Consider the following 68,074-nt stretch of genomic DNA (forward strand, 5'->3'; position numbering starts at 1 on the left):
GACGGGACAAGGATATAACCCATGATAGCGGCCACAGACGGGACAAGGATATAACGCAAGAAGGCAGCGACAGACGGGACAAGGATATAACGCAAGAAGGCGGCTACAGACGGGACAAGGATATAACGCAGGATGGCAGCCACAGACGGGACAAGGATATAACGCAAGAAGGCAGCCACAGACGGGACAAGGATATAACGCAAGAAGGCAGCCACAGACGGGACTTTACCAGTCTTTACACTCCTCGCAAAAGTCTGTACTTTAAAGTAAAAGTGGTAATGAAGTAGTACCTAAGTTTTGCCATTAGATGTCACTAGTATGTATATTTTGTACCTAAGTATTGCACTGCTTTAAATAATGATAAGGGTTATTGTTTCTAGGACCTGTGCACCAATGGGAGCTCTTTCTCTTTTCTGCCTATCTCTATCCTTCTCTTTCTCTTACACTCTCTTCTCACCCACTCACAGCACACGTTACAGATGCTGTAGGAGGAAGTCACATGGGGAGAGGAAGTGTAGCCTCACCTTAGTGAGTCTTACTCTGGCTTTGGTAGAGGAAGGACTCAAGTCAGAACAGTCCCTGCAGTCTTTGGATTGGTCTCTGTAGAGGACGGATACACATAGGACACCTTAGCACTCTCTTCTTGAAAGCAGCACTTCTGTACACTATACAGTGCTGAACGCACAAATTAGAGAGGACAAGTCAGGGATCATCCCAGCCCACGCCAAAAACCAGTTTTAAAGTGCAGGACAGTATCCTGATGAAAGAGGAACTGATCCAGATAGAGCAAAGTTGCTAGAAGCCTACGTACTCTATCTCGGTGCACGGGTGTCATCAGAAAACTCTGACCACTCTGCTGAACCCAGGTAACAAGGTCTGGGGCTTGTGTCACCCTCTAGGACAGGTCGCCCGACACTGGTGGGCAATAGGTGGTGCAAAGACCAAAGAGTCAAAACACAAGCACAAATATTCTCTCTACTCTCAAGTATTCTGGTTATTCTCCTTCTCAAGTTGCGGCAGAGCACAGTACTTCATTGGGTTGGGACTCTCTAGACATCCTCCTCTCTACTTCTCTGAACCTCTTGACTCTCAGCTTGCAACTCAGTCAGCACGACTGTAACTCTTAAGCTCTCTGCACAGGTTGTGTCACTAAAGATTAAAGTATATTATCAAGTCAAGATCCTGCTGTATATCCCTGTATTAAAGGGGCACTCCGGGATAGCAGTACTTCTAGTCTGTGGCCAAGGAGGGGGTGGATATAGAAGGCACCAGTCACTTACCTCCCCGGTTCTAGCGCTGGGTCCCAGATCGCTCCGCCCCGTTCTCCCGTCCCGCTTCCTGGTCTGAGCTGCGGCTTGAGACTTGACGTCTGGAGGCAGCTCAGCCATCCAGCGCCCGAGGACAGGACTCTGCTAGGACTGCTGGACGGCTGAGCTGCCTTGAGACGTCACGTCTCAAGTTGCAGCTCAGACCAGGAAGCGGCTGCGGGACGGGAGAACGGGGTGGAGCAATCTGGGACACGCCGCTGGAACCGGGTAAGTGACCAGAGCCTTCTATATCCACCCCCTTCTTAGCCACAGACTAAAAGTACTGCTAGCCTGGAGTACCCCTTTAGAGTCACTAAAGAGTCACTGTCGTATTTTTTATTTTTTTTGCAGAAATCAATAGTCCAGGCGATTTTAAGAAACTTTGTAATTGGGTTTATTAGCCAAATCTGCCATTATCTGCATGTAAAAAGCCTTTTCCCAGGCCCCCCCCTCCTTCCTCTTTTCATCCACTCTGAAAAATCTGAAAATTGTGACTTGTTGCAGGAGACGTCCCCTGTCTGCTCTATGGAGAGGGGAGGGGGGAGGAGGAAGGAGGGAGTTAGCCGGCAGCAGAAAGCAGATAACAGAGGATTACAGGCACGGAGCTGGGTGACAGCTGTAATCCGAGCTCAGACAGGTCACTGGTGACTGTCACAGGAGATATCCCGTGAGGGATTTGTAGATTAACTCTTTGTTGTCCTGTTTTGGTCTTTTCTTTAGCTCTCTCCATAGGAGAACAATGAAGACAGGGGGGGGAGCTTCAAACTGCTTTTTCATGATAAAAATGCATTTTTCGGATAATAAACCCAATTACAAAGTTTCTTAAAATCGCCTGGACTATTGATTTCTGCCAAAAATAAATAAATAAAATTAACGACAGTGACACTTTAAGCCTTCCTGCAGTAAAGACGAGTTTTTTTATTTTAACTGGACTTAGTGGTTATGCGCTAAGCACCTACTAGTGTTGCACGATGCACCGAAATATCGATACTACTATCGATATTTCGGGCAGAAAAACGGTTCGGTACCAGGATTTCCTGGTATCGATACTTTATGTTAAGCTGCATAATAGCGCAGCTTAATATAAAGTACAGCGCAGAGACCACGGCCGGCAGCTAGCTGAGCGCCGGCCGTGTTCTCTGTGTGCCGCCCCCTGGTGTCCCCTCCTCCGCCCGCTCTCCGCTCCCGGTGGCGCTAACTTCGAATAACCGGCACATAGCGATCGCTAGTGCCAGCTATTTTACAGGGTAGATGCCGCTGTCACAACTGACAGCGGCATTTAACCCCCCCCCCCCCCCAGAGCCACTCCATATATCCATGTATATGGAGCGGCCCCCACTGCTAATGACTGCAGCCCGCGATATTACGGGTGGCAGTTATTTAACTATTCCCCCGCCGCGGCTGCGTCCTTCCAGTCCTGCCCCCCATTGTCAGCCCCAGCAGCCACCTCTGCACCGCCAGTACAGCCCTTCATCCACCCCTCCCCTCCGTCCCCTGGGACCCGCCGCTGCACTTTGCGGTCCCTCACACCGGCCAGTCCCCTCCCAGCATACCTGCTTGTGCACAAGAAGGTATGCTAGGAGTTGTAGTGCACGGAGGTATGCTGGGGGGAGGCTGCTGCTGCACAACTACAACTCTCACCACACCTTCTAGTGCACTACAACTCTCAGCATACCTCTTTGCACAAAGAGGTATGCTGGGGGTTCTAGTGCACAAGAAGATGTTTGGAGTTGCAGTTGTGCAGCAGCAGCCTTCCGACACAACTCCCAGCATATCTCCTTGTCCACTACAACTCCCAGCATACCTTCTTGTGCACTACAACTCCCAGCATATCTTCTTGTGCACAAGGAGGTATGCTGGGGTTGTAGTGCACAAGAAGGTATGCTGGGAGTTATAACAAACAAGGAAATATGTTGGGAGTTGTAGTTGTGCAGCAGCAGCCTCCATCACAACAACTCCCAGCATACCTCTTTGTGCATTACAACCCCCAGCATACCTCTTTGTGCACAAGAAGATATGCTGGGAGTTGTAGTGCACAAGAAGGTATGCTGGGAGTTATAGTGCACAAGAAGGTATGCTGGGAGTTGCAGTTGTGCAGCAGCAGCCTCCTGACACCACAACAACCCCCAGGATACCTCTGTGCACTACAACTCCCAGCATACCTTCTTGTGCACAAAGATGTATGCTGGGAGTTGTTGTGTTGGGAGGCTGCTGCTGCACCACTGTACCTCCCAGCATACCTTCTTGTGTACTACAACCCCACCATATCTCTTTGTGGACAAGGAGGTATGCTGGGAGTTGTAGTGCACAAGAAGGTATGCTGGGCGGTACAAGGGAATTAAAAAGTGTAAAAAAAAACCTAGGGAACCTAGGGAAATCCTACTGTGCTGATCCAGGGGAAGGCGAAAAACCCCTATGAGGCAGATGACAATTAAAAAAATTTCAGAATAAAAGTTCTAATAATCTCCGCCTTTCCCTTTTATTCATGTCAAAAAATAAACATTTGGCATCATTGCATGCGGAATTGTCCGATCCATTAAAAGTAACAAAAAAAGTGATCAAAAAGTCACATAAATAAAAATGTGGTGCATGGGGGCATCATACCCACAGTCTGGGTGAGGGGGGGGGGATGTCATTATATTTGTATTTTAAGTGCTTTTTTTCTAAAGTATCGAAATGGTATTGAGTATCGGAAAAAAAAGATGGTATCGGTATCGAACTCAAAATTCTGGTATCGTGACATCCCTAGCACCTACACAGCCATTCCCTGGGTCATCTCCCCTTTCTGTGGGTGGGTCATAACACCACAACGGACCACCATGATAAGCGCCCAGGGGACCCCCTCACAGCCCGGCAGGTCACCGACCACAGGAAAAAGGGTATAGCCAGCCATCTAAAATAAATGCAGGTGTGCCCCCATACCTGTGTGCCCAACCGGCACTGGTGTCACGGCAACCTAACATCTGGCTGAGCTCTTCCCCGACCAGCCACCACAGAGGTGGCGTCCCGCCTCACCATCTGGCAAATGACTGGTCGCATTTCCCATCAGGGCAACACCACACAAGGATGTAACGCCAGACAGCAGGGGTCCCGGTGAGAACGCCAGACGGCAGGGGTCCCGGTGAGAACGCCGGACGGCAGGGGTCCCGGTGAGAACGCCGGACGGCAGGGGTCCCGGTGAGAACGCCGGACGGCAGGGGTCCCGGTGAGAACGCCGGACGGCAGGGGTCCCGGTGAGAACGCCGGACGGCAGGGGTCCCGGTGAGAACGCCAGACGGCAGGGGTCCCGGTGAGAACGCCGGACGGCAGGGGTCCCGGTGAGAACGCCGGACGGCAGGGGTCCCGGTGAGAACGCCGGACGGCAGGGGTCCCGGTGAGAACGCCAGACGGCAGGGGTCCCGGTGAGAACGTCGGACGGCAGGGGTCCCGGTGAGAACGCCGGACGGCAGGGGTCCCGGTGAGAACGCCAGACGGCAGGGGTCCCGGTGAGAACGCCGGACGGCAGGGGTCCCGGTGAGAACGCCGGACGGCAGGGGTCCCGGTGAGAACGCCGGACGGCAGGGGTCCCGGTGAGAACGCGAGATGGCGGCTACTCACACAGCTCACACTTGAGCCCATGCCTGTTCCCGATCTTGTTGATCCTGACCAGCGGGGTGTGACCAATCTTCTGCAGGATGCTGGGGAGGATGGCCGGACTGGAGTTGCTGGGAGAGAAGGGGACGTCAGTGGGAGCATGGGTTACAGAGAGCAGACGTGGCCCCCGAGGGGGGGATACTTACAGGGGCAGGTGGTGGTGCGGAGACTCTGCTGGAGACTTTCCCAGTTGCCAAGTGCACTTGCTGGGGAGGTCCGGCCGGATCCACTTCCGCTCTGCACCAAGCTCAGCATTGGCACTGCCATTAGTCACATGATTGTCAGCGAGGTGAGGACAGGAGACGGACTCCGACACCGGGGGAACAGACGGCATGGTGATCTGAGGGTGACGACACCGAGATCAGCACTACACGTACCAGCAACACCTGAGCACACATAAGGGACCACACACCCCTCCCCACAGGGACCACACACCCCTTACCATAGGGACTGCACAGGGGCCACACACCCCTCACCATAGGGACTGCACAGGGACCGCACACCCCTCCCCACAGGGACTGCACAGGGGCCACACACCCCTCACCACAGGGACTGCACAGGGACCGCACACCCCTCCCCACAGGGACTGCACAGGGGCCACACACCCCTCACCATAGGGACTGCACAGGGACCGCACACCCCTCCCCACAGGGACCACAATTAACTGTGAACACCGGGGCTGGGGAAGAGGATGTGAGAAGACTCTTGAATCACACAGAACCAACCAGATACAAAGGAGGTGACCAACCTGTGGGCCAATGGTGGCCGTACCTATCTATGTGGCTGCCCCACCCCCCATCAGCATGGCTCCCCTATAGAGGTAGACTGGCATGGGATCTCCTCACATGTCAGGGAGTGGACGGGCCCTTTAAATAGAGGCAATCCTCCTCCTCTCCAGCGAGCCGGTCATTTAGGAGCAGCGAGGGGAAAAAGATGAAACCATAGAGCTCAGCATAAGCAGAGCGGCCATCAGGTGCTGCCTGAATGACCTGCTGGAGGACTGTGCCTTGTTATCACCCCGGGGCGAGAAAGGCTGCACACTCACCCTACCAAGACTTCTGCCTCCATCTTAAGGCCCTATTCCACGGAACGATTATCGTTCATAAACTCGCTCCAACGACCGCTCGTTAACAATCACTAAACAATTATTTTTAGCAAACAATAACACATAATGTGAACGATATATGTAGTGTAACGATTATTTTGCGCTCGTTCCATGGTCGTTTAAAACGTTCGCTGGGGTGATCATGACCATACGACACACCTACTATTTTAACCTTTTTACGAACGACTAAAAGATTTCTAATTTTACGAACCGATTAGCAAATTATCTTTCAAAGACCAACGATTTTTTTTTGACATGCTGAAAAACAATTTTGAACGACAGTATAACGATTTCGCCTTTGTCGTTCGCTCGTTTACACCAATTCCACAAAGCAATTATCGTTAACGAGCGGTCGTTGCAGCGAGTTTATGAGCAATAATCGTTCCGTGGAATACGGCCTTTACACAACCTGAGCAGGTGAGAAGGGACGTTGTTTTATCTTCTTACATCTGAGCCTGGAGTCATACACCACCGCTGTACACAACCTCTGTACACTGTACACCACCTCTGTACACAACCGCTGCTGTACACAACCTCTGTACACAACCACTGTACACAACCTCTGTACACAGCCTCTGTACACCACCGCTATACACCACCTCTGTACACCACCTCTGTACACCACCTCTGTACACCACCTCTGTACACCACCTCTGTACACCACCTCTGTACACCACCTCTGTACACTGTACACAACCTCTGTACACCACCTCTGTACACCACCTCTGTACACCACCTCTGTACACCACCTCTGTACACCACCGCTGTACACCACCTCTGTACACCACCTCTGTACACCACCTCTGTACACCACCTCTGTACACCACCTCTGTACACCACCTCTGTACACCACCTCTGTACACCACCGCTGTACACCACCGCTGTACACAACCTCTGTACACCACCTCTGTACACCACCTCTGTACACCACCGCTGTACACCACCGCTGTACACAACCTCTGTACACTGTACACCACCTCTGTACACCACCTCTGTACACCACCGCTGTACACCACCGCTGTACACAACCTCTGTACACCACCTCTGTACACCACCTCTGTACACCACCTCTGTACACCACCGCTGTACACAACCTCTGTACACAACCTCTGTACACTGTACACCACCGCTGTACACCACCGCTGTACACAACCTCTGTACACAACCTCTGTACACAACCTCTGTACACAACCTCTGTACACAACCTCTGTACACAACCTCTGTACACAACCTCTGTACACAACCTCTGTACACAACCTCTGTACACTGTACACAACCTCTGTACACAGCCTCTGTACACCACCTCTGTACACCACCTCTGTACACAACCTCTGTACACCACCTCTGGACACCACCTCTGGACACTGTACACAACCTCTGTACACCACCTCTGTACACCACCGCTATACACCACCGCTGTACACTGTACACCACCTCTGTACACTGTACACAACCTCTGTACACAACCTCTGTACACAACCTCTGTACACTGTACACCACCTCTGTACACCACCTCTGTACACCACCTCTGTACACCACCACTGTACACCACCTCTGTACACCACCTCTGTACACTGTACACCACCTCTGTACACCACCTCTGTACACAACCTCTGTACACTGTACACCACCTCTGTACACCACCTCTGTACACCACCTCTGTACACAACCACTGTACACCACCACTGTACACCACCACTGTACACCACCTCTGTACACTGTACACCACCTCTGTACACCACCTCTGTACACCACCTCTGTACACTGTACACCACCTCTGTACACCACCTCTGTACACCACCTCTGTACACTGTACACCACCTCTGTACACCACCTCTGTACACTGTACACCACCTCTGTACACCACCTCTGTACACCACCTCTGTACACCACCTCTGTACACCACCTCTGTACACCACCTCTGTACACCACCTAATGTGCTGTTTATGTTCTCTCCCACTCCAGCACTGGTGACAGGTGCAGCAGAGAGCAAACACCACACCTGAGGCAGGTAGATGGCGAGAAAGCATGACTCATCACACCTGAGAGCACGCCACATGCTGCACACAATCCCTCACCTCTAGGGGCCCGACACCGGGGGGAGCCCTCACCTCTAGGGGCCCGACACCGGGGGGAGCCCTCACCTCTAGGGGCCCGACACCGGGGGGGAGCCCTCACCTCTAGGGGCCCGACACCGGGGGGGAGCCCTCACCTCTAGGGGCCCGACACCGGGGGGGAGCCCTCACCTCTAGGGGCCCTCACCTCTAGGGGCCCGACACCGGGGGGAGCCCTCACCTCTAGGGGCCTGACACCGGGGGGAGCCCTCACCTCTAGGGGCCCGACACCGGGGGGAGCCCTCACCTCTAGGGGCCCTCACCTCTAGGGGCCCTCACCTCTAGGGGCCGGACACCGGGGGGGACCCCTCACCTCTAGGGGCCCGACACCGGGGGGTGCCCTCACCTCTAGGGGCCCGACACCGGGGGGGAGCCCTCACCTCTAGGGGCCCTCACCTCTAGGGGCCGGACACCGGGGGGGACCCCTCACCTCTAGGGGCCCGACACCGGGGGGAGCCCTCACCTCTAGGGGCCCTCACCTCTAGGGGCCGGACACCGGGGGGGACCCCTCACCTCTAGGGGCCGGACACCGGGGGGGACCCCTCACCTCTAGGGGCCCGACACCGGGGGGGACCCCTCACCTCTAGGGGCCCGACACCGGGGGGGACCCCTCACCTCTAGGGGGCCCGACACCGGGGGGGACCCCTCACCTCTAGGGGCCCGACACCGGGGGGGACCCCTCACCTCTAGGGGCCCGACACCGGGGGGGACCCCTCACCTCTAGGGGCCCGACACCGGGGGGGGACCCCTCACCTCTAGGGGCCCGACACCGGGGGGGACCCCTCACCTCTAGGGGCCCGACACCGGGGGGGACCCCTCACCTCTAGGGGCCCGACACCGGGGGGGACCCCTCACCTCTAGGGCCCGACACCGGGGGGGACCCCTCACCTCTAGGGGCCCGACACCCGGGGGGGACCCCTCACCTCTAGGGGCCCGACACCGGGGGGGACCCCTCACCTCTAGGGGCCCGACACCGGGGGGGACCCCTCACCTCTAGGGGCCCGACACCGGGGGGGACCCCTCACCTCTAGGGGCCCGACACCGGGGGGGACCCCTCACCTCTAGGGGCCCGACACCGGGGGGGACCCCTCACCTCTAGGGGCCCGACACCGGGGGGGACCCCTCACCTCTAGGGGCCCTCACCTCTAGGGGCCCTCACCTCTAGGGGCCCTCACCTCTAGGGGCCCTCACCTCTAGGGGCCCTCACCTCTAGGGGCCCGACACCGGGGGGGGGGACCCGACACCGGGGGGAGCCCTCACCTCTAGGGGCCCGACACCGGGGGGGAGCCCTCACCTCTAGGGGCCCGACACCGGGGGGGAGCCCTCACCTCTAGGGGCCCGACACCGGGGGGAGCCCTCACCTCTAGGGGCCCGACACCGGGGGGAGCCCTCGCCTCTAGGGGCCCGACACCGGGGGGAGCCCTCCCCTCTAGGGGCCCGACACCGGGGGGAGCCCTCACCTCTAGGGGCCCGACACCGGGGGGAGCCCTCACCTCTAGGGGCCCGACACCGGGGGGGGGAGCCCTCACCTCTAGGGGCCCTCACCTCTAGGGGCCGGACACCGGGGGGAGCCCTCACCTCTAGGGGCCGGACACCGGGGGGAGCCCTCACCTCTAGGGGCCCGACACCGGGGGGAGCCCTCACCTCTAGGGGCCCGACACCGGGGGGAGCCCTCGCCTCTAGGGGCCCCCCTCTGCAGCAGCTGCTCGGGACACACAGACCCCCGGAGTCTTACCTACTGGCGGCCGCTCTCGGTGACACCTGATCGGGTCTGCAGCTGCTGCTCAGAGCGGAGCTGTCAGAACACTCAGGTTCGCTTTCCTTCACTCTCATTGGTCAAACGGAAGGCGGTGGTCAATAGGGTGAGCAGTGATTGGTTGGAGCTAAGGAGGAAGGGCTGTCTCCTAGAAACCGGTCCTGTCCAATCCGATAATCACAAACCGCCGATGGGGGACAAGGAAAGGACACGTGACCATGTAGGGGGAGGATGCCCACCTGAAGCATGGCGGGTGATGCAATAGCAAGTGCGCATCAGTATACTGCAGGGTGTGACGTCTGTCAGGTGATAGCGCTGTATAATACTCAAAACATGGCGTCTGTGAGGTAATAATACTGATAACATGGCGTCTGTGAGGTAATAATACTGGTAACATGGGGTATGTGAGGTAATAATACTGGTAACATGGCATCTGTGAGGTAATAATACTGTATAATACTCAAAACATGGCGTCTGTGAGGTAATAATACTGATAACATGGCGTCTGTGAGGTAATAATACTGTATAATACTCAAAACATGGCGTCTGAGGTAATAATACTGGTAACATGGGGTATGTGAGGTAATAATACTGGTAACATGGCATCTGTGAGGTAATAATACTGTATAATACTCAAAACATGGCGTCTGTGAGGTAATAATACTGGTAACATGGCGTCTGTGAGGCAATAATACTGGTAACATTGCATCTGTGAGGTAATACTGTATAATACTCAAAACATGGCGTCTGTGAGGTAATACTGTAACATGGCATCTGTGAGGTAATAATACTGTATAATACTCAAAACATGGCGTCTGTGAGGTAATACTGTATAATACTCAAAACATGGCGTCTATAAGGTAATAATACTGGTAACATGGCATCTGTGAGGTAATAATACTGTATAATACTGGTAACATGGCGTCTGTGAGGTAATAATACTGTATAATACTGGTAACATGGCGTCTGTGAGGTAATAATACTGGTAACATGGCGTCTGTGAGGTAATAAGTCTAAATTTAGATGTTGACCCGTCTCTATGGAGAAAAGTCAAATACCCAGGATGGACGTTTTTTTAATATATCTAGAGCTGTAACCTGCAGTATTACCAACTCGTCACTTATAAATCACGGACACAGATAAGACAATGTATCATGATTATAAGCATGAATAAATGGCCCAAGTTTTATTATGGTCATCACATTTTATAGACAGAATATGGGGCGGTACTACACATGCGTAGTGTATTCATAAGAAATGTAAACATTTACTACAGGCGGGGTTCCAAGTCACAAGACACATACATGTCACACTCTGATAGGCCAGTCCATATATGGTCAGTAGCTTCCTGTACTGCGCAGTCAGGCTGGCACATCTTATTCTCCATAAATTGTTTATAGATTTCTGTCTCTCTTCTCCTTGTGTATTGTGACTATAAATGATAACTTTCCAGGAGCTCTTCTCAGTGACGTGCTTCCAGCATTCCTCTTCTTCATCCAGAACATCTCTCTGTCACCCTCTGATCATCTCCAGTCTCTTCAGAGGGCAGTATATATAGGTGTAGTCATATAGGTATGGTAAAATCCCAATACCTGGCCTTATCAGAGGTAATACTGTATAAGGGTGCCTTCACACCTACCGCATCCATAGCGGATCTCACTTCTGCGGATTCGAAGTGAGAACCGCTGCGGATGCGGTACCATTCACCCCTATGATAGCACATATTCGCAGCGGGATTAACATCCTGCTGTGAATGTGATTTAACCCCCTCACGGTCAGCAGCCCCGCTCCCGCATCCCCCATCTCCAGCCGCATCCAGCAGCCCGCATCCCCAGCCGCATCCTGCAGCCCGCCGCCGAGAGCATAAAGTACCTGCTCGGCGGCGGGCTGCTCGATGCGGCCGGAGATGGGGGATGGGCTAATGCGGCGGCGGGGCTATCATAGGGGTGAATGGTACCGCATCCGCAGCGGTTCTCGCTTCGAATCCGCAGAAGTGAGATCCGCTGTGGATCCGGTAGGTGTGAAGGCACCCTTATGCTCAAAACATAACGTCTGTGAGGTAATAATACTGATAACATGGCGCCTGTGAGGTAATAATACTGTATAATACTCAAAACATGGCGTCTGTGAGGTAATAATACTGAAAACATGGCGCCTGTGAGGTAATAATACTGTATAATACTCAAAACATGGCGTCTGTGAGGCAATAATACTGGTAACATTGCATCTGTGAGGTAATAATACTGTATAATACTCAAAACATGGCGTCTGTGAGGCAATAATACTGGTAACATTGCATCTGTGAGGTAATATTACTGTATAATACTCAAAACATGGCGTCTGTGAGGTAATACTGTAACATGGCACCTGTGAGCTAATAATACTGTATAATACTCAAAACATGGCGTCTGTGAGGTAATAATACTGATAACATGGCGTCTGTGAGGTAATAATACTGTATAATACTCATAACATGGTGTCTGAGATAATACTGTATAAGGCTATGCTCACACAACGTAAGTGTCATATTAATCACGGCCGTTGTTGCCGATTTGCAACAATGGCTGTTAATAGAACACTTACTTGTGCTCCCCTCTATGGAATCACGGACGGAGTGTATACACATAGTATACACCCTGGCCGAAATCTCTAGCGGCCCCGCAAAAAACTGACTTGTCGGCTATTCGTTGAATACCTCCGGCTGCATGCTCCATTGCCTGCAGCCGAAATTCGGATGTGGGCGTGCACGGGTTCGGCCGGGATGATCATCAGCCACACCGGCCAGATCACAGAACGGCCGGTGTTATACTAAATGTGAAATGTGATATCTGTAGTATGTGACACTGTAGCCCCCAGCTCCTCCTCTCCATGCTCCGCTCTATCTGTATGTGACACTGTAGCCCCCCAGCTCCTCCTCTCCATGCTCCGCTCTATCTGTAGTATGTGACACTGTAGCCCCCCAGCTCCCCCTCTCCATGCTCCTCTCTATCTGTAGTATGTGACACTGTAGCCCCCCATCTCCTCCTCTCCATGCTCCGCTCTATCTGTATGTGACACTGTACCCCCCAGCTCCTCCTCTCCATGCTCCGCTCTATCTGTATATGACACTGTACCCCCCAGCTCCTCCTCTCCATGCTCCGCTCTATCTGTAGTATGTGACACTGTAGCCCCCAGCTCCTCCTCTCCATGCTCCTCTCTATCTGTAGTATGTGACACTGTAGCCCCCCATCTCCTCCTCTCCATGCTCCGCTCTATCTGTATGTGACACTGTACCCCCCAGCTCCTCCTCTCCATGCTCCGCTCTATCTGTAGTATGTGACACTGTAGCCCCCCAGCTCCTCCTCTCCATGCTCCGCTCTATCTGTAGTATGTGACACTGTAGCCCCCCAGCTCCCCCTCTCCATGCTCCGCTCTGTCTGTAGTATGTGACACTGTAGCCCCCAGCTCCTCCTCTCCGTGCTCCTCTCTATCTGTATGTGACACTGTAGCCCCCCAGCTCCCCCTCTCCATGCTCCGCTCTATCTGTATGTGACACTGTAGCCCCCCAGCTCCTCCTCTCCATGCTCCGCTCTATCTGTAGTATGTGACACTGTAGCCCCCCAGCTCCTCCTCTCCATGCTCCGCTCTATCTGTATGTGACACTGTAGCCCCCCAGCTCCTCCTCTCCATGCTCCGCTCTATCTGTAGTATGTGACACTGTAGCCCCCCAGCTCCTCCTCTCCATGCTCCGCTCTATCTGTAGTATGTGACACTGTAGCCCCCCAGCTCCTCCTCTCCATGCTCCGCTCTATCTGTAGTATGTGAAACTGTAGCCCCCAGCTCCTCCTCTCCATGCTCCGCTCTATCTGTAGTATGTGACACTGTAGCCCCCAGCTCCTCCTCTCCATGCTCCGCTCTATCTGTAGTATGTGACACTGTAGTCCCCCAGCTCCTCCTCTCCATGCTCCGCTCTATCTGTATGTAACACTGTAGCCCCCTAGCTCCTCCTCTCCATGCTCCGCTCTATCTGTATGTGACACTGTAGCCCCCCAGCTCCTCCTCTCCGTGCTCCGCTCTATCTGTATGTGACACTGTAGCCCCCCAACTCCTCCTCTCCGTGCTCCGCTCTATCTGTATGTGACACTGTAGCCCCCCAGCTCCCCCTCTCCATGCTCCGCTCTATCTGTATGTGACACTGTAGCCCCCCAGCTCCTCCTCTCCATGCTCCGCTCTATCTGTATGTGACACTGTAGCCCCCCAGCTCCTCCTCTCCATGCTCCGCTCTATCTGTATGTGACACTGTAGCCCCCCAGCGCCTCCTTTCCATGCTCCGCTCTATCTGTAGTATGTGACACTGTAGCCCCCCCAGCTCCTCCTCTCCATGCTCCGCTCTATCTGTAGTATGTGACACTGTAGCCCCCCAGCTCCTCCTCTCCCTGCTCCGCTCTATCTGTAGTATGTGACACTGTAGCCCCCCAGCTCCTCCTCTCCATGCTCCGCTCTATCTGTAGTATGTGACACTGTAGCCCCCCCAGCTCCTCCTCTCCATGCACCTCGTTACACTGGACACACATCCTCTGCTCCTCCATCTGTTCTCCGGGATCTCATTACACTGGACACACATCCTCTGCTCTCCGGTGACCTCATTACACCGAACACACATCCTCTGCTCTCCGGTGACCTCATTACACCGAACACACATCCTCTGCTCTCCGGTGACCTCATTACACTGGACACACATCCTCTGCTCTCCGGTGACCTCATTACACTGGACACACATCCTCTGCTCCTCCATCTGTTCTCCGGTGACCTTACTGCGCTGGACACACATCCTCTGCTCCTCCATCTGTTCTCTGGTGATCTCATTACATTGGACACACATCCTCTGCTCCTCCGTCTGTTCTCCGGTGACCTCATTACACCGAACACACATCCTCTGCTCCTCCATCTGTTCTCCGGGATCTCATTACATTGGACACACATCCTCTGCTCTCCGGTGACCTCATTACACTGGACACATATCCTCTGCTCTCCGGTGACCTCATTACACTGGACACACATCCTCTGCTCTCCGGTGACCTCATTACACTGGACACACATCCTCTGCTCCTCCATCTGTTCTCTGGTGATCTCATTACATTGGACACACATCCTCTGCTCTCCGGTGACCTCATTACACTGGACACACATCCTCTGCTCTCCGGTGACCTCATTACACTGGACACACATCCTCTGCTCTCCGGTGACCTCATTACACTGGACACACATCCTCTGCTCCTCCATCTGTTCTCCGGTGACCTCATTACACTGGACACACATCCTCTGCTCTCCGGTGACCTCATTACACCGAACACACATCCTCTGCTCTCCGGTGACTTTATTACACTGGACACACATCCTCTGCTCCTCCATCTGCTCTCCAGTGACCTCATTACACTGGACACACATCCTCTGCTCCTCCATCTGCTCTCCGGTGACCTCATTACACTGGACACACATCCTCTGCTCCTCCATCTGTTCTCTGGTGATCTCATTACACTGGACACACATCCTCTGCTCCTCCATCTGTTCTCCAGTGACCTCATTACACTGGACACACATCCTCTGCTCCTCCATCTGTTCTCCAGTGACCTCATTACACTGGACACACATCCTCTGCTTCTCCATCTGCTCTCCGGTGACCTCATTACACTGGACACACATCCTCTGCTACTCCATCTGTTCTCCAGTGACCTCATTACACTGGACACACATCCTCTGCTCCTCCATCTGCTCTCCGGTGACCTCATTACACTGGACACACATCCTCTGCTTCTCCATCTGTTCTCTGGTGATCTCATTACACTGGACACACATCCTCTGCTCTCCGGTGACCTAATTACACTGGACACACATCCTCTGCTCCTCCATCTGTTCTCCGGTGATCTCATTACACTGGACACACATCCTCTGCTCCTCCATCTGTTCTCCGGTGACCTCATTACACTGGACACACATCCTCTGCTCCTCCATCTGTTCTCCAGTTACCTCATTACACTGGACACACATCCTCTGCTCTCCGGTGACCTCATTACACTGGACACACATCCTCTGCTCTCCGGTGACCTCATTACACTGGACACACATCCTCTGCTCTCCGGTGACCTCATTACACTGGACACACATCCTCTTCTCCTCCATCTGTTCTCCGGGATCTCATTACACTGGACACACATCCTCTGCTCTCCAGTGACCTCATTACACCGGACACACATCCTCTGCTCCTCCATCTGTTCTCTGGTGACCTCATTACACTGGACACACATCCTCTGCTCCTCCATCTGTTCTCTGGTGATCTCATTACACTGGACACACATCCTCTGCTCCTCCATCTGTTCTCCGGTGACCTCATTACACTGGACACACATCCTCTGCTCCTCCGTCTGCTCTCTGGTGACCTCATTACACTGGACACACATCCTCTGCTCCTCCATCTGTTCTCTGGTGACCTCATTACACTGGACACACATCCTCTGCTCTCCAGTGACCTCATTACACTGGACACACATCCTCTGCTCTCCAGTGACCTCATTACACTGGACACACATCCTCTGCTCCTCCATCTGTTCTCCGGTGACCTCATTACACTGGACACACATCCTCTGCTTCTCCATCTGCTCTCCGGTGACCTCATTACACTGGACACACATCCTCTGCTCTCCGGTGACCTCATTACACCGAACACACATCCTCTGCTCTCCGGTGACTTTATTACACTGGACACACATCCTCTGCTCCTCCATCTGCTCTCCAGTGACCTCATTACACTGGACACACATCCTCTGCTCCTCCATCTGCTCTCCGGTGACCTCATTACACTGGACACACATCCTCTGCTCCTCCGTCTGTTCTCTGGTGATCTCATTACACTGGACACACATCCTCTTCTCCTCCATCTGTTCTCCGGTGATCTCATTACACTGGACACACATCCTCTGCTCCTCCATCTGTTCTCTGGTGATCTCATTACACTGGACACACATCCTCTGCTCCTCCATCTGCTCTCCAGTGACCTCATTACACCAGACACACATCCTCTGCTCCTCCATCTGTTCTCCAGTTACCTCATTACACTGGACACACATCCTCTGCTCTCCGGTGACCTCATTACACTGGACACACATCCTCTGCTCTCCAGTGACCTCATTACACTGGACACACATCCTCTTCTCCTCCATCTGTTCTCCGGGATCTCATTACACTGGACACACATCCTCTGCTCTCCAGTGACCTCATTACACCGGACACACATCCTCTGCTCCTCCATCTGTTTTCTGGTGACCTCATTACACTGGACACACATCCTCTGCTCCTCCATCTGTTCTCTGGTGATCTCATTACATTGGACACACATCCTCTGCTCTCCGGTGACCTCATTACATTGGACACACATCCTCTGCTCTCCGGTGACCTCATTACACTGGACACACATCCTCTGCTCCTCCATCTGTTCTCTGGTGACCTCATTACACTGGACACACATCCTCTGCTCCTCCATCTGTTCTCCGGTGACCTCATTACACTGGACACACATCCTCTGCTCCTCCGTCTGCTCTCTGGTGACCTCATTTCACTGGACACACATCCTCTGCTCCTCCATCTGTTCTCTGGTGACCTCATTACACTGGACACACATCCTCTGCTCTCCAGTGACCTCATTACACTGGACACACATCCTCTGCTCCTCCATCTGTTTTCCGGTGACCTCATTACACTGGACACACATCCTCTGCTCCTCCATCTGTTCTCTGGTGATCTCATTACACTGGACACACATCCTCTGCTCTCCAGTGACCTTATTACACCGGACACACATCCTCTGCTCCTCCATCTGTTCTCCGGTGACCTCATTACACTGGACACGCATCCTCTGCTCCTCCATCTGTTCTCCGGTGACCTCATTACACTGGACACACATCCTCTGCTCCTCCATCTGTTCTCCGGTGACCTCATTACACTGGACACACATCCTCTGCTCCTCCATCTGTTTTCTGGTGACCTCATTACACTGGACACACATCCTCTGCTCTCCGGTGACCTCATTACACTGGACACACATCCTCTGCTCCTCCATCTGTTCTCCGGTGACCTCATTACACTGGACACACATCCTCTGCTCCTCCATCTGTTCTCCGGTGGCCTCATTACACTGGACACACATCCTCTGCTCCTCCATCTGTTTCTGGTGACCTCATTACACTGGACACACATCCTCTGCTCTCCGGTGACCTCATTACACTGGACACACATCCTCTGCTCCTCCATCTGTTCTCCGGGATCTCATTACACTGGAGACACATCCTCTGCTCTCCGGTGACCTCATTACACCGAACACACATCCTCTGCTCTCCGGTGACCTCATTACACTGGACACACATCCTCTGCTCTCTGGTGACCTCATTACACTGGACACACATCCTCTGCTCTCCGGTGACCTCATTACACTGGACACACATCCTCTGCTCCTCCATCTGTTCTCCGGTGACCTCATTACACTGGACACACATCCTCTGCTCCTCCATCTGTTCTCCGGTGACCTCATTACACTGGACACACATCCTCTGCTCCTCCATCTGTTCTCCGGTGACCTCATTACACTGGACACACATCCTCTGCTCCTCCATCTGTTTTCTGGTGATCTCATTACACTGGACACACATCCTCTGCTCCTCCATCTGTTTCTGGTGATCTCATTACACTGGACACACATCCTCTGCTCCTCCATCTGTTCTCCGGGATCTCATTACACTGGACACACATCCTCTTTTCCTCCATCTGTTCTCCGGGATCTCATTACACTGGACACACATCCTCTGCTCTCCAGTGACCTCATTACACCGGACACACATCCTCTGCTCCTCCATCTGCTCTCCAGTGATCTCATTACACTGGACACACATCCTCTGCTCCTCCATCTGTTTTCTGGTGACCTCATTACACTGGACACACATCCTCTGCTCTTCCATCTGTTCTCTAGTGATCTCATTACACTGGACACACATCCTCTGCTCTCCAGTGACCTCATTACACCAGACACACATCCTCTGCTCCTCCATCTGTTTTCCGGTGACCTCATTACACTGGACACATATCCTGTGCTCCTCCGTCTGTTCTCCGGTGTCCTCATTACACTGGACACACATCCTCTGTTCTCCGGTGACCTCATTACACTGGACACACATCCTCTGCTCTCCAGTGACCTCATTACACTGGACACACATCCTCTGCTTCTCCATCTGTTCTCCGGTGACCTCATTACACTGGACACACATCCTCTGCTCTCCGGTGACCTCATTACACTGGACACACATCCTCTGCTCCTCCATCTGTTCTCCGGTGACCTCATTACACTGGACACACATCCTCTGCTCCTCCATCTGTTCTCCGGTGACCTCATTACACTGGACACACATCCTCTGCTCCTCCATCTGTTTTCTGGTGATCTCATTACACTGGACACACATCCTCTGCTTCTCCGTCTGTTCTCCGGTGACCTCATTACACTGGACACACATCCTCTGCTCTCCAGTGACCTCATTACACTGGACACACATCCTCTGCTTCTCCGTCTGTTCTCCGGTGACCTCATTACACTGGACACACATCCTCTGCTTCTCCATCTGTTCTCCGGTTAGCTCATTACACTGGACACTCATAGTGCAGTAGAAGGATTTACATTGGCAGCAAGAAACTTCCCCTATCCATTGACTTCCTCGGCTGCCTCCATGAGCAGAGCCTATGCAGGTATACAGAACCCTGCAGGGGATAGGTCATCAGTACAAGGGTCTGTGCTCCTACTAAGGGGCTAAACACCACCAGGTGAAAGGCTGTGCTATCTGTCCGGAAAACTCAGGAGCCTACGTCTTGTAGGAGAGGTGACTCTGCACAGCAATATCTTCTCTCTTGCTCTAACTCTTCTCGCTGCTGTCCAATACTCTACTGGCCTCTCCTCAGAGTCGTCTCCTTTAGTGTTGATCGAACATTGGAAAATTTTAGGTTCTAAAGAACTCGAATCTTCTGCATTTGATTCCCAATGCCTTCCTGGTCTGCGGGGAAGGAGGAGATAGCCCGGGTACCGGCTGGAATTCCGGGATTCAGCCTATTACCTAGGTTGAGTCCTGAAATTACAGGCGGTATCTTGTCTGTCTCCTCCTTTCGCACGGAGCAGGAAGGTATCGGGAATCAAATGCAGAAGGTTCGAGTTCTATAGAACCTAAGATTTTCCAATGTTCGATAAACTCTCCTCTTCCCCTGTTGTGGCCGCACTGCAGCGGTCACAAGAGGCCGCTTTTTTCCTGGTGCCGACACTCCAGTGACATCACTCGAGCGCTGCGGCCACAAGAGTAACTGACAGGGAGAAAGCCAATAGCTCCCTCTCTGTCAGTGCTGCTGCATGGTAACTATAAGTGCTCATTACGAGCGCTCATAATTACTGTGCAGAGGGGAGCAGCGCAGCCCAGTATGCAGGTAGAAAACTGAAAAATATGAAAATTATTAGATACTGCAAAAATGTGTGTACACTTAAAGCGCTACAGTTCGTGCTTAAATGATGGAAAAGAGGTTTCCTGAGAGACACTGTCCTATAAAAATGTATATAATATATCTTATGTAAAGTACGTGAATAAATAGTGACAATAGTTCGTTCAAGCAGTTTAAGTATCTTTAGTGATATATAGCTATACTGCTGAATACCTGGTAGTTTTGGGATGTGGTATAGTATCCTCGATTCTTCTGTATCTTTTCAGTAGTTGTAGGTGTTGAGGTGTCGGGAGCGGGCCCCGGCCGGTGGCTCCACTACTATCAACTCTCGGCATGCGGTGAGTAGTCCAATGGTTTTCCACGGAGTAGCAGTGATGTCACTGTAGTAGTTGCCGTAGTTCATGCAGGTCACACATCTGACATGTTTCAGCGATCAGCGGTCGCCCTCCGCTGAGATAAGGAAACCTGCATCAAGGCCAAAATTATGTGGACTACTTCACCCTCCCTCCTCTTTACCTCTCCAGTGATATTAGGGAGAGTAGTACTCTAGATACAGGTTTTGTTTCCTTCGTTGTCTTTCAATACATTTAATGTGTTTTATGTTGTTCAAAGAATTAAAATGTTAAATTTCAATGTAGTGCATCATTCAGTTGCTGTTATTGTTGGTTAGATATGCTGATTAGGTGATTTACATAATATGCAAATTTGTTAATTCAAAAATGAAAATAATTCTAAATCTGCGTTGAGGCCATGGGGTATAAGGGGGTTCATTCTGAATATCCATTCGGTTTCTACTTTAGACATTTGTTCTATATAGTTCCCCCCCCCCCTTCCAGTGGGGTAGGACTGTGCCTATCCCAGTGAATTGAGCGTTCTTGAAGCTGCCTCCATGTTTATCTGTGAAATGTTTCGATAGAGGACGACCTCTATATTTCCTATTAATGTTATAAATATGTGATATTATTCGTTTATTCAGTTGTCTTTTTGTCCTTGCTATGTAGATCTTGTTGCATGGGCACATGATGTATTAGATGACTCCCCTGGATTTGCATGTAATGTGGCTCTGAATACGCGTCTTCGTTTCCCCTTCAAAGATAGTGCATGAGATCAATGAAGGGGAAACGAAGATCTACATAGGAAGGACAAAAAGACAACTGAATAAACGAATAATATCACATATTTATAACATTAATAGGAAATATAGAGGTCGTCCTCTATCAAAACATTTCACAGATAAACATGGAGGCAGCTTCAAGAACGCTCAATTTGCTGGGATAGGCACAGTCCTATACCACTGGGGGGGGGGGGGGGGGAACTATATAGAACAAATGTCTAAAGTAGAAACCGAATGGATATTCAGAATGAACCCCCTTATACCCCATGGCCTCAACGCAGATTTAGAATTATTTTCATTTTTGAATTAACAAATTTGCATATTATGTAAATCACCTAGATAGCATATCTAACCAACAATAACAGCAACTGAATGATGCACTACATTAAAATGTAACATTTTAATTCTTTGAACAACATAAAACACATTAAATGTATTGAAAGACAACGAAGGAAACAAAACCTGTATCTAGAGTACTACTCTCCCTAATATCACTGGAGAGGTAAAGAGGAGGGAGGGTGAAGTAGTCCACATAAGGAAACCTGCATCAAGGCCAAAATTATCTCTGATGAGGGCGACCGCTGATTGCTGAAACATGTTAGATGATTGGCCTGCATGAACTACGGCAACTACTACAGTGACATCACTGCTACTCCATGGAAAACCATTGGACTACTCACCGCATGCCGAGAGTTGGTAGTAGTGGAGCCACCGGCCGGGGCCCGCTCCCAACCCGACACCTCAACACCTACAACTACTGAAAAGATACAGAAGAATCGAGGATACTATACCACATCCCAAAACTACCAGGTATTCAGCAGTATAGCTATATATCACTAAGGATACTTAAACTGCTTGAACGGACCATTGTTACTCTTTACTCACGTACTTTACAGAACATATATTATGTTTACATTTTTATAGGACAGTGTCTCTCAGGAAACCTCTTTTCCATCATCTAAGCACGAACTGTAGCGCTTTAAGTGTACACACATATTTTTGGCGTATTTTAACTATTAGGAGGGACCGCGGAATCCCTTGTTACACTTTAGCAGCAAAACAGTGGCCTTTTTTCTAAGTACAGCGCCGTGTATATGTTTGTTTTTTAGAAATTACTTTTTTAAAACAACATTTTATCTATACATTATTAGATACTATCACAACACAACAAACACAAGACTTGGGGAGGCGGGATGCCTTGATACTGAGACAAATCCTGACAATAGTGCAACATTACTGGTTTACAAATTCATTCCTACAGCATAAATGCATGTGATAAAGTGCAAGTGCAACAAAATATCCTGCTATCACTATATGCTGAACAAATCGTAGACCGTATTGTTCATATAGATGCACAAAAGCCAGGGTAGTGCTGTATCAAACCTGGTGTACCAGAATAATGGCCCCCACCTCACACTCCAACAACATTTCGCTCCTGCTTGGTCAGGGAGTAATCAAGACAAGTCTTGTTTTTATGTTTTGTTATGAAAGTATTTAATAAACATTTTTCATATTTTTCTACTTTTGGTAGTAAATGTGATACTTAATATTGGGCATAGATATTAATTGTAGGGGCAGGACCCAGACAAGCAGTCCACAGTCCTAAACTGGCCACACCCTGTCAGTTATCCAGCACTTCACCAGTTTTGGTAATTATTAGCGCCAATTTATTCCACACTTCTCTTTGCTGGTGACTCTTATTGTTGCCCTCACCAAAAAAATACAGCAACCTGCGCATATGGACTCATGTGCCTTATCTTAATTGAAATCCGATTTTGCTTCTTCTAACGTGCTCCATCGCCCCGACACAGAGAAACCATCCTACCTAAAGGTTGACATCTCTTCGGTTAGAGCTGGAGCAGTCCTGTTCCAGAAAAGCGACCAAGGCAAAGCTGTCTCTATTGGAATTACTCTATAGGAGACTGAGTTATTAGTTATCAAGCTGGCCTTAGAATATCAGAGACATCTATTGGAAGGAGCCCTCCATCCAGTGACTATCTATACAAATCACAAAAAAAATTGGTGTATCTTCAAACCACTGGTCCCTCTTCTTTCATTTTAATTAGTCTCCATTTCCATCCAGCAGCCAAAAATGTCAAGGCAGATGTGTTGTCTAAAGTATCAGACACTATGGACACCAGATCCACAATACATCCACTGGTGAGACTAAGAGAACCCTCCAGGCAAGACATATGTTCAGCCAAGCTCAAAGTAACAGATCTTGACCAGGGTTCATGCCTCTCATATTGCTTGCCATTCAGGGGTAAGCAGATCACTTGATTTCATATCCTGTCAGTATTGGTGGCCAACTCTCAAGATGTTAAAGATTTTGTGGCCACTTTCCCGGACTGTGCCCACAATAAGGCTACAAACACACAAAGGTTAATTTGGGAAAACTGCCACTGCAGTTTTTGTGCCGAGACCAGAAAAGGATCCAACATAAAAAGAAAGTACAAGTCCTCCCTTTATTTTGTCCATCCCATTTGAATCCACTTCTGGTTTTGGCACAAAAACTGCAGTGGCAGTTTTCCCAAAATAACCTGTGTTTGTTTGCAGCCTAAGAGTTTCCATCCAAAGCCTGCAGGTCTCCTACTGCCACTACCTGTGACGGAGATTCCGAAACACATGTTACCATGAGTTTCGTCACTGATCTTCCCATCTCCTCAGGTTGCTTTGTAATCTGGGTCGTTGTGGACCAGTTTTGCAAAATGGCACGTCACTCCTTTTTCAGGCCTTCCTTTGGCAACCAAACTGGCATACCTATTCATCCAACACATCTTCTGTTTACATGGTATGCCAAACCATATTGTTCCTGACAGAGGAATTAATTCACTTTTAAGTTCTGTCGTTCTCTGTGTGCTCAGTTCAAATAGAAGCTGAACCCGTCTTTGGCCTACTATCCCCAATCCAATGTCCAGGTGGAACGGATGAATGAGATTTTGGGCATCTAATCTTTGATTGGGTTCCTCTACTGCCATGAGCCAAATTCACTTATAACAACCATGCTACCGCCTCTTCCGGGGACACTCCCTTCCACATAGTCTGCGGCCAGCACCATTGAGTTCTATTGCCACTTCCTACGATTTTGGAAGTTCCAGCTGTTTAAAGTCAAGTTCGCAATTTTCTCCAGATATGGCACTAAGCTAGTTAAAACCTTCTCCGAGCCTCTGCAAACATCAAAAAACAAGTCAACAAGAAACTCAGGCCTGCACCCAAATTCCGACCTGGAGTCAAAGTCTGTCATCTAAAAATATTTACCTAAAGTTGCCACCTCTTTACTAAGGAGCCTTCTCTCTTCTAAGACAAATTCAGTTTCTTTCGTTTGCCTCAATCCTTACATATTCCCAACGTGTTTCACAGGTCTCTCCTGAAGCCACCTATCCATAACCAGCACTCTCAAAATCACTTCTCCTACCCCAGTGTATGGGACTAAAGAAGTCTATGAGGTTAAAGATATCTTGGATATGAAGAGTTTCCGGTCTAGTACATTAGAAAGGCTTTGGACTAGGAGAGGTCCTAGGAACTTCAAAAGAACATAAATGCTCCGAAGTTGATCCAATGTTTTTGCCAAATCTATTCCAAGAAAAAGGGGGGGGTGTACTGTAATGGCATGTGGTTGCGTCAGTTATCCCCTACCTGCTGCAGGTCATCTGTATACTCTACTGTTCTGGCCTCTCTCTAGTGGCAGCCATGCGGCTGTTAACCTATATTTATATCTCAGCCCACAAGTAGAGATGATTGAACAGCGCCGAAGTTCAGGTTCGTACAAACCCGAATCATCGGCATTTGACTTTCTCTGCCTTCCCATTCTGTAGGGAAGGTGGAGACAGCCCGAGTAACGCCTGGAAAACAGGGATACAGCCTATTACCTGTATCCAAGTGGTACTCGGGCTGTCTCCACCTTCTCCACAGAACGGGAAGACAGCTGGAGTCAAATTCTGATGGTTCGGGTTCTTATGAACCTGAACTTCGGCGCTGTTTGATCATCTCTACCCACAAGTTCTAGAGAATTCTAGCCTGTTCACCTGAGGGTATCTATAGCCACCACTTCCACACCTCTGTGCTCAGCTAGAGAGCACAGTCGTGGTTTGCCAACTATCTGCCACATCTGCTGGAAGTTTATTCTATGTATTATCATAATATCTATGTAGGTGAGGTCTCCAGAACTGTCACTACAGCTGTATACAGCGGGATCACAATCCTACTGGTTATACCTCTAGCTATACAGCCCAGCATACCAGTAGCTTTCCCTACTCCCTTGGTTGCCCCTGTGACTCATAGTAAGGTGTCCGAAATCACTGCCCCTAAATCCTTCTCTCCGGAAGTCTTTGCTAACACAGAACTGCCAATATGATATCCGGATACAGGAATACCCCTCCCAACTATATAACAGCTATACTTACTGTATCCAGGTCCAGTCTCCTGAAGGCAGCTGTATAACAGCTATACTTACTGTATCCAGGTCGTCTCCTGAATGCAGCTATATAACAGCTATACTTACTGTATCCAGGTCCAGTCTCACCAAGGCTGCTAAATAACAACTATACTTACTGTATCCAGGTCCAGTCTCATGAAGGCTGCTATATAATAGCTATACTTACTGTATCCAGTCTACTGAAGGCAGCTATACTTACTGTATACAGGTCCAGTCTCCTAAAGGTAGCTATATAACAGCTATACTTACTGTATACAGGTCCAGGCTCCCGAAGGCAGCTGTACTTACTGTATTCAGGTCTAGTCTCCTGAAGGCGGCTATACTTACTGTATTAAGGTCCAGTCTCCTGAAGGCAGCTATATAATCAGCTATACTTACTGTATTAAGGTCCATTTTCTTGGAGGCAGCTATATAACAGCTATACTTACTTTATCCAGGTCCAGTCTTCTAAAGCCATGACAGCATGAGTGAGTAGGAGGTTGGGCAGCACTGATTATTCATGAAGGAGGAGGAGGAAGGAGTGGTGAGGAGCGCCAGAGGGCAGCACAAATACCTAGCCACAATTCCTCTTTGACTCTTCATTACAGCAGGAGACCTGAGATTGTGCATAATACACTGCACGGTCAAATTACCAAAAGGCACCATGCTCACAAGGAGACTGCCAGCTACAGCACACTGTTTCCCTTTGAGGTTGGAAGCCACCGGCCCCAGACAGCTATTACTGTGATAAACATTAGTCTTGGTCATGGTGTTTATGGCATTCTCAGCATAGACAGACGTGTTTACAGACTCCATGTAGTCATACATGTTCTATCCGTTCACCCGTGTCTCATCTCCAAGCATCACCAAAGGGAAAGGAAACAAAGCAATGATGCGGTGGCTTCCGGCTGTCACCTCGTATGGAATAGACTGACACCACCGATACTGGATCACTACAAATGTTTATTCAGAAGCCCGGCTCTTAGAAAAAAACCCAAAATACAATGAAATAAATCCCAGCACCCCCCTCCCCAACAGCTGATGAGTGCAGCCCCCTGCCGCGAACTCCAGTCACTGGAAACTCCCACAACATGGAATAAAAACAGAAACTCAGAACCGCCCCGACCTCTCCCGGTCTCTGGACCTCCGTCTATCTCTGTCACGTCCTCCTCCTCCACCACCACCACCACCACCTCGCCCACGGTCTCTAGAACGAGAGCGACGTTCACGGGATCTGGAGCGGGAGCGATGTCTGAAAGGAAAAAACATGGAGTTACTTAGAAGTGACACAGAAGGATGCTATTTTTCCTAGCATGCAGGCCAGACATAGAGGTACATGAGCGGATCCCTAAACACACACACCGCACAATGGAGAACTTTATGAAGAGACGTCCATAAGGTTTAGCCATAAGAGGGATTACTGGAGGCTGCTTTATGACTGGATGAAGGAAAGCAGCAGCATCCGGCCATAGCACATACACAAAAGGATTTAGAAAAGACAACAAATCCCCATATTGACACGCATGAGTATAAGAGGCAAGTCTACAGCAGACGTGATCTTACTTCTTCCTGCGTCGACCATACAGTTCTCTCCGCAGCTCCCGGGAGATAGGCTTTAGATGCATGAAGTTACAGAAGCCCCCACGTGTACACTCCCTGAAACCAGAAAATCACCAAAAATAAGAACCCCAAATGACCCATGCTCTATACAAGACACCTTATAGCAGGTGCTAGCTCAGAGAAAAGACCACACATGACTATACATGGCCACTGGTCTAACCACCAAGTATGGTTACCTGTCCTGAAGCAGTATTGTGCTCCCTGAAGAACGTTGTGCCCACCCTCTCGCCCCTGGCTGATCAACTTTCATCATCTACTCCCTAATTCAAAAGGGATACTAACCGACCCCACACAGGTCAAATACTAACCCCATCTCATACTGTCGACAACAAGCCTCCCGGAAATCAGTGACGGGAGACAGCTCTGCGTGGATGGGCTGACCATTAAACCAACGGTTATTCAGATCCTTCACAGCTTTTTCTGCATCTTCCTCTCGCCTAAACTGAAACAAAAATCAAATTGGTTAAAGTAATAGGATAAACCAAAAGGGAACATTATAAGAAGCAAAGACTCTGAAAGGCAAAAGGTCATGGGCTGTAGATTCAGAGACGCAATGGTCACACAGACATCTGTGCCTCATGGAACAATGGGCAGTGCCAGCAGACTAATGTCTTCTCCTTGTAGCCTCAAGTATAGTTCTAGAGAAGCCGGGGCAAGACGATGTTATGTGTAATTTGTTTTTATTGACACCTAAGTAACAATACAGAAATACATTTGCAACAAAGAATAAAGTAATGGCTCTGCAAAGCAAGGTCAAATTGTACAGAAAAGGAGGTGTCTCATTTTCAAACAGAATAAAGGCATACAGCAAAAGCATTATTGTAACAAATACCGTTGTATATATGATTGCCATAACGTTAAAATAAACGATTAAGGTTTTGCATAAACAAACAAAAGAGTACTAGAAATGTTGCAAACATCTGTGTAAAAGAATCTCCACGAGGAGCATACGACCTCTGTCAGATTTTCCATATAAAAGGGATAGAAAGAGAAAAACCCAAGTGAGGGGGAACAGGGGTTAAATAAGGAGAAGCAATAAAAATAAAACATAATAAGGGGGGAGGGAGGGATGGCAGGGAGTAACCAAAAGAACCAAAGTCAGCAGTCTATCGGGTGAGGGCAAGAAACTCCTCGGAGTCCAAGAAAAGTCTCCATAGAAACCATATCTTTTCAAATTTATCAGATCTGTCCTGTCCTTCAGCTACTATCTCCTCCATCCCCCAAATGTCTCAGAGTTCACTGATCCATTCGGTGATGGACGGGACTGTACGAGACTTCCAGTGACGGGGAATAATCATTCAACCCGCAGTCAGGAAGTGGCGCAACATCCTCTTCTTGATGTTAGCTATCGAGCCAGGAATAAGTGAGAGTAAGGTCAGCTGAGGTGTATTCGTCACGGTGTGTCCAGAATAGGCCCCATAAATTGCGAGAATTTTATCCCAGAATGCTCGGATACCCGGGCATCCCCACCAAATGTGAAGCATGTCACCTATCTCTGAGAGGCAACGCCGACACACGTCAGAGGTTTCGAGAAACATTTGGTGTGGAAGGGCAATAGTACCAGCGAGATATAATCTTGTAAATTTTCTCTTTGGCTTTAGAAGCCATGGATAACCCATGAGAGAGTTTGCACATCTTTTGGACAGACCGTGTATCAAAAGTCACCTGCAAATCAGATTCCCATTTGTCAAAGGAGGCGGCACAGGTGGGATCCAGGACGTCTAGTAATATCTGATAGACTTGTGACAAGCAGTGCAGAATGGCTGAGGAAGAGGTGACTAGAGAATCAAAGTCTGTCAGCTTAGGTGGGCAGGAAACCGAGGAGAACAAGGAATTCACAAATGAAGCTAATTGATCATACTCAAACCAAGACAACATACGATCTCCAGCTTTGGTCTGCAAGACAGAGAGAGATAATTTACAATCAGTCAGGTATTCATGCAAGCGAGGACAAGTCGCCCTATCCCAAAGAAGAAATCATGAAACCTGCCACCCAGGCCAGAAGGAAGGATTCTGAAGAATAGGGGTCATAGGGCCAGGCCTCAAAGAAAAGCCGCGAGTAGACACCCATTTGTCCCAAGCCCGAAGAGTCTGCAAGACTAAAAAAGGGAGGTCAGGAAGAGTCCGTCTGTCCTGAGAAGGTATCCAAGGCAACAAAGAGAGATGCATAGGGGCCAGGGAGAGTTCCAAGTCAACCCATCTTTTCTCACCCGCATGATGAGCCCAGTCCAAGACCCTGCAGAGAACAGCAGCCTCGTGATACAGGCGCATGTCAGGTAGGCCTACTCCTCCAGAGATTTTACGTTTGACCAGAGTGGAATACTTGATACGGGGTCTACTTGTCCCCCACACAAATTTTTGAATTGCTCTACGCAGGCAGTCGGGACAGTGAAAATATACAAGAATTTAGGCAATATGTCCATTTTGATCAGAGCCAATCTGCCAAACCAGGAAATGGGTTTAAGAAAGTACGAGTTTACGTCCTGCAATACTTTGGACAGCAAAGGAGAATAATGCAACAAAAACAAGGATTGAAGCTTTGAGGGGATCTTAACGCCTAGATAGAGGATATATTCCGCCTGCCATTAGAAGGAGAAAGAGGACCGGACAGCACTAAATTCAGTCAGAGGAATAGTAAGATTGAGACCCTCGGTTTTGGCAATGTTGACCTTAAAATTGCTCAGGTCCCCAAACCTGTAAAAGTCCTTGAGTACTGAAGGGAGGGAAATAGCCGGCGTGGATAAATAAAGAAGGAGATCATCTGCATATAGGGCGATCTTGTGGTAGTCCTGGCCAATCCTTGCACGCTGAACAGTTGGGTTCGAATGGAGGGCCACCGCTAAATGTTCCATGACGATTACATATAGGAGGGGAGACAAGGGACAGCCTTGGCGGGTACCATTCTGTATACCAAAAGGTTCTGATAACAGCCCATTTGCCTGTACCTTTGCAGACGGAGAGTGATACAGCGCCATTGTCCTACCTATAAAGGCAGTGCCAACGCCCAGCTGTCTCAGAGCCAAACGCAGGAACCGCCAATGCACTCTGTCGAAAGCCTTTTTGGCGTCCACTGACAAGAGACACAGTGGGGATCCCGTGCGTCCCGGCAAAGACACCAGATTCAGGGTTTTAAGGGTATTGTCCCTTGCCTCCCTCCCAGGTACGAAGCCCACCTGATCTCTGTGAATGACTTTGGGAATATGGACATTCAGACGAGAGGCCAGTATCTTAGCAAAGAGTTTCATGTCACAGTTGATCAGAGATCGGCCGATAATTCTTACAAAATGCCGGGTCTTTCCTGGGCTTGGGCAGGACCACCACATGAACCTGCAGAGATTGTTTTGGGAAGGGGCAGGATGCAGAAATGCTATTAAAGCATTTAGTCATGAAGGGGAGCAGTAGAGTCTTGTAGAAAGCGGCTGTGAAGCCACCTGGGTCAGGACTTTTACCCCCCTTCAACTCAGAGATTGCAACCACAAGTACTGGTTCCGAAAATGGAGCTTCTAAGTCTTCCGACTCCTCGGTAGAGTGTGTTGGAAGGGAAGTCTCTTCCAGGTACTGGTTCATTTTCACCTCCATCTCAAGAGGAGGAGCATCGGCAAAGCAGACTTTGATATTGTACAGAGAGGCAAAATAGTCTTTAAAGAAAGATGTTATGTCTCTTGGGTCGAACACTGCTTCACCCCTATGGTCCTGCAACTTAGCTATGTAGGTGGCATTGGGGCGGGGATGGATGAGTCTAGCCAATGCCCTGCTGCTTTTATTAGCATGTTCATAAAGGAAACCGCGGTAGCGTTCCTGTTGAGAGGAGGACGACTTGTTAAGGACATCTTTAAGTTGCTCTTTAGCCAAAGTCAGTGCTGTCAGGCCCTCTGCGGTCGAATTTTGCTTATGGGTCGATGCCAACGCGTCAATGTCAGAGAGAAGGCGAGCTATTTTGGTTCCACTTTCTTTCTTGAGCCTGTCTCCCTGCTGGATAAGAGTAACCCGAACAACACATTTGAGGGCCTCCCATTGTATAGGGAGGGCCGTGGAGTCAGCGGCGTGTGTGGCCAGGAAGTCTCCTACACATTGTGTAACTGATGTCCTGCAGACGAAATCACGAAGCAGACTCTCATTCAACCTCCAAGTCCACTTCCTGGGTACCAGACCCGGCAGAACCAAGGAAAGAAAGATTGTTGAGTGGTCAGACCACAAAGCAGTGCAGATAGTCACATTGGGGTCAAGAGTCAATGTATACTGGGAAATAACATGACCAGCCTGCCATAGGATTTGTGGACATCGGAATAATGAGTATAGTATAGTATCAGTTGGATGTAATATCCGCCACACATCCACAAGTCTATACAGTCCTAAGGCAGACTGGGCCAGCCCCACCTCAGTACGAGGGACCGAAGATTTGCCGGACGAGGCATCCTTGGAGGGATCCATGGTCATATTGAAGTCCCCCCTAGAAGGACAACCCCTTCAATGAAGGAAGAAGCCACTCGAAGGATGGAGCGAAGGGAGGTACCTTGTCTAGTGTTGGGTGGATACACATTACCTATAGTGTATATGCAGCTCTGAATCTCCAATTTCAGGAAAACATAGCGACCCTGCAGGCAGATAAAAGAGTCCAGGACCTTTTGAGGTAGGGACTTATGAAGGGCAATGGAAGCCCCCTTTGACTTGGCCTCAGGGTTAGTGCTATGAATCCAGACGTTGTAGTGGTTTAGTCTCATGGATGGTACATGACCTGACCGAAAGTGAGTTTCTTGTAGGAGCAATATCACTCTCTGTCTATGCATAGAGTAAAGCCCCTCGCTTTGAGAGATGCCACTTTAACAGCCACTCCCGCCATCCCTCCCAAAGGACCAAGGAAAGAGGGAAGAGAGAAAAAAAAAAGGGGGGGGGGGCACAGGTAGAGACAGAAAAAGAGAGACTTAGTGAAGAGAGAAACTGAAGAGAACTAGGAACAGGGTCTAAACAGGAGGAAGACCCTAAAGCCCACACGGAAGCTACTCTGTGGGGAAGAACCCAACTGGGTTAGTAAACACGATAAGCGTTATATCTATTGGAGACAGACTGACTAGGAAAGACTCCAGAGAGTCCAGGCGGGACACCAAAGTATTCAAGAGAAAATGTAAGAGAACAAACCACATAAGTATATGATTAACACCCCCCCCATGGCCAACAAAGCCAAGAGGAACCCCCAACAGCCTAAAGATAGGAACCACCTGTAGCCAAAAGTGTAAATAAAATGTGACTAAACAATACACAAGCTTATTATATATGGTGAGACGAAACCAGTACAGTAAGAGCAGTCTAATCTAAGCATCATCTAGATGGCAATAGGCATATGCGATCCATGAAGAAAGGCCAGTAGGCAGGTGATAGCAGGAGGCAGCGCAACAAAAGAAAAGAAGAAAAACTACGAATCAAAGCACAGAACAAGCCTCCATTCAGTCAGATGAACCTGGTCCAGAGACATTCAGTCACCCATCGCAGAGGCAGCAGGAAAGCATCCAGACGTAGGGCCTCCCATAGCAGCTAGAGTTGGATCCCAGTCCGGAAGGGACATGTCAGGCAGCTGCAGGGCTGTGAGGAAACCAGGAAGGTCGTCTGGAGTGCGAAGCTTGCATCGTCTGCCATTTCAACGGACCACAATTTGAAAAGGGAACCCCCAGGTGTAGGGAATTTCTTGCTCTCTAAGGACTTCCAGGAGGGGTCTGAGCACCTGACATTGTGTTAAGGTCACTCTGGATAGATCCTGCAAGAAGATCAGATGCGCTCCATCGAACTCAACATTCCATGTTTTTGGTCGCTTTCATTATGTCCTCCTTAATATGATAATGATGAAGACTACATATAACCTCTCTTGGGCGGTCAGGATCTAAGGAGACAGGGCCCAATGTCTGGTGTGCACAGTCTATTTCAAAGTCCTCATCAGGGGAATGTTTAAGGAAGGAAGCAAAGAGATATTGAAGGATAGGGATCAAATCAGCAGCCTTAGTGGCCTCAGGCAGGCCCCTCATCCTTATATTGTTCCGCCTGCTGCGGGTTTCGGTGTCGTCCTGAGCATGATATAGATAACGTATCTGACGTTCCTGTACAGCAATTGTAGCCTGCACATCCTCCACTGTGGTAGCCAATGATTGTCGATCAGCAGCAATATCCACAATTTTAGCATCCAAGGTCTGGACCTCAGCTTTGAGGGAGCTCAATTTATACGTTGTCTCCAGCCTCCACAAATTTCTCCATATCAGACTTAGTGGGAAGCATTTTCATGTACTCCCTCCAGTCCCATTCACTAGCAACAGCACAGGAAGAGGCAGTGGGTGAAGCAGAGCCGGCTGATGCACAGCTGCCCCCCCCTGCTGGGAGAAAATGACAATGCAGTTGGGGACAGGGGAGATGCTGAGGTGGTCTGGGACATGAAAGTCTGTGGGAATACGCTGGTGGCATTAGAGGCAGATGTGGTAAGTTGTGCCCCAGCTATGCTGCCTTGTTTGGCCATATTTCTGCAGTAGGCAGGAGTGGGGATGCCATATAGGACGATTGCGGGCCGGAGGCCCCCGGAGAGCAGCTGTGAAGCAGGAGGCCCCCGGAGAGCAGCTGTGAAGCCGGAGGCCCCCGGAGCGCAGCTGTGAAGCCGGAGGCCCCCGGAGCGCAGCTGTGAAGCCGGAGGCCCCCGGAGCGCAGCTGTGAAGCCGGAGGCCCCCGGAGCGCAGCTGTGAAGCCGGAGGCCCCCGGAGCGCAGCTGTGAAGCCGGAGGCCCGGGAGCACACAACTCACCTTGACATACACGTTCCCCACTAAATGGTCTCCCAGGTTATCACACACATTCATTTCTTCCACTTCTCCGTACTTTTCCTCCATCTCTGTGAAGACTTCCTGCAGGAACATCACAAGAAAAGAAAAGGCTAATGGAAACTGGCAACCCCAAGCGCACACACAGACACACACACTCCAGAGTCTCGGGTCAGGTTGACAGCGACTACACCACAGAACAAGCAATGACACCTCTACAAACACAGATGCCAGTCACTGGCAGGTAGTGCCAAGCCCATCCCATAGCTACAACTACCCATCAGGCTGTTCTGTGCATACACCGACAGCTGCCGCCTCTTACCTCAAAGAACTCGTCATAATGTTCCTGCATTTCTACGTCACTGACCGCACCTGAGAAGGAAGAGAATGCTAAGCTTAGGGAGCCATGACACCACAACCGCCAAGAGAACTACGGAGGGGGGGGGGGGGGGGGGGGTACACTTACAGCGCAAACCGTCTGCCGACTGCGAGGAATTCTGCGGATTTCGATAAATATTGAGTAAAGCAATTGTCTGGAATAGAAGAAAAGACACAGAAAATGATTTCTCTCTCCTAGATTAGCAGCTCAAGGTTTCCAGATGTGAAATGAAGGAATTCTTTATCTAGCATCATATCGGCAGTTCTGAGTTGGCAAAGACTTCAGACAAGAAGGATTTAGGGGCAGTGATTTCTGACCCCTCACAATGAGTGTGTATACACAGCCCAGTATAATATTATAATAAATATATATATATATATATATATATATATATATATATATATATATATACACACACACACACATACATACATACACACACACAAAATACACCCCTAGCATACCATATATTATATATTTTATATATCTATATATATATATATATAAAACACACACACCAGCATACAATTATACATACATACATATATATATAATATATATATTATATATATATATATATATATATATATATATATACACACAGCCCAGCATACCATTATATTTACAGAGAAAGAGATAGATAAAATGGTATGATATGTATATGTATATGTGTGTATATATACACACACATACTAGAAAATGTACCCGGCGCTGCCCGGGTATAAAGTGCATTAATTAGATTTATTCTAAGGTGCCCAGGAGGCCAATCTATGTCCTTGTTTTTTTTGTTTAAGGGGAAATCACTGGTAGCCCTATATGCCCCTATATACCCGACAGTTCTGCACTGTTTATGTAAATTGTAGCTTATGCACATTAGAAATAAACTAAAAACTTTAAACATCCGTCCTGTATACCTGTAGTGTATAGTTGGGGGGTGGGGCTGTATACCTGTAGTGTGTAGTTTGGGGGGGGGGGGGGGGCTGTATACTTGTAGTGTATAGTTGAGGGAGGTCCTGTATACCAGTAGTGTATAATTGGGGGGGGGGGGGCTGTATACCTGTACTGTATAGTTTGATAAGTACTGTATACCTGCAGTGTATAGCTGGTAGAGGTCCTGTATACCTGTACTGTATAGTTGGGGGTCCTGTATACCTGTAATATATAGTTGGTGAAGGTGCTGTATACCTGTAATGTATAGTTGGTGGAGGTCTTCTATACCTGTAGTTTATAGTTTGAGGGTCCTGGATACCTGTAGTGTATAGTTGGTGGAGGTCTTGTATACCTGTAGTATATAGTTCAGGGGTCCTGTATACCTGTAGTGTATAGTTTGGGGGTCCTGTGTACGTGTAGTTTGTAATTGGTAGAGGTCTTGTATACCTGTAGTGTTAAGTTTGGGAGTTCTGTATACCTGTAGTATATAGTTGGTGGAGGTCCTGTATACCTGTAGTATATAGTTTGTGGAGGTCCTGTATACCTGTAGTGTATAGTTTTGAGGTCTTGTATACCTGAAGTGTAAAGTTTGGAGGTCCTGTATACTTGTAGTATATAGTTGGTGGAGGTCCTGTATACCTGTACTGTATAGTTTGAGGGTCCTGTATACCTGTAGTATATAGTCAGTGGAGGTCCTGTATACCTGTAGTAGAGAGTTGGTGGAGGTCCTGTATACCTGTAGTGTATAATTTGGGGTCCTGTATACCTGTATTATATTGTTGGTGGAGGTCCTGTATACCTGTAGTGTATAGTTTGGGGTCCTGTATACCTGTAGTATATACACATGCAGAAACATAGGGATCTTGACGGCACTACAAGTCACATCCAGCGCTCGGGCTATTCCTAGCAACCGGACTCCGCACACAAAGTAATGGAGGTGCAAACTCAAAATATATGTAGAGAATATCAGTCAAGTACAATAGAGAAAGAAAAAAATAGAGTTGCACTCACCAGTTAAAAGCTCTTTGTCTTTATTTCATCTTTATAAAAGCATATCGATGCAGGACGTGGTGCAGGCAAGTGAATGCAGGAGTGTTGGTGACAGGCTGTTTCACGCCCTCTATGAGTGCAACTCTATTTTTCTTTCTCTATACATACTTGTAGTATATAGTTGGTGGAGGTCCCGTGCACCTGTAGTGTATAGTTTTGGGGTCTTGTATACCTGTAGTGTCCTGTATACCTGCCTTCCACCTCCTGTTCAGACTTGCCAGAAAATCTAGTGTCTTTTCGAAGGGGGGTATGGTATTGGTCAGGTCTGGTATAGCGGTGTTATCCAGTCAAAGTATGGTGGTATTGGTCAGGTCTGGTATAGCGGTGTTATCCAGTCACAGTATGGTTGTATTTTTCAGGTCTGGTATGGCAGTGTTATCCAGTCACAGTGTGGCGGTATTGGTCAGGTCTGGTATGGCAGTGTTATCCAGTCACAGTGTGGCGGTATAGGTCAGGTCTGGCAGTGTTATCCAGTCACAGTGTGTCGGTATTGGTCACGTCTGGTATGGCGGTGTGATCCAGTCACAGTATGGTGGTATTGGTCAGGTCTGGTGTGTTGGTGTTATGCAGTCACAGTGTGTCGGTATTGGTCACGTCTGGTATGGTGGTGTGATCCAGTCACAGTATGGTAGTATTAGTCAGGTCTGGTATAGCGTTGTCATCCAGTCACAGTATGGTGGTATTGGTCAGGTCAGGTCTGGTATGGCAGTGTTATCCAGTGACAGTGTGGCGGTATTGGTCAGGTCTGGCAGTGTTATCCAGTCACAGTGTGGCGGTATTGGCCAGGTCTGGTACAGCGGTGTTATCCAGTCACAGTATGGCGGTATTGGTCAGGTCTGGTATGGCAGTGTTATCCAGTCACAGTAAGGCGGTATTGGTCAGGTCAGGTCTGGCGGTGTTATCCAGTCACAGTATGGTGGTATTGGTCAGGTCTGGTATGGCGGTGTTATCCAGTCACAGTGTGGCAATATTGGTCAGGTCTGGTGTGGCGGTATTGGTCAGGTCTGGTGGTTTTAAATGTGATGTCTGGGGCTATTACTTACCAATCATGATCCTAATTAGTGAGTTAAGATGGGGCGTCCTCAGGTTTAGTGCTTAGGACAGGAGATGGAGTAGGGGGTCCTGTATATACATGTACTGTATAGATGGAGTAGGGGGTCCTGTATACCTGTTCTGTATAGATGGAGTAGGGGGTCCTGTATACATGTACTGTATAGATGGAGTAGGGGGTCCTGTATACAGTACTGTATAGATGGAGTAGGGGGTCCTGTATATACATGTATGTATAGATGGAGTAGGGGGTCCTGTATATACATGTACTGTATAGATGGAGTAGGGGGCCCTGTATATACATGTACTGTATAGATGGAGTAGGGGGTCCTGTATATACATGTACTGTATAGATGGAGTAGGGGGTCCTGTATACTGTACTGTATAGTTGGAGTAGGGGTCTACAGTTATTACTGTGGATGTTGTGAGGCAGCTTCCTAGCAACCATTGCTCCCTGTGAAAATGAAAGCAGTAATCCTATTGGTTGCTAAGGCTCCAACTGCCGTGTCTGCTGCAGCTAATTATATCACCTGTGTGTGCAGTGAGGAGATTTTCCCATTCATCTCTATGGGGCGCCTCTCTTTCCCCTCCCCCTCCCCTCCTGTACATCTGGCGGGGACGGGACCTTCGCTCTAACCTTCCCGGGCACCCAATGTATCTGTGGGCCAAATTTGGGGTCAAACGGTTCAGGCGTTTGGAAGTCTATATGGAAGTCTATACCCCGAAACAGCTGTCTGTGGATGGATACCTTGCTGAGGTGGTTTCCTTGACTGGAGAACGCCTCTGGCTTGGTTGTTCCTTCCCGGAGGGAAGGTCTGGCTAGTTCACTGACGTCGAGACATGTGATGGTGTCTCTGCAGTGTTCTTTTGCATATTGGAAGTCTATATGGGACAGAAGGACTGACAGACAGACTTTTATGATATATATAGAGACACACACACACATATATATATATATATATATATATATATATATATATATATATATATATATGTAAAATAATGCACTTGGGGAGGAGGAATCCAGGTATCACATCGGCAGTACTGTGTTGGAAAAGACTTCAGAAGAGAAGGATTTAGGGGTAGTGATATCAGACAGCCTTAAAATGAGTCACCAGGGCAACCAGGCAGTAGGGAGAGCAAATCGTATGCTGGGGTGTATATATATATAATCGTATGCTGGGGTGTATAGCTAGAGGTATAACCAGTAGGAAGAGGGAGATTGTGATCCCGCTGTATAGAGCTCTGGTGAGGCCACATCTGGATACTGTGTCCAGTTCTGGAGACCTCATCTAAAAAAGGACATTGATAAAGTAGAACGGGTCCAAAGACGGGCTACAAAAATGGTGGAGGGTGTGAGGCATAAACCATATCAGGAAAGACTTAAAGATTTGTATCTGTATAGTCTGGGGGAAGAAGGGAAAGGGAGGACATGATGGAAACCTTTATATATGTTACAGGAGGAAGAAGGGAAAGGGAGGACATGATGGAAACCTTTATATATGTTACAGGAGGAAGAAGGGAAAGGGGGGACATGATGGAAACCTTTATATATGTACAGGAGGAAGAAGGGAAAGGGAGGACATGATGGAAACCTTTATATATGTTACAGGGGGAAGAAGGGAAAGGGGGACATGATGGAAACCTTTATATATGTTACAGGAGGAAGAAGGGAAAGGGGGACATGATGGAAACCTTTATATATGTTACAGGAGGGAAGAAGGGAAAGGGGGGACATGATGGAAACCTTTAGAAATGTTACAGGAGGAAGAAGGGAAAGGGGGGGGACATGATGGAAACCTTTATAAATGTTACAGGGAGGAAGAAGGGAAAGGGAGGACATGATGGAAACCTTTATAGTATGTTACAGGAGGAAGAAGGGAAAGGGGGGGGACATGATGGAAACCTTTATATATGTTACAGGGGGAAGAAGGGAAAGGGGGACATGATGGAAACCTTTATAATGTTACAGGGAGGAAGAAGGGAAAGGGGGACATGATGGAAACCTTTAGTAATGTTAAAGGGAGGAAGAAGGGAAAGGGAGGACATGATGGAAACCTTTATAAATGTTACAGGGGGAAGAAGGGAAAGGGGGACATGATGGAAACCTTTAAGTATGTTACAGGAGGAAGAAGGGAAAGGGGGGGGGACATGATGGAAACCTTTAAGTATGTTACAGGAGGAAGAAGGGAAAGGGGGGACATGATGGAAACCTTATAATATGTTACAGGGGAAGAAGGGAAAGGGGGGGGACATGATGGAAACCTTTATATATGTTACAGGAGGAAGAAGGGAAAGGAGGACATGATGGAAACCTTTATATATGTTACAGGAGGAAGAAGGGAAAGGGGGACATGATGGAAACCTTTATAATATGTTACAGGAGGGAGGAAGGGAAAGGGAGGACATGATGGAAACCTTTATATATGTTACAGGGGGAAGAAGGGAAAGGGGGGACATGATGGAAACCTTTATAGTATGTTACAGGAGGAAGAAGGAAAGGGAGGACATGATGGAAACCTTTAAGTATGTTACAGGGGAAGAAGGGAAAGGGGGGACATGATGGAAACCTTTATATATGTTACAGGAGGAAGAAGGGAAAGGGAGGACATGATGGAAACCTTTATATATGTTACAGGAGAAAGAAGGGAAAGGGAGGACATGATGGAAACCTTTAAGTATGTTACAGGAGGAAGAAGGGAAAGGGGGGACATGATGGAAACCTTTATATATGTTACAGGAGGAAGAAGGGAAAGGGAGGACATGATGGAAACCTTTATATATGTTACAGGAGAAAGAAGGGAAAGGGAGGACATGATGGAAACCTTTAAGTATGTTACAGGAGGAAGAAGGGAAAGGAGAGACATGATGGAAACCTTTATATATGTTACAGGAGGAAGAAGGGAAAGGGGGACATGATGGAAACCTTTAAGTATGTTAAAGGGCAGTGCGGCGCTCAGAAATTATTCACAGAATAACACACATTACAAGGTTATACAGCTCTGTAATGTACGTTATGTCTGTGAATCGCCCCGTTCCCCGTGTCCCACCACCCCCGCCCCCGCCCGTGTACCCGGAAGTGTGGTGCATTATACATTACCTGATCCGTGTAGAGGGCCGTCCGCCATCTTGTGCCAAACGTCATCTTCGGACGGACGGCCGAGTCGCTGACGCCCGTCCCCCCTCCGCCGCTTCACAACTGTGCTTAGCCGCGATTGGCTGAGCACAGTTATGCTCAGCCAATCGCGGCTGAGCATCGGATGACGCTGCAGAGGGCAGCCGGCATTTGGGACAGTCGGAGCTGTTCGCCGTCCGCCCGAAAAAGAACTCACTCGCTGAAGATCGGAGAAGGGTGTTGGCACGTGAGTATAGCGCACCACACTTCCGGGTACACGGGTGGGGGTGGTGGGACACGGGGAAGGGGGCCATTCACAGACATAACATACATTACAAAGTTTTATAACTTCGTAATGTGTGTTAGTCTGTGAATAATTCTTTACAGCCGAACTACCCCTTTAAGGGACTAAATAAGGTTCAGGAGGGAAGTGTATTTAGTAAAAAACTGAGCTCAAGAACAAGAGGAGACAGTGAGAGGTTAGTTGGGGGAAAGATCAGAAGCAATGTAAGAAAATATTATTTTACTGAAAGAGTAGTAGATACCTGGAACTAACTTCCAGCAGAGGTGGTTTTGGTAAATCTACAATAACAGAATTTAAACACGCCTGGGATAGACATACATCTATCCTAAGATAATAAAGAAAATACTAAAAGGGCGACTAGATGGACCCAGTGGTCTTCTTCTGCCGACTATCTTCTATGTGTGTGTGTGTGTGTATATATATATATATATATATATATATATATATATATATATATATATATATATATATAGCAAGGTAGAAAACCGCAGCACTCCGGATAAATTCAAAAAAAGGTTGTGTTTATTTTCACCCACAAACTTGCGACGTTTCGCTCTCGCTGAGAGCTTTATCAAGCAGTGTGCGAAACGTCGCAAGTTTGTGGGTGAAAATAAACACAACCTTTTTTTGAATTTATCCGGAGTGCTGCGGTTTTCTACCTTGCTATACGTCTGACACGACTGGTCTTTCGTGCCTACCGCTTGGCACCAACCTATACTTAATTTGTGGAGTGCTGCAGGATTTTTTGCTTTATTTATATATACATATATATATATATATATATATTTATATATAAAAATATATATAAAGGTATGCTGGGCTGTGTGTGTGTGTGTGTGTGTGTATATATATATAAAATTAAAGGTATGCTGGGCTGTGCATATATGTATACATATATAATGGTATGCTGTGCTATATATAAATTATAAATATATAATGGTATGCTGGGCTGTGTGCATATATACATATATAATGGTATGCTGGGCTGTGTGTATAAATACATATATGTATACATATACAATGGTATGCTGTGCTATATATAAAATATAAATAAATAATGGTATGCTGGGCTGTGTGTGTGTGTGTGTGTGTGTGTATATATATATATATGTATATATAAATAATGGTATGCTGGGCTGTGTGTGTGTGTGTGTGTATATATATATATATATCTATATATATATATATATATATATATAAATAATGGTATGCTGGGCTGTGTGTATAAATACATATATGTATACATATACAATGGTATGCTGTGCTATATATAAAATATAAATAAATAATGGTATGCTGGGCTGTGTGTGTGTGTGTGTGTATATATATATATATATATATATATATATTATATATATATATATATATATATATATATATATATATATATATATAAATAATGGTATGCTGGGCTGTGTGTATAAATACATATATGTATACATATACAATGGTATGCTGTGCTATATATAAAATATAAATAAATAATGGTATGCTGGGCTGTGTGTGTGTAATATATATACTATATATATATATATATATATATATTATATATATATATATATAAATAATGGTATGCTGGGCTGTGTGTGTGTATGTATATATAAATAATGGTATGCTGGGCTGTGTGTATATATACATATATGTATACATATATAATGGTATGCTGTGCTATATATAAAATATAAATAAATAATGGTATGCTGGGCTGTGTAATATATATATATGTCACGATACCAGAATTTTGAGTTCAATACCAATACCAGCTTTCTTATTTCGATACTCGATACTAATTCGATACTGAATAAAGTTTGAAAAAAAATATGTAAAAATACAAATATAATATTTTTTTGAAAAAAGGGAACAGGGATTATTAGAACCTTTATAATGATTTTTTTTTTAAATTTAAACTTTATTTTTAAACACTTTTTAATTCCCCTCCACTACGCAGCATACCTTCCTGTGCACAACAACTCCCAGTATACCTTCTTATGGACTACAACTCCCAGCATACCTTCTTGTGGCGATTTGTAGTGCACAAGCGGGTATGCTGGGAGTTGTGGTGCATAAGAAGGTATGCTGGGAGTTGTAGTACACAAGGAGGTATGCTGGGATGTTGTGTCGGGAGGCTGCTGCTGCACAACTGCAACTTTCAGCATACCTCCTTGTGCACTACAACCCTCAGCATACCTCCTTGTGTACAACTCCCCACAAGAAGGTGTGCTGGGAGTTGTAGTGCACAAGAAGGTATGCTGGGAGTTGTAGTGCACAAGAAGGTATGCTGGGAGTTGTAGTGCACAAGAAGGTATGCTGGGAGTTGTAGTGCACAAGGAGGTATGTTGAGGGTTGTAATGCACAAGGAGGTATGCTGGGAGTGGCAGTTGTACAGCAGCAACCTCCTGAACTTCCAGCAGCACAACTTCTTGTGCACTACAACCCCCAGCATACCTCATTGTGCACAAAGAGATATGCTGGGGGTTGTAGTGCACAAGCAGGTGTGCTTCTGGGAGTTGTAGTGCATTAGCAGCCTCCTGACACAACAACTCCCAGCAGCATACCTCCTTGTGCACAACAACTCCCAGCATACCTGCTTGTGCACTGCAACTCCCCACAAGAAGGTATGCTGGGAGTTGTAGTGGACAGAGGTATGCTGGGAGTTGTTGTGTCAGGAGGCTGCTAATGCACTACAACTCCCAGCAGCATACCTCCTTGTGCACTACAACCCCCAGCATACCTCTTTGTGCCCAAGGAGGTATGCTGGGAGTTGTAGTGTACAAGAAGGTGTGTTTCTGGAAGTTGTAGTGTATTAGCAGCCTCCTGACACAACAACTCCCAGCATACCTCCTTGTGTTAAACAACTCCCCACAAGAAGGTATGCTGGGAGTTGCTGTGCCACTGTACCGGACGGCCCAAAGGAAAGGGGGGGGGGGGGGCGCAGTATTGTGGACACTGGAGGGTGTGACACTGCGAGGGACCGCAACAGCGGGAACTGGCGTGTACGGGGGACTCGGCTGCAGCATCGGGTCCTGAGTGTGGGGGGGGAATAGTGAAATGACTGCCGCCCTCCAGCAATCATTAGCAGTGGCGGCCGCTCCATATGCAGAAGACTCCTGCTGCATATGGAGCGGCTCAGGAGGGGTTAAATGCCGCCATCAGGTGTGACAGCGGCATCTACCCTGTAAAATAGCCGACACAAGCGATCGCTATGTGCCGGCTATTTAAATTTGTCGCCGCCGGGAGCGGAGTACGAGCGGGCCGAGGAAGTGACAGGTGGGGGCAGGGAACGGCACACAGAGAACATGGCCGGCGCTCAGATAGCCGCCGGCCGTGTTCTCTGTGCTATACCTTATGTTAAGCTGCGTTATTAGGCAGTTTAACATAAAGTATCGATACCAGAAAATCCTGGTACCGAACGGTTTTTCTGCCCGAAATATCAAGAGTAGTATCGATATTTCGGTGCATCGTGCATCACTAATATATACACACACACACACACACACACACAGTGGTACCTTGGTTTAAGAGTAACTTGGATTGAGAGCGTTTTGCAAGAAGAGATCACAGTTTTTCAAAATAGTGACTTGCTGTAAAAGCATTGCTTTGGTGTAAGAGCTCCCTGTACTGGGTGGGAGAGGGGGAGGGGCAGGGTCTGCATAGCGGGTCTACAGCCCTGTACTCTGACCCAGGAAGTCTCCCTCACCTTCTATATCATAGCAGATCCACTTCCTTCCTACTTCCTGCTCCCTGCAGTCTGTCAGCCTTGCTATAATGTGCCTGCACTTACACTCAGCTATACACACTGCTGCTATAATGTGCCTGCACTTACACTCAGCTATACACACTGCTGCTATAATGTGCCTTCACTTACACTCAGCTATAGACACTGCTGCTATAATGTGCCTTCACTTACACTCAGCTATACACACTGCTGCTATAATGTGCCTTCACTTACACTCAGCTATACACACTGCTGCTATAATGTGCCTTCATTTACACTCAGCTATACACACTGCTGCTATAATGTGCCTTCACTTACACTCAGCTATACACACTGCTGCTATAATGTGCCTTCACTTACACTCAGCTATACACACTGCTGCTATAATGTGCCTTCACTTACACTCAGCTATACACACTGCTGCTATAATGTGCCTTCACTTACACTCAGCTATACACACTGCTGCTATAATGTGCCTTCACTTACACTTAGCTATACACACTGCTGCTATAATGTGCCTTCACTTACACTCAGCTATACACACTGCTGCTATAATGTGCCTTCACTTACACTCAGCTATACACACTGCTGCTATAATGTGCCTTCACTTACACTCAGCTATACACACTGCTGCTATAATGTGCCTTCACTTACACTCAGCTATACACACTGCTGCTATAATGTGCCTTCACTTACACTCAGCTATACACACTGCTGCTATAATGTGCCTTCACTTACACTCAACCATTTACACTGCTGTATAGAAAAGTTTCTGTCACTGACCTCCTGCACAGCTCTGATTCTCACTTCCTGATTGGTCCATGCTGAACACACACCCCTTCCCCATTGCTGTCATGTGACCACACAGCCCTGCTTCTCTATTCTAGCCTGTTGTACTACACTCCTGCATTATGGGGATCTGCAGCTGCATCCTGTATCTACAAACAGTTTTTTTCAGGTTTATGCAGTTACTATACATTATACTCCACATTCCAGGAGAACGAACCAGTCTAGTTCAATCACGACTATGACTGAGCTCAGCAGTGACACCCATGGTAGCTAGAGGTACTGACATGTTGAATGTACAAGGGAGCTGATCTGTGAACTACATGCTAGGGAAACAAACCAGGAGAGTCAATCAGGTGTATGACTGAGCTCAGCAGTGACACTGGAGGTAGTCAGAGGTACTGACTCATGGTAAAGAAAGCTGAAAAGCAGTAAAGCTGTAATATAATATATCTAACATATTTAAAGGGGTATTGCACTAAAGAGTAAAAAATAAAATGGCCTATATCCAAGATGGTGCCGGCCAGGAAACTACATTTCCCAGCATTCACTGTAGCTCAGAGCCTACTGCCAAGTATCTGCCCATCGTTGGCTCAATCTGCCTCTGTTTTACACTGTAAATTAAATCTCTCTCTGTTCTCCACAGCCCTTCTGGTGGTATGGCGGCATGGGGGCATGTGAGATTCTGAGGGAGGGGGGGGGGGCCTTGGGTCAAGTTAAGCAGACTCCATTGTAGTGAAGTGTAACAGGAATTATTCAGCTCTATACAGTAAGCTCTAACAGAAAGAGACACGAGTGGTGACAATGATGAGTCTCTAGCCCCCACACCACAGGGGGGACACCTGACAGGTACCTGGGCTTCACTGTTCCATCCTGTAATCCCACTGCGCTGAATTCTCTCTCCTTGTGGTCAATCCAGCTCCTGTCCTGTGATCTCTGGCTGCTATTTCCACACAATTCTGTCCTTCTGTGTCACGGTTTCTACCTCACACAGGACATTGCTTCCTGTTACCTCACACAACACTGACTGGACTCTCTTCCTGATTACGGATAACTCCCTCACTGCTTGACAACTAGCAATCATGTGTGCTGCCACTGTGCTGCCACACAGAGTGGATTATTAACCCTTAACAGTGACAGACAAGCTTACCCTGGGCCACATGTCTATCTACATGGATCAGAGAGAGAGAGAGAGAGAGAGAGAGAGAGAGAGGCTCTGGAGGCTGCCACTGTTCTGTTGTTTCCCCACCCCTTGGCCAGATGCTTACTAATTGGTGTGATGTCAGTGGTGGGCGGGGTTAGAGATTAGGTGTTACAGCTTATCTGGCAACAGAAGAGACCAAGTTCATGTGACTTTGGTTTTAGAAGGGAGCACAGAGGAGCCGCGACCATGTGGAGCAGAAGTGAGGATTTTCTGCAGTCAGGCTATGCTGCAGTCAAACGGTCCAATTTATGTTCTAGAAACCTATTTTACACAAGCTTAGATTATGGGAGGGGATTTAACAGGGTTAAATTTTATTAAGTGGAGTACCCCTTTATCTGTACACTATATAAGGTACCTGCCTATCGCAGGGATCATGTACGGAATACTGTGTGAGCGGGCCGGGCCTATCGCAGGGATCATGTACTGAATACTATGTGAGCGGGCATAGCCTATCCCAGGGATCATGTACTGAATACTATGTGAGCGGGCCGGGCCTATCGCAGGGATCATGTACTGAATACTATGTGAGCGGGCCGAGCCTATCCCAGGAATCATGTACTGAATACTATGTGAGCGGGCCAGGCCTATCGCAGGGATCATGTACTGAATACTATGTGAGCGGGCCGGGCCTATCCCAGGGATCATGTACTGAATACTATGTGACCCGGCCGGGCCTATCCCAGGGATCATGTACTGAATACTATGTGACCGGGCCGAGCCTATCCCAGGGATCATGTACTGAATACTATGTGACCCGGCCGGGCCTATCCCAGGGATCATGTACTGAATACTATGTGACCGGGCCGAGCCTATCCCAGGGATCATGTATTGAATACTATGTGACCGGGCCGAGCCTATCCCAGGGATCATGTACTGAATACTATGTGACCGGGCCGAGCCTATCGCAGGGATCATGTACTGAATACTATGTGAGCGGGCAGGGCCTATCCCAGGGATCATGTACTGAATACTATGTGAGCGGGCAGGGCCTATCCCAGGGATCATGTACTGAATACTTTGTGACCGGGCCGGGCCTATCCCAGGGATCATGTACTGAACACTATGTGAGCGGGCCGAGCCTATCCCAGGGATCATGTACTGAACACTATGTGAGCGGGCCGAGCCTATCCCAGGGATCATGTACTGAATACTATGTGACCGGGCCGAGCCTATCCCAGGGATCATGTACTGAATACTATGTGACCGGGCCGAGCCTATCCCAGGGATTATGTACTGAATACTATGTGAGCGGGCCGGGCCTATCCCAGAGATCATGTACTGAATACTATGTGAGCGGGCCGGGCCTATCCCAGGGATCATGTACTGAATACTATGTGAGCGGGCCGGGCCTATCCCAGGGATCATGTAGTGAATACTATGTGAGCGGGCCGGGCCTATCCCAGGGATCATGTACTGAATACTATGTGAGCGGGCCGGGCCTATCCCAGGGATCATGTAGTAAATACTGTGTGAGCGGGCCGGGCCTATCCCAGGAATCATGTACTGAATACTATGTGAGCGGGCCGCACCTATCCCAGGGATCATGTACTGAATACTATGTGAGCGGGCCGAGCCTATCCCAGGGATCATGTACTGAATACTATGTGAGCGGGCCGGGCCTATCCCAGGAATCATGTACTGAATACTACGTGACCGGGCCGAGCCTATCGCAGGGATCATGTACTGAATACTATGTGACCGGGCCGAGCCTATCCCAGGGATCATGTACTGAATACTATGTGAGCGGGCCGGGCCTATCCCAGGAATCATGTACTGAATACTACGTGACCGGGCCGAGCCTATCCCAGGGATCATGTACTGAATACTATGTGACCCGGCCGGGCCTATCCCAGGGATCATGTACTGAATACTATGTGACCGGGCCGAGCCTATCCCAGGGATCATTTACTGAACACTATGTGAGCGGGCCGGGCCTATCCCAGGGATCATGTACTGAATACTATGTGACCGGGCCGGGCCTATCCCAGGGATCATGTACTGAATACTATGTGACCGGGCCGAGCCTATCCCAGGGATCATGTACTGAACACTATGTGAGCGGGCCGGGCCTATCCCAGGGATCATGTACTGAATACTATGTGACCGGGCCGGGCCTATCCCAGGGATCATGTACTGAATACTATGTGACCGGGCCGAGCCTATCCCAGGGATCATGTACTGAATACTATGTGAGCGGGCCGGGCCTATCCCAGGAATCATGTACTGAATACTATGTGACCGGGCCGGGCCTATCCCAGGGATCATGTAGTGAATACTATGTGACCGGGCCGAGCCTATCCCAGGGATCATGTACTGAATACTATGTGACCGGGCCGAGCCTATCCCAGGGATCATGTACTGAATACTATGTGACCGGGCCGGGCCTATCCCAGGGATCATGTACTGAATACTATGTGACCGGGCCGGGCCCCCCTACAGGCCTAAGAAGCATCATAGAAACACACTTACCTGGCTGAAGGTGGGCTTGTTGTGGAGTCGTGAGCATCGGTCTCCATGGCGACACGCCCCAATCTTAAAGTAAAAGGAGCAGTTAACCCTGAGGAGAAAACAGGTCCCTGTTATAATACAGACTAAAAACTACACTAATGGGCGAGACCACCGAGCCAGGGAGTCACCTGCCAAACCTGAGAAACGTGAGGACCCAACATCTACTACAAGAAAAAGTGGGACCACCACCGATCCCTCCACATCTCCTGTAATACAGAGACCACCACCGATCCCTCCACATCTCCTGTAATACAGAGACCACCACCGATCCCTCCACATCTCCTGTAATACAGAGACCACCACCGATCCCTCCACATCTCCTGTAATACAGAGACCACCACCGATCCCTCCACATCTCCTGTAATACAGAGACCACCACCGATCCCTCCACATCTCCTGTAATACCGAGACCACCACCGATCCCTCCACATCTCCTGTAATACAGAGACCACCACCGATCCCTCCACATCTCCTGTAATACAGAGACCACCACCGATCCCTCCACATCTCCTGTAATACAGAGACCACCACCGATCCCTCCACATCTCCTGTAATACAGAGACCACCACCGATCCCTCCACATCTCCAGTAATACCGAGACCACCACCGATCCCTCCACATCTCCTGTAATACAGAGACCACCACCGATCCCTCCACATCTCCTGTAATACCGAGACCACCACCGATCCCTCCACATCTCCTGTAATACAGAGACCACCACCAATCCCTCCACATTTCCTGTAACAGAGACCACCACCGATCCCTCCACATCTCCTGTAATACCGAGACCACCACCGATCCCTCCACATCTCCTGTAACATAGAGACCACCACCGATCCCTCCACATCTCCAGTAATACCGAGACCACCACCGATCCCTCCACATCTCCTGTAATACCGAGACCACCACCGATCCCTCCACATCTCCTGTAATACAGAGACCACCACCGATCCCTCCACATCTCCTGTAATACAGAGACCACCACCGATCCCTCCACATCTCCTGTAACATAGAGACCACCACCGATCCCTCCACATCTCCTGTAATACAGAGACCACCACCGATCCCTCCACATCTCCTGTAATACAAAGACCACCACCGATCCCTCCACATCTCCTGTAATACAGAGACCACCACCGATCCCTCCACATCTCCTGTAATACCGAGACCACCACCGATCCCTCCACATCTCCTGTAATACCGAGACCACCACCGATCCCTCCACATCTCCTGTAATACAGAGACCACCACTGATCCCTCCACATCTCCTGTAATACCGAGACCACCACATCTCCTGTAATACCGAGACCACCACCGATCCCTCCACATCTCCTGTAACATAGAGACCACCACCGATCCCTCCACATCTCCTGTAATACCGAGACCACCACCGATCCCTCCACATCTCCTGTAATACCGAGACCACCACATCTCCTGTAATACAGAGACCACCACCGATCCCTCCACATCTCCTGTAATACCGAGACCACCACCGATCCCTCCACATCTCCTGTAATACCGAGACCACCACCGATCCCTCCACATCTCCTGTAATACCGAGACCACCACCGATCCCTCAACATCTCCTGTAATAGAGACCACCACCGATCCCTCCACATCTCCTGTAACAGAGACCACCACATCTCCTGTAATACAGAGACCACCACCGATCCCTCCACATCTCCTGTAACATAGAGACCACCACCGATCCCTCCACATCACCTGTAACATAGAGACCACCAGCGATCCCTCCACATCACCTGTAACATAGAGACCACCAGCGATCCCTCCACATCTCCTGTAATACATAGAGACCACAACCGATCCCTCCACATCTCCTGTAATACCGAGACCACCACCGATCCCTCCACATCTCCTGTAATACAGAGACCACCACCGATCCCTTCACATCTCCTGTAATACTGAGACCACCACCGATCCCTCCACATCTCCTGTAACATAGAGACCACCACCGATCCCTCCACATCTCCTGTAACATAGAGACCACCACATCTCCTGTAATACAGAGACCACCACCGATCCCTCCACATCTCCTGTAATACCGAGACCACCACCGATCCCTCCACATCTCCTGTAATACCGAGACCACCACCGATCCCTCCACATCTCCTGTAATAACGAGACCACCACCGATCCCTCCAAATCTCCTGTAATACAGAGACCACCACCGATCCCTCCACATCTCCTGTAATACCGAGACCACCACCGATCCCTCCACATCTCCTGTAATACAGAGACCACCACCGATCCCTCCACATCTCCTGTAATACAGAGACCACCACCGATCCCTCCACATCTCCTGTAATAGAGACCACCACCGACCCCTCCACATCTCCTGTAACAGAGACCACCACCGATCCCTCCACATCTCCTGTAATACCGAGACCACCACCGATCCCTCCACATCTCCTGTAATACCGAGACCACCACCGATCCCTCCACATCTCCTGTAATACAGAGACCACCACCGATCCCTTCACATCTCCTGTAATACTGAGACCACCACCGATCCCTCCACATCTCCTGTAACATAGAGACCACCACCGATCCCTCCACATCTCCTGTAACATAGAGACCACCACATCTCCTGTAATACAGAGACCACCACCGATCCCTCCACATCTCCTGTAATACCGAGACCACCACCGATCCCTCCACATCTCCTGTAATACCGAGACCACCACCGATCCCTCCACATCTCCTGTAATAACGAGACCACCACCGATCCCTCCAAATCTCCTGTAATACAGAGACCACCACCGATCCCTCCACATCTCCTGTAATACCGAGACCACCACCGATCCCTCCACATCTCCTGTAATACAGAGACCACCACCGATCCCTCCACATCTCCTGTAATACAGAGACCACCACCGATCCCTCCACATCTCCTGTAATAGAGACACCACCACAGACCCCTCCACATCTCCTGTAACAGAGACCACCACCGATCCCTCCACATCTCCTGTAATACCGAGACCACCACCGATCCCTCCACATCTCCTGTAATACCGAGACCACCACCGATCCCTCCACATCTCCTGTAATACAGAGACCACCACTGATCCCTCCACATCTCCTGTAATACCGAGACCACCACCGATCCCTCCACATCTCCTGTAATACCGAGACCACCACATCTCCTGTAATACCGAGACCACCACCGATCCCTCCACATCTCCTGTAACATAGAGACCACCACCGATCCCTCCACATCTCCTGTAATACCGAGACCACCACCGATCCCTCCACATCTCCTGTAATACCGAGACCACCACCGATCCCTCCACATCTCCTGTAATACCGAGACCACCACCGATCCCTCCACATCTCCTGTAATACCGAGACCACCACCGATCCCTCAACATCTCCTGTAATAGAGAGACCACCACCGATCCCTCCACATCTCCTGTAGTACAGAGACCACCACCGATCCCTCCACATCTCCTGTAATACCGAGACCACCACCGATCCCTCCACATCTCCTGTAATAGAGACCACCACCGATCCCTCCACATCTCCTGTAACAGAGACCACCACATCTCCTGTAATACAGAGACCACCACCGATCCCTCCACATCTCCTGTAACATAGAGACCACCACCGATCCCTCCACATCACCTGTAACATAGAGACCACCAGCGATCCCTCCACATCTCCTGTAATACCGAGACCACCACCGATCCCTCCACATCTCCTGTAATACAGAGACCACCACCGATCCCTTCACATCTCCTGTAATACTGAGACCACCACCGATCCCTCCACATCTCCTGTAACATAGAGACCACCACCGATCCCTCCACATCTCCTGTAACATAGAGACCACCACATCTCCTGTAATACAGAGACCACCACCGATCCCTCCACATCTCCTGTAATACCGAGACCACCACCAATCCCTCCACATCTCCTGTAATACAGAGACCACCACCGATCCCTCCACATCTCCTGTAATAACGAGACCACCACCGATCCCTCCAAATCTCCTGTAATACAGAGACCACCACCGATCCCTCCACATCTCCTGTAATACCGAGACCACCACCGATCCCTCCACATCTCCTGTAATACAGAGACCACCACCGATCCCTCCACATCTCCTGTAATACAGAGACCACCACCGATCCCTCCACATCTCCTGTAATACCGAGACCACCACCGATCCCTCCACATCTCCTGTAATACAGAGACCACCACCGATCCCTTCACATCTCCTGTAATACTGAGACCACCACCGATCCCTCCACATCTCCTGTAACAGAGACCACCACCGATCCCTCCACATCTCCTGTAACATAGAGACCACCACCGATCCCTCCACATCTCCTGTAACATAGAGACCACCACCGATCCCTCCACATCTCCTGTAATACCGAGACCACCACCGATCCCTCCACATCTCCTGTAATACCGAGACCACCACCGATCCCTCCACATCTCCTGTAATACCGAGACCACCACCGATCCCTCCACATCTCCTGTAACACAGAGACCACCACATCTCCTGTAATACCGAGACCACCACATCTCCTGTAATACCGAGACCACCACATCTCCTGTAATACCGAGACCACCACATCTCCTGTAATACCGAGACCGCCACCGATCCCTCCACATCTCCTGTAATACAGAGACCACCACCGATCCCTGCACATCTCCTGTAACATAGAGACCGCCACCGATCCCTCCACATCTCCTGTAATACAGAGACCACCACCGATCCCTCCACATCTCCTGTAATAGAGACCACCACCGATCCCTCCATATCTCCTGTAACATAGAGACCACCACCGATCCCTCCACATCTCCTGTAACATAGAGACCACCACCGATCCCTCCACATCTCCTGTAACATAGAGACCACCACCGATCCCTCCACATCTCCTGTAATACAGAGACCACCACATCTCCTGTAATACAGAGACCACCACCGATCCCTCCACATCTCCTGTAATACAGAGACCACCACCGATCCATCCACATCTCCTGTAATACCGAGACCACCACCGATCCCTCCACATCTCCTGTAATACAGAGACCACCACCGATCCCTCCACATCTCCTGTAATACAGAGACCACCACCGATCCCTCCACATCTCCTGTAATACAGAGACCACCACCGATCCCTCCACATCTCCTGTAATACCGAGACCACCACCGATCCCTCCACATCTCCTGTAATAAAGGAGACCACCATAGATCTGGTTTCCATCATGTCCTCCTTTCCCTTCTTCCTCCTGTAACATATATAAAGGTTTCCAACATTTCCTTCCTTTCTCTTCTTCCTCCTGTAACATATATAAAGGTTTCCATCATGTCCTCCTTTCCCTTCTTCCTCCTGTAACATATATAAAGGTTTCCAACATTTCCTCCCTTTCCCTTCTTCCTCCTGTAACATATATAAAGGTTTCCATCATGTCCCTCCTTTCCCTTCTTCCTCCTGTAACATATATAAAGGTTTCCATCATGTCCCTCCTTTCCCTTCTTCCTCCTGTAACATATATAAAGGTTTCCATCATGTCCTCCCTTTCCCTTCTTCCTCCTGTAACATAAAGGTTTAACCTTTAACACAGTATAACCTCCATCCTCCTCCTCCTCTATCACACAGTATAACCTCCATCCTCCTCCTCCTCTATCACACAGTATAACCTCCATCCTCCTCCTCTATCACACAGTATAACCTCCATCCTCCTCCTCTATCACACAGTATAATCTCCATCCTCCTCCTCCTCTATCACACAGTATAACCTCCATCCTCCTCCTCCTCTATCACACAGTATAACCTCCATCCTCCTCCTCCTCTATCACACAGTATAACCTCCATCCTCCTCCTCCTCTATCACACAGTATAACCTCCATCCTCCTCCTCCTCTATCACACAGTATAACCTCCATCCTCCTCCTCCATCACACAGTATAACCTCCATCATCCTCCTCTATCACACAGTATAACCTCCATCCTCCTCCTCTATCACACAGTATAACCTCCATCCTCCATCACACAGTATAACCTCCATCCTCCATCACACAGTATAACCTCCATCCTCCATCAGTTTAACCTCCATCCTCCATCACACAGTATAACCTCCATCCTCTATCACACAGTATAACCTCCATCCTCCTCCTCCTCTATCACACAGTATAACCTCCATCCTCCTCCTCCTCTATCACACAGTATAACCTCCATCCTCCATCACACAGTATAACCTCCATCCTCCTCCTCTATCACACAGTATAACCTCCATCCTCCTCCTCCTCTATCACACAGTATAACCTCCATCCTCCTCCTCCTCTATCACACAGTATAACCTCCATCCTCCTCCTCTATCACACAGTATAACCTCCATCCTCCTCCTCTATCACACAGTATAACCTCCATCCTCCTCCTCTATCACACAGTATAACCTCCATCCTCCTCCTCCTCCATCACACAGTATAACCTCCATCCTCCTCCTCCTCTATCACACAGTATAACCTCCATCCTCCATCACACAGTATAACCTCCATCCTCCTCCTCTATCACACAGTATAACCTCCATCCTCCTCCTCTATCACACAGTATAACCTCCATCCTCCATCACACAGTATAACCTCCATCCTCCATCACACAGTATAACCTCCATCCTCCATCACACAGTATAACCTCCATCCTCCATCACACAGTATAACCTCCATCCTCCATCACACAGTATAACCTCCATCCTCCATCACACAGTATAACCTCCATCCTCCTCCTCCTCAATCACACAGTATAACCTCCATCCTCCTCCTCTATCACACAGTATAACCTCCATCCTCCATCACACAGTATAACCTCCATCCTCCATCACAGTATAACCTCCATCACACAGTATAACCTCCATCCTCCATCACACAGTATAACCCCCATCCTCCATCACACAGTATAACCCCCATCCTCCATCACACAGTATAACCTCCATCCTCCTCCTCTATCACACAGTATAACCTCCATCCTCCTCCTCCTCTATCACACAGTATAACCTCCATCCTCCTCCTCCTCTATCACACAGTATAACCTCCATCCTCCTCCTCCTCTATCACACAGTATAACCTCCATCCTCCTCCTCTATCACACAGTATAACCTCCATCCTCCTCCTCCTCTATCACACAGTATAACCTCCATCCTCCTCCTCCTCTATCACACAGTATAACCTCCATCCTCCTCCTCCATCACACAGTATAACCTCCATCCTCCATCACACAGTATAACCTCCATCCTCCATCACACAGTATAACCTCCATCCTCCTCCTCCTCTATCACACAGTATAACCTCCATCCTCCTCCTCTATCACACAGTATAACCTCCATCCTCCTCCTCCTCTATCACACAGTATAACCTCCATCCTCCTCTATCACACAGTATAACCTCCATCCTCCTCCTCTATCACACAGTATAACCTCCATCCTCCTCCTCTATCACACAGTATAACCTCCATCCTCCTCCTCCTCTATCACACAGTATAACCTCCATCCTCCTCCTCCTCCATCACACAGTATAACCTCCATCCTCCATCACACAGTATAACCTCCATCCTCCATCACACAGTATAACCTCCATCCTCCATCACACAGTATAACCTCCATCCTCCATCACACAGTATAACCTCCATCCTCCATCACACAGTATAACCTCCATCCTCCATCACACAGTATAACCTCCATCCTCCATCACACAGTATAACCTCCATCCTCCATCACACAGTATAACCTCCATCCTCCATCACACAGTATAACCTCCATCCTCCATCACACAGTATAACCTCCATCCTCCATCACACAGTATAACCTCCATCCTCCATCACACAGTATAACCTCCATCCTCCTCTATCACACAGTATAACCTCCATCCTCCTCTATCACACAGTATAACCTCCATCCTCCTCCTCCTCTATCACACAGTATAACCTCCATCCTCCTCCTCCTCTATCACACAGTATAACCTCCATCCTCCTCCTCCTCTATCACACAGTATAACCTCCATCCTCCTCCTCCTCCTCTATCACACAGTATAACCTCCATCCTCCTCCTCCTCCTCTATCACACAGTATAACCTCCATCCTCCTCCTCCTCTATCACACAGTATAACCTCCATCCTCCTCCTCCTCTATCACACAGTATAACCTCCATCCTCCTCCTCCTCTATCACACAGTATAACCTCCATCCTCCTCCTCTATCACACAGTATAACCTCCATCCTCCTCCTCCTCTATCACACAGTATAACCTCCATCCTCCTCCTCCATCACACAGTATAACCTCCATCCTCCTCCTCTATCACACAGTATAACCTCCATCCTCCTCCTCCTCTATCACACAGTATAACCTCCATCCTCCTCCTCTATCACACAGTATAACCTCCATCCTCCTCCTCTATCACACAGTATAACCTCCATCCTCCTCCTCTATCACACAGTATAACCTCCATCTCCTCCTCCTCTATCAACAGATAACTCCATCCTCCTCCTCTATCACACACGTATAACCTCCATCCTCCTCCTCTCTCACACAGTATAATCTCCATCCTCTCCTCTATCACACAGTATAACCTCCATCCTCCTCCTCTATCACACAGTATAACCTCATCCTCCTCCTCCTGCTATCACACAGTATAACCTCCATCCTCTCCTCTATCAAACAGTATAACCTCCATCCTCCTCCTCCTCTATCACACAGTATAACCTCCATCCTCCTCTATCACACAGTATAACCTCCATCCTCCTCCTCTATCACACAGTATAACCTCCATCCTCCTCCTCTATCACACAGTATAACCTCCATCCTCCTCTATCACACAGTATAACTCCATTCCTCCTCCTCTATCACACAGTATAACCTCCATCCTCCTCCTCTATCACACAGTATAACCGCCATCCTCCTCCTCTATCACACAAGTATAACCCCATCATCCTCCTCCTCCTCATCTATCACACAGTATAACCTCCATCCTCCTCTATCACACAGTATAACCTCCCTCCTCCTCCTCTATCACACAGTATAACCTCCATCCTCCTCCTCTATCACACAGTATAACCTCCATCTCCTCTCCTCCCCTCCTCCTCTATCACACAGATAACCTCCATCCTCCTCCCTCCTCCTCTATCACACAGTAAACCTCCATCCTCCTCCTCCTCTATCACCACAGTATAACCTCCATCCTCTCCCTCTACTCACACAGTATACCTCCATCCTCCTCCTCCTCTATCACACAGTATAACCTCCATCCTCCTCCTCCTCCTCTATCACACAGTATAACCTCCATCCTCCTCCTCTATCACACAGTATAACCTCCATCCTCCTCCTCCTCCTCTATCACACAGTATAACCTCCATCCTCCTCCTCTATCACACAGTATAACCTCCATCCTCCTCCTCTATCACACAGTATAACCTCCATCCTCCTCCTCCTCTATCTCACAGTATAACCTCCATCCTCCTCCTCCTCTATCACACAGTATAACCTCCATCCTCCTCCTCCTCTATCACACAGTATAACCTCCATCCTCCTCCTCCTCTATCACACAGTATAACCTCCATCACACAGTATAACCTCTATCACACAGTATAACCTCCATCACACAGTATAACCTCCATCACACAGTATAACCTCCATCACACAGTATAACCTCCATCACACAGTATAACCTCCATCACACAGTATAACCTCCATCACACAGTATAACCTCCATCACACAGTATAACCTCCATCACACAGTATAACCTCCATCACACAGTATAACCTCCATCCTCCTCCTCTATCACACAGTATAACCTCCATCCTCCTCCTCTATCACACAGTATAACCTCCATCCTCCTCCTCCTCTATCACACAGTATAACCTCTATCCTCCTCCTCTATCACACAGTATAACCTCCATCCTCCTCCTCCATCACACAGTATAACCTCCATCCTCCTCCTCCTCTATCACACAGTATAACCTCCATCCTCCTCCTCCATCACACAGTATAACCTCCATCCTCCTCCTCTATCACACAGTATAACCTCCATCCTCCATCACACAGTATAACCTCCATCCTCCTCCTCTATCACACAGTATAACCCCCATCCTCCATCACACAGTATAACCTCCATCCTCCTCTATCACACCGTATAACCCTCATCCTCCATCACACAGTATAACCTCCATCCTCCTCCTCCTCTATCACACAGTATAACCTCCATCCTCCTCTATCACACAGTATAACCTCCATCCTCCTCCTCTATCACACAGTATAACCTCCATCCTCCATCACACAGTATAACCTCCATCCTCCTCCTCTATCACACAGTATAACCCCCATCCTCCATCACACAGTATAACCTCCATCCTCCTCTATCACACAGTATAACTTCCATCCTCCATCACACAGTATAACCTCCATCCTCCTCCTCCTCTATCACACAGTATAACCTCCATCCTCCTCCTCCTCTATCACACAGTATAACCTCCATCCTCCTCCTCTATCACACAGTATAACCTCCATCCTCCATCACACAGTATAACCCCCATCCTCCATCACACAGTATAACCTCCATCCTCCTCCTCTATCACACAGTATAACCTCCATCCTCCATCACACAGTATAACCCCCATCCTCCATCACACAGTATAACCTCCATCCTCCATCACACAGTATAACCTCCATCCTCCTCCTCCATCACACAGTATAACCTCCATCCTCCTCCTCCATCACACAGTATAACCTCCATCCTCCTCCTCTATCACACAGTATAACCCCCATCCTCCATCACACAGTATAACCTCCATCCTCCATCACACAGTATAACCTCCATCACACAGTATAACCTCCATCACACAGTATAACCTCCATCACACAGTATAACCTCCATCACACAGTATAACCTCCATCCTCCATCACACAGTATAACCTCCATCCTCCATCACACAGTATAACCTCCATCCTCCATCACACAGTATAACCTCCATCCTCCATCACACAGTATAACCTCCATCCTCCATCACACAGTATAACCTCCATCCTCCTCCTCCTCTATCACACAGTATAACCTCCATCCTCCTCCTCCTCTATCACACAGTATAACCTCCATCCTCCTCCTCTATCACACAGTATAACCTCCATCCTCTATCACACAGTATAACCTCCATCCTCCTCCTCCTCTATCACACAGTATAACCCCCAGCCTCCTCTCTCTCTCCCATTTTCCCGCCATGATTCTCACTTGTCCTTTTCGGTCCCGAATATGGACGCTAGATACTCCGCCATGTTTCCTCCCGGTGCCCGCGCGCCGCACGCGTCACTTCGTGGGGCCGTTACACGTCATCAGATGGTGCCGGTGGAGGCGTGGCCTCATCGCCTTGGAGATGGGGGCGGGGCCGCAGAGTGACTGGCGGGAAGGACTGAGAGGAGAGATGTTCGATAGTGCGACTGCACCTGACCTCACCGAGGAGTCTCCTCACCGCATATATAATCACTATACAGCCCTTATATACCTATACTGCCCTATATACCTATACCGCCCCCTATATACCTTATATACCTATACTCCCCCCTATATACCTTATATACTTATACTGTCCTTATATACCTTATATACCTATACTGCCCCCTATATACCTTATATACCTATACTGCCCCTATATACCTTATATAACTATACCGCCCCCTATATACCTATACTGCCCTATATATCTTATATACCTATACTGTCCTTATATATCTTATATACCTATACTGCCCTATATACCTTATATACCTATACTGTCCTTATATATCTTATATACCTATACTGCCCTATATACCTTATATACCTATACTGTCCTTATATATCTTATATACCTATACTGCCCTATATACCTTATATACCTATACTGTCCTTATATATCTTATATACCTATACTGCCCTATATACCTTATATACCTATACTGTCCTTATATATCTTATATACCTATACTGCCCTATATACCTTATATACCTATACTGTCCTTATATATCTTATATACCTATACTGCCCTATATACCTTATATACCTATACTGTCCTATATACCTTATATACCTATACTGTCCTTTTATATCTTATATACCTATACTGCCCCTATATACCTTATATAACTATACTGCCCCTATATACCTTATATACCTATACTGCCCCTATATACCTTATATACCTATACTGCCCCCTATATACCTTATATAACTATACTGCCCTATATACCTTATATACCTATACTGCCCCTATATACCTTATATAACTATACTGCCCCTATATACCTTATATACCTATACTGCCCCTATATACCTTATATACCTATACTGCCCCCTATATACCTTATATACCTATACTGCCCTATATACCTTATATACCTATACTGCCCCTATATACCTTATATAACTATACCGCCCCTATATACCTTATATACCTATACTGCCCTATATACCTTATATACCTATACTGCCCTATATACCTTATATAACTATACTGCCCTATATACCTTATATAACTATACTGCCCCTATATACCTTATATACCTATACTGCCCCCTATATACCTTATATACCTATACTGCCCCTATATACCTTATATACCTATACTGCCCCCTATATACCTTATATAACTATACTGCCCTATATACCTTATATACCTATACTGCCCCTATATACCTTATATAACTATACCGCCCCTATATACCTTATATACCTATACTGTCCTTATATATCTTATATACCTATACTGCCCCTATATACCTTATATAACTATACTGCCCCTATATACCTTATATACCTATACTGCCCCTATATACCTTATATAACTATACTGCCCCTATATACCTTATATACCTATACTGCCCCTATATACCTTATATAACTATACTGCCCCCTATATACCTTATATACCTATACTGTCCTTATATATCTTATATACCTATACTGCCCCTATATACCTTATATAACTATACTGCCCCTATATACCTTATATACCTATACTGCCCCTATATACCTTATATACCTATACTGCCCTATATACCTTATATACCTATACTGCCCCTATATATCTTATATACCTATACTGCCCCTATATACCTTTATATACCTATACTGTCCTTATATATTTATTATACCTATACTGCCCCTATATACCTTATATACCCTATACTGTCCTTATATATCTTATATACCTATACTTGCCACCTATATACCGTATATAACTATACTGCCCCTATATACCTTATATACCTATACTGCCCTATATACCTTATATACCTATACTGTCCTTATATATCTTATATACCTATACTGCCCTATATACCTTATATACCTATACTGTCCTTATATATCTTATATACCTATACTGCCCTATATACCTTATATACCTATACTGTCCTTATATATCTTATATACCTATACTGCCCTATATACCTTATATAACTATACTCCCCCCTATATACCTTATATACCTATACTGCCCTATATACCTTATATACCTATACTGTCCTTATATATCTTATATACCTATACTGCCCCTATATACCTTATATACCTATACTGCCTCTATATACCTTATATACCTATACTGCCCTATATACCTTATATACCTATACTGCCCTATATACCTTATATACCTATACTGCCTTCCTATATACCTGATATCTACCTATAGCTGTCCTTATCTATCTATGCTTATATACCTATACTGCCCCTATATACCTTATACTAACTATACTGCCCCTATATACCTTATATACCTATACTGCCCCTATATTACCTTATATACCTAATACTGTTCCTTATATATTCTTATATACCTATACTGCCCCTATATACCTTATATACCTATACTGCCCCTATATACCTTATATACCTATACTGTCCTTATATACCTTATATACCTATACTGCCCCTATATACCTTATATACCTATACTGTCCTTATATATCTTATATACCTATACTGCCCTATATACCTTATATACCTATACTGCCCCTATATACCTTATATACCTATACTGCCCTATATAACTATACTGCCCCTATATACCTTATATAACTATACCGCCCCCTATATACCTTATATACCTATACTGCCCCTATATACCTTATATACCTATACTGCCCCTATATACCTTATATACCTATACTGCCCCTATATAACTATACCGCCCCTATATACCTTATATAACTATACTGCCCCTATATACCTTATATACTTATACTGCCCTATATACCTTATATACCTATACTGCCCCTATATACCTTATATACCTATACTGCCCTATATACCTTATATACCTATACTGTCCTTATATATCTTATATACCTATACTGCCCTATATACCTTATATACCTATACTGTCCTTATATATCTTATATACCTATACTGCCCTATATTACCTATATATACCTATACTGTCCTTATATATCTTATATACCTATACTGCCCCTATATACCTTATATACCTATACTGCCCCTATATACCTTATATACCTATACTGCCCCTATATAACTATACCGCCCCTATATACCTTATATACCTATACTGTCCTTATATATCTTATATACCTATACTGCCCCTATATACCTTATATACCTATACTGCCCCTATATACCTTATATAACTATACTGCCCCTATATACCTTATATACCTATACTGCCCCTATATACCTTATATAACTATACTCCCCCCTATATACCTTATATAACTATACTGCCCCCTATATACCTTATATACCTATACTGCCCCTATATACCTTATATAACTATACTGCCCCTATATACCTTATATACCTATACAGCCCCTATATACCTTATATACCTATACTGCCCCCTATATACCTTATATACCTATACTGCCCTATATACCTTATATACCTATACTGTCCTTATATATCTTATATACCTATACTGCCCTATATACCTTATATACCTATACTGTCCTTATATATCTTATATACCTATACTGCCCTATATACCTTATATACCTATACTGTCCTTATATATCTTATATACCTATACTGCCCCTATATACCTTATATACCTATACTGCCCCTATATACCTTATATAACTATACTGCCCCTATATACCTTATATACCTATACTGCCCCTATATACCTTATATAACTATACTGCCCCTATATACCTTATATAACTATACTGCCCCCTATATACCTTATATACCTATACTGCCCCTATATACCTTATATACCTATACTGCCCCTATATACCTTATATACCTATACTGCCCTATATACCTTATATACCTATACTGCCCTATATACCTTATATAACTATACTGCCCCTATATACCTTATATACCTATACTGCCCCTATATACCTTATATAACTATACTGCCACTATATACCTTATATAACTATACTGCCCCTATATACCTTATATAACTATACTGCCCCTATATACCTTATATAACTATACTGCCCCCTATATACCTTATATACCTATACTGCCCCTATATACCTTATATAACTATACTGCCCCTATATACCTTATATAACTATACTGCCCCCTATATACCTTATATAACTATACTGCTCCTATATACCTTATATAACTATACTGCCCCTATATACCTTATATAACTATACTGCCCCCTATATACCTTATATAACTATACTGCCCCTATATACCTATACTGCCCCTATATACCTTATATACCTATACCGCCCCCTATATACCTATACTGCCCCTATATACCTTATATAACTATACCGCCCCTATATACCTTATATACCTATACTGCCCTATATACCTTATATACCTATACCGCCCCCTATATACCTATACTGCCCCTATATACCTTATATACCTATACTGCCCCTATATACCTTATATAACTATACCGCCCCTATATACCTTATATACCTATACTGCCCTATATACCTTATATACTTATACTGTCCTTATATATCTTATATACCTATACTGCCCTATATACCTTATATACTTATACTGTCCTTATATATCTTATATACCTATACTGCCCTATATACCTTATATACCTATACTGCCCTATATACCTTATATACCTATACTGCCCCTATATACCTTATATAACTATACTGCCCCTATATACCTTATATAACTATACTGCCCCTATATACCTTATATAACTATACAGCCCCTATATACCTATACCGCCCCCTATATATCTTATATACCTATACTGCCCTATATACCTTATATAACTATACTGCCCCTATATACCTTATATACCTATACTGCCCTATATACCTTATATACTTATACTGTCCTTATATATCTTATATACCTATACTGCCCTATATACCTTATATACTTATACTGTCCTTATATATCTTATATACCTATACTGCCCTATATACCTTATATACCTATACTGCCCTATATACCTTATATACCTATACTGCCCCTATATACCTTATATAACTATACTGCCCCTATATACCTTATATAACTATACCGCCCCCTATATACCTATACTGCCCCTATATACCTTATATACCTATACTGCCCCTATATACCTTATATACCTATACTGCCCCCTATATACCTATACTGCCCCTATATACCTTATATACCTATACTGCCCTATATACCTTATATACCTATACAGCCCCTATATACCTATACCGCCCCCTATATACCTTATATACCTATACTGCCCCCTATATACCTTATATAACTATACCGCCCCCTATATACCTTATATAACTATACCGCCCCCTATATACCTTATATAACTATACTGCCCCTATAAACCTTATATACCTATACTGCCCCTATATACCTTATATAACTATACTGCCCCTATATACCTTATATACCTATACTGCCCCTATATGCCTTATATAACTATACTGCCCTATATACCTTATATACCTATACTGCCCCTATATACCTTATATACCTATACTGCCCCTATATACCTTATATACCTATACTGCCCCTATATACCTTATATACCTATACTGCCCCTATATACCTTATATAACTATACTGCCCTATATACCTTATATACCTATACTGCCCCTATATACCTTATATATACCTATACTGCCCCCTATATACCTTATATAACTATACTGCGCCTAATATCCCTTATTATACCTATACTGCCCCTATAATTACCTTATATTAACTTATACCGCCACCTAGTATACCTTATATACCTATACTGCCCCTATATACCCATTATAAACTTATACTGGCCCATATATACATTATATACTTATACTGCCCCTATATTACCTTATATAAAACTATATCCGCCCACCTATATACCTATGACTTGCCCCTATACTGACCTTAATATACACTATTTACTGCCCCCTATAATACCTCTTATATACCCTATACTGCCCCTATATAGCCTTATATACCTATTACTGCCCCTATATACCTTATATAACTATACCCGCCCCCTATATACCTTATATAACTATACCGCCCCCCTATATACCTATACTGCCCCTATCTACCTTATATACCTATACGCCCCTATATACCTTATAATAACTATACTGCCCCTATATACCTTATATAACCTATACTGCCCTATATACCTTATATACCTATACTGCCCCTATATACCTTATATACCTATACTGCCCCTATATACCTTATATACCTATACTGCCCCTATATACCTTATATACCTATACTGCCCCTATATACCTTATATAACTATACTGCCCTATATACCTTATATACCTATACTGCCCCTATATACCTTATATACCTATACTGCCCCTATATACCTTATATAACTATACTGCCCTATATACCTTATATACCTATACTGCCCCTATATACCTTATATAACTATACCGCCCCTATATACCTTATATACCTATACTGCCCCTATATACCTTATATAACTATACTGCCCCAATATACCTTATATAACTATACCGCCCCTATATACCTTATATAACTATACCGCCCCCTATATACCTATACTGCCCCTATATACCTTATATAACTATACTGCCCCCTATATACCTTATACACCTATACTGCCCTCTATATACCTTATATAACTATACTGCCCCTATATACCTTATATAACTATACCGCCCCTATATACCTTATATAACTATACTGCCCCCTTTATACCTTATACACCTATACTGCCCTCTATATACCTTATATAACTATACTGCCCCTATATACCTTATATAACTATACTGCCCCTATATACCTTATATAACTATACCGCCCCCTATATACCTTATATAACTATACCGCCCCCTATATACCTATACAGCCCCTATATACCTTATATAACTATACCGCCCCCTATATACCTTATATAACTATACTGCCCCTATATACCTTATATAACTATACCGCCCCCTATATACCTTATATAACTATACCGCCCCCTATATACCTATACTGCCCCTATATACCTTATATAACTATACTGCCCCTATATACCTTATATAACTATACTGTCCCTATATATCTTATATAACTATACTCCCCCCTATATACCTTATATACCTATACTGCCCCTATATACCTTATACACCTATACTGCCCTATATACCTTATATACCTATACTGCCCCTATATACCTTATACACCTATACTGCCCCTATATACCTTATATACCTATACTGCCCCTATATACCTTATATAACTATACTGTCCCCTATATACCT

General features: G+C 47.2%; 1 protein-coding gene across 6 annotated transcripts; it reads right to left on the reverse strand.

Annotated features, from left to right (window-relative positions):
* Positions 1-26,876: 26,876 nt before the first annotated feature.
* Positions 26,877-60,730, reverse strand: U2AF1 (U2 small nuclear RNA auxiliary factor 1). 6 transcript variants are annotated; one of them, XM_069946238.1, is made up of 9 exons: positions 60,635-60,726; positions 49,352-49,414; positions 38,507-38,640; positions 34,816-34,882; positions 34,672-34,721; positions 34,335-34,433; positions 27,869-28,002; positions 27,504-27,596; positions 26,880-27,192 (listed from the first exon to the last, which is right to left on the reverse strand). In XM_069946238.1, exons 2-9 carry the CDS (start codon positions 49,386-49,388, stop codon positions 27,051-27,053), a joined length of 756 nt encoding a protein of 251 aa, XP_069802339.1. In that variant the 5' UTR covers positions 49,389-49,414; positions 60,635-60,726; the 3' UTR covers positions 26,880-27,050. The 6 variants fall into 6 exon arrangements, with proteins under 6 accessions (XP_069802341.1, XP_069802339.1, XP_069802338.1 ...); XM_069946237.1 differs by having other exon boundaries at positions 49,352-49,439; positions 60,635-60,723; XM_069946240.1 differs by lacking the exon at positions 34,335-34,433 and having other exon boundaries at positions 26,877-27,192; positions 49,352-49,439; positions 60,635-60,723.
* Positions 60,731-68,074: the final 7,344 nt, after the last annotated feature.

This window comes from Dendropsophus ebraccatus, chromosome 11, assembly GCF_027789765.1.
Source record: "Dendropsophus ebraccatus isolate aDenEbr1 chromosome 11, aDenEbr1.pat, whole genome shotgun sequence".
Classification (NCBI taxonomy): domain Eukaryota; kingdom Metazoa; phylum Chordata; class Amphibia; order Anura; family Hylidae; genus Dendropsophus; species Dendropsophus ebraccatus.

Coding starts and splice junctions, on each gene's coding strand:
- U2AF1 (XM_069946238.1), bottom strand. CDS start 49,388: ATGCTCACGACTCCACAACAAGCCCACCTTCAGCCAG. Junction 34,434..34,671: donor ATTATGACGAGTTCTTTGAG/GTAAGAGGCGGC, acceptor ATGTTCCTGCAG/GAAGTCTTCACAGAGATGGA. Junction 28,003..34,334: donor TGGGGAACGTGTATGTCAAG/GTGAGTTGTGTG, acceptor TTTTTGTTTCAG/TTTAGGCGAGAGGAAGATGC.